Genomic DNA, 61,263 nt, shown 5'->3' with positions numbered 1-61,263 from the left:
GATAAGTGTAGGCTTTTTGCATTTTCATCTCATGGTGAGCAATACTTATTGAAAAAGCCGAAGTTGATATTTATCTCACATTGATTGGTATACAATGGCCAAGGGGTATCACAGTGATATTGGTAACTATTGTAGCATTGTGGTTATAAGACTGGGGAGGTGGTTAGTTTATTTATACATTTAGGTAAAATTTAGTTATTAATTTGGTTAACAATTACTCATTCCCACTGCATTGTGCATTTATAAGCATGCAAGCATGTTGAAAGTCTTTCAGAAATCCTGTTCATGATCTTCTCATTGGTCCACAGAATGGACAGTGATTCCTCAGAGCACAGTCTGCATCTCTTGGAAATGCTATTGTATGGTTGTGCATGTCTTATTATAGACCAAGTTACATTATCCTCCTTAAGTTGCCACACAAAATCAGCCAAAAATGTCAAATGCCTCTTGTTAATTTTCTTGAAGCTGGCAACATTTTTCAGTTATGGTTCTTGAATGAATCAGCTGTTTCCCCAATGTAAACATGCAGTCCTCCTTTTGTGTGTATGGTGCATTTATATACAAGATTAATACTCATACAGAGGTTCATCAATGGGCATTTTGTTTTTTCTCTGCATAAGCATTTATTTTATTTGATAGTATTTGTGGCTGTGCTGACTTCATTTTCTGAAGCCATTACCATGTTGGCTATATCACTATTATTGTTACTATCATGATGTGGACACAGCAGGTGTTTTTCATTCTAGTTGGTATTTCCTTTCTTGACATTTTGTTGAATATATTTGCTGTTTTTTTTATTTGCCAAGCCTGAAGTAGTTCACCCATTATAAGTTATAGTTCCAGCAGGTAGGTTATTCAACAGTTGGTTCATTTTCCTGTCATTAATGCAGTGCATATGCTGCTCTAAATTAACAGAGTTAGTGTATAATACCTTCACTATGTGTCAATTAAAAAAAGTATAATATCTATTTGATTTTGGGAAACATTTATCTAAAGCAGCAAAAAATTCCCTACCGATCTTCATTGAAACATTTGAACCATAGATTGGGTTGTACCAGAGGTGATCATGATTCTGATATTTGTTGTTTGGCTTATTTGTTCTGGTGTGTTGTTCAGGGTTTGGACAGGTTATTGTGTTATGAGCAGTAGTACAATTGTGTTGTGTGTGTCTATGAGTTTTGGTTTGTAGTTTACTGCCTTGACTAATTCTTTTTGACCTATATTTTCAATCTGAATGTGTTTACTTACTGTAATATTGTGCTGGTATGAAATGTACATTATGTATGCATGCATGTGTGTGTGTGTGTGTGTGTGTGTGTGTGTGTGTGTGTGTGTGTGTGTGTGCATGCATATGTGTGTGTATATATATATATATATTATATATATATATATATATAAGTTCAGCAAAATTTAGATTCAAATGAATATGGTACTTAAGTTGGATGCACCAGAATTATGTATGGTGTTATCCATATAAATCCATGGGGTGATTGCTTATTTTGATTATATATGTATGTATGTATGTATGTATGTATGTATGTATGTATGTATGTATGTATGTATGTATTATGTATGTATGTGTGTGTATATATATATATATATATATATATATATATATATATATATATATATATATATATATATATATATATATATATACATACACACACATACTAATATATAATTATATTAAAGGGTGCAGATAAACCCCACCAACATGTGAGAAATAGGTGCCAAATGGCTGTAAAAACCACATCTACACTCCATTAGCACAGGTTGTAACCAAGCAGATGAATAAATGAATAAGATTTTTTAAAAAGGGTTTATTGTAGATCGATTTCTGGCTTAGGGATGTAAAACCCCTTGCTGTTATCAGTACAATACGCCCATAGTATATAAGCACAAATATTTATACATATCTGTACAAACAACATATATCTGCATGATATATACATACATTTACATGTATATACTAGTTAAATCTAATTTATTCATCTCAACCTCATGTTAAGCCAGAAATCGATCTACAATTAATGGCGTCTATTTCTAGTGCGTTGGTGAGGTTTATCTGCACTCTTTAATATAATTGTATTATATACTTATATATTAGTATAAACTATTACCTATATGGCTTTTTATATGCTGGCCACTTGATAAAATCATTAAAATGGTTTTATCCTTAATCTTGTATATACATATATATATATATATATACTAGCTGAGTGTCCCATTATTGTAGTGTCATTTTTACAATAGAATGCTTTGGCAGACTTTTGGAATAACACATTCACTTAAGTTGGGTATTCTCCATTTTGACAGGGATTTTTCAAACTTATTTTCTATTATACTCTCACAAATGATGATGGGGAAGCTTTTCCATTAAAAAGATTTTTGAAAACTTATGAATCTCCACTCCTCATTTCTGAACTGATTTTATCCAATTTTTATTTTTTGCACTTCATATTTTTAAACAATGAGAGGCACCTTTCCAGTAAAAAAAAACAAAACTTTTGGGAAAATTTATGAACTATTTCAAATCTCCCTCCCCAACTCAGTACCGATAATGGCCAATGTTTTTGCACTATGCACTTAAAAATGAGAGAGCCTTGAAAGTTTAAAAAGAAAATAAGTTTTGGAAACAGCAATCACCATCACGATACCCACTTCTTTTATTTTCAAACAGAAAATGAAACATAATTTAAAAACAATAGTGAAATCTTTTAATTTTCTTCATTAACCTCCACCCCTCTATAAATCGTAAATTTCAGCTTTTTACCAAATGTATTTTTTAATCATAGTTTTAAAATACAGACAGTCCAAATCTGCAATTATAAACAGAAATAAATCTGCAATCTGTTTCTGTTCATAATTTTAAAATAATTTCCAAGTGAAAAGGGGCATGATTTAAGGGAGATTTAGCCATTATTTTTAGCACATCCCACAACCACCTGCTACTCACTTCTTTGTCACTCTGAAATGTACTGATGATTTTCAATATTTTTCTCCTCATAAACACATTTTTTGGAATGATGATGTGGTGGTCCATTGATTACCATCAAGCAAAAAAAATTGTAACTTAAATTTTTAATCCTCCACCCAGCATCAAGTGAATGTTTTATTGCATATGAAAAGCTCAAAATGCTTAAATAAGTGATAATCAATAGGAAAGATATCAGGGAAATAGGGAGGATGTTGCAAGATCTCATAATTTAGGCTTTGCAACTTTTGGGCCGTAGCTTGAGAAGTATGAGGACATGCATTATCATGGAGCAAAATTGGACCATCCCTATCCACTAGTCTGGGTTGCTTCTTTTTCAAATTCTCATGCATACAATCAATTTCCTGGCAATACAATGTTGATGTTACTGTTTTTCCTTGTTGCAAAAATGAATAATGAATAACCTCCTTTACAGACCACCATACAGTGACCACTAACTTTTTAGAGTGCAATGGTGGTTTTGGGTAGTGTTTAGATGACTCTCCTACATCTAATCACTGTCCTATTCTCCTGCTGTTGTCAAAGAGTATCCATTTCTCATCACATGTAATGATTCAAAGCAAAATGTTTCTTTTCCCAGTCAAGAAAGCAACAAGGAACATACTTTGAGGCACCTGTTTTTTTTTTAATCTTATTCAGTTGATGTGGAACAAACCTATCCATTTTCTTGACTTTTCTAATTTTTTTCAGGTGTTGAGAAACAGTTGCGTGAGGTGTTTGGAGTTCTTATGAAAGTTTTGGATCATTGTTCTCGGATTTTGTTCAACCAAAGCATTTAACCCATCATGCTGAATAACTGATTTTGGCCTCCCTCTTGGTTCATTTTCAAGACTATCATCTCTAGAATGAGATCTTTGGAACCATCTCTGAAGAGTTCTGATGTCAACAAAACCATTATCAAAGGCCCCCTTGATATTCCATAGAGCTTCTGTGGCATAGTGACCCAGCTTGTACTCATACAAGAAAATCACTCAACATTGTTTGGTTGTTATCATTTTCATAAGGTTTGTGGGCAAGAATTTTGTAAACCAATATTGTCTGAAAAAAAAAAGAGTCAAGATTAAATGCAAGGGTATACATAATTGAGTTTTTAAATGACAGAAATAACAAGAAATTAAAAATACGACATTTCATGTGTAACAACCTAATATATTTAAGAAGGGTAAAAATATCACTTGTTAAAAATCAAAGCGACAGCTTCAAAAAACCACCAATCTTACGATTGGTTGGAAATAGTATTTAACATCTATTTCTAAAATATTCACTTCAAGCATAGGTAGAAGTTTTGCTAGCCACTTCATTATTACTGTTCATAGCAGTAATAATACTTCACATATTTGCATTTTTTATTGTTTACGATAGTTTCTTTTTAAAATGACTGGGATGTTTATAGTTAGAAATGCACATGAGTTGACATAGTGAATATTTTAGAAATAGATGTTAAATACTATTTCCAACTGATGATTGCAGAGCATGTTTTTTCATGAAGAGCATGAAATCAATTGATATTGGGACATGTAGTTTCTATTTTCGTATTCCATTCTGAAGGTAGGCCTATTTTTAAAATGTTCATTGCATTGCTCATATGTATATTTATCGTAAGATTGGTGGTTTTTTGAAGCTGTTGCTTTGATTTTTAGCAAGCAGTATTTTTACCCTTCTTTTCTTTAATTATTGCATATTATACCTGTATAGGTAGAAGTCTTGCTAGCCACCTCATTATTACTGTTCATAACAGTAATAATACTTCAAATATTTGCATTATATATACATATGTATGTATGTATGTATGTATGTATGTATGTGAGGGTGCATGGCCTAATGGTTAGGGTGTTGGACTCACTGTCGCAAGATAATGGTTTCAATTCCTAGACCAGGTGGTGCATTGTGTTCTTGAGTAAAACACCTCATCTCATGTTGCTTTGCAATCACTTCAACACCTTCGTTTTGATGGAGAGAGTGAGCTAATGTATGGTACAAACATTTGATCACTATAAACAACCCATTTGTACAAGTCGTTCAGCAAAAGTTGAATGCTCATGCATCATCATTGACAGGAGAGTCCATCATATATATGTGTGTGTGTGTGTGTGTGTAAATACACACATATATACATACATATGTATGTATGGGTATGTATATATGAATGTGTACATATGTATGTGTGTGTGTCAGTACAAACATGACCACCAACAGCAATACTAATATATAGTATGAAGACGATGAGAAAGTCCATTTCAAATAGAGACATATATTGTGGTATCCTAGTGTATTTTAAAAGTTGAATGAAACGTCTTTGATATCAGGTCTATGAAGATTGACTTCAAACTAAAACAGCCACATTAATACAGTGGGGCAACAATATGACCACTACAACACCAACAATACCCACCCTCTAATCAATAACATCTAAATCAAAGCAACCACACATTATCACCACTATCAACCAACTAACTTTTTGGTTCAATTGGCTACAATTGCATGGGTGTGTGTGCGCATGAGTGTGTGTGTGTATACATATGTGTGTGCATGTGTATGTGTGCGCATGCGTGTGTGTGTAATACAATTTTCTTCTCTCACAAAGCAACTCTTTCCTGGGCCAATTTTATTTACTACATATTTGTTGTGGATAATTAATTGTTGTTACTGTTGGATTTGCCTTCAATTTAAGATGTCTGGAAAGAAAACCTCAAGAAGACTTGAAGGCAGTAGTGTAAAAAGAAACCATAAAGGAGATTACAGTGGACATTAAACTTGATGTTTTGAAAAGACTTGAGGCAAAAATAAAATTAATGTGATCAATTACAGCTTTCTGGAGCCTAACCAGAGCATTACATCAGAAGTTTACTGTAAGCAACTAGAAAGAATGCATGTTCACTTGAGCAAAATGAGACCAGCCCTTGTTAATCAATGTGGTCCAATGACAACGCTTGACTGCACATTTATAGGATGACACTACAGAAGCTCACAGACTTGGGATATGAGACTTTACCATATATGTCCAGAATGAATTATGCAGATAACATATTTTTGACATTGAGTGTGTAACAAAGATTTATCTCACCCACACACACACACACATGCACACACGCACATACACACACACACACGCGCACACGCACATACACACACACACACACACACGCTCTGATTTCTGAACATGTTTCATCATGAATTCACCACCTAAATAAAACTGAACCAGCTGACAAAGATGGCTGTGCACCTGTTCTTCCCAACTAGAAATAATGACAATTTCATGTGAGTATATTTTGTGCCATCCTCCTCCTCCTCTTCCTCCCCTCCTCCTCCTCCTCCTCACCACCACCACCACCACCATCATCACCATCATCATCATCATCATTATCATCATCATCATCATCATTAATGTTTACCATCTGTTTTCCATACTAGTATAGGTGTGTTAGTAATCTATATTCATAATTTTATTTTACATATTTTATTCCCCAAGAAAGGGAAACCCTGGCATTTAATAATAATAATAATAATAATAATAATAATAATATTAATTGTGTACAGTGCTCAGGTGCACTACAACTCATCTAAAGTGTATATATAATCAGGTGTAGTTTCGGCGGATTTTGGAAAGCATGAGGGCCTTAAAGGATGCAGTGTCATGGCAGTCAACAACTGACGCAGGCAGTTTATTCCATGCTTCAGCAACTCTGAGCGTGAAAAAATGTTTCCGAAAGTCATGGGAGCTGTGTTGTTTTCTGACTTTGTAGGCATGTCCACGTGTGTTAGACACATGGAGATCAAAAAGGTGTTCAGTGTTGTTGTTGGTGAGGTGGTTGATAACTTTGTGGGTGTTTACAAAGTCCGTCGCCAGACGCCGGAGCTTCAGTGAATCCATGCCCAGGGAAACAAGGCACTCAGAATATGGTAGGTGTCTGATGGAGGGTATGCGTTTGGTTGCACATCTCTGGACAGATTCCAGGAGGTCAATGTTCTGAGCAAGATAGGGGTTCCAAACTGATGATGCGAATTCCAAGTGTGGTCGTACCATAGCTGCATACAGTTTTAAATAGATGGCTGGAGAGCGGCTAACAAAAGTGTTGCTGAGTGATGCCAAGACACCCTCGGCCTTCTTGACAATTTTAGAGATATGCTTTGTCCAACGCAAATCACTGCTGACAGTGATGCCTAGATCACGCTCGCAGGAGGATTTCTTGATATCAGTGTTGTGGAGGGAGTATGTGGACGCAGGGTTTTTTCTCCCAAAATGCATGGTGGTACACTTGTCCACAGCCAGTTTCAGTTGCCAGTCTGTGATCCATTGCTACATTGTGTCTAGGTCTGATTGCAGGAAAGAGCTGTAGACATCAGGATCTGTCCTCTTGATTTCAAGGTACAGCTTGATGTCGTCTACATATTTCAATACTGTGGCATTCTTTAAATTGGCATCTATGTCATTAATGTATGCCACAAACAAGAGGGGACCAAGGACAGATCCCTGTGGTACACCCGATGACATCTCATATGGTGTAGAATGCTGTCCTAGAACTGTGACTACCTCCTTTCGGCTGAGAATGAAGGATTTCAACCAGTTAAAAAGGTCATCCCTCACACCCATTGCAGAGAGTTTCACCATAAGCCTTTTGTGTAGCAAAGTCAAGGTAGACAACATCCACCCATGAGCCACTGTCAGTGATCTGAGTAATGTCCTCAAGGAACTCGACAAGCTGATCACTGCAGCTGGAGTTAGGGACAAATCCATATTGTGAGCGTCGGATGAGACTGTGAGAGCTCCAGAAGTTCCAGAGTGTTTCTCTGACACACGATTCCATCAGTTTTGCAATACAGCTAGTGAGACTGACTGGGCGATAGTTGACAGGTGATGTGCGGTCGCCCTTTTTGAACAGAGGAATGACACTGGCAGTTTTCCACTGCTCCGGAGTAGCACCATTGTTGAGACAGTACTGGAATAAAATAGAAAGCTGGTGTAAAAGGAAGTACCAACCACGTTTGAGAAGCAGGTATGTAACTCCATCGAGACCAGGGGAGGCATAGTTGCGCTTATTTTGAAGGTGACGTCGCAGCATTGCAGGTGTAAATTCCATAGTTGTTATGGAATTTGCTGTTAGTGATGGTGAAGATGGTACATTTTGACTTTCAACAGTGAATATGTTTGCATGGCACTCGGCAGTGAGTTCTGCGCATTCCTTGGGGTCGTCAGTGATCTGGTTTGTGTGAGGGTTGCGAAGAGGGCCCACTGGAGAGTGAGGTCTCTGCTTTGAATGCACATATTTCCAGAAAACCTTGCTGTCAGGATTGGCTGCTATGCACTGTTCAAATTCAAGCACTGCTTTTTTTGTCACTTGCTTGAGATGGTTGGAAGATTTATTCCGCTTCTTCCTGTTGGTGTCTGATTTATGCAACTTGTATTCCCATTCAGCAGTCCGACGTTCCTTCCTGGCAAGTCGGACCGCTGAAGTTTCCCAAATTGCCCTTTTGGGGTAGTTCTTCTTTTTCTGTTTACGTGGCACTGATGCTGCACATGCTGCCCATATTGAGTCCAGGATACTCTGGAGTATAGTATTCACATCCCCAGAGTTGTAGACAGTAAGGAGCCTCTATAGAGAAAAATAACTTCTTAATGGAGAATTGAAGGGAAATCTGTTCTAAATAAGATGTTGGTTAAAATGAAATTTCTTCAACCTTCTTCATGACTCAGATTAAGTATTCAAAAACTGTTAATAAAGAGATTTATAAATATCTATAATAGCTATTGTTTCTTGGGTTAAGTATTTCAAGGGTGCCCCAAGAGTAAGAAACTTTTGGAAAATTCTATTGCCTGATTAGCAAGAAATAGCAGCCAAACACCCATCAAAATCATACCATAACATTAGGGGACATTAGCTAATGTAGTCCTACATATCCTTGCAAAGATGGGGTGCTCTTGGTTGGAATACCTTAGATCATATATCTGCTCAATTAGGATTGGTCTGGAGCTAAACAACACCACAGAAGAGAAAAGTAGAAAAGAGAGGGCGAGGGAGGATACAAAAAAAGACAGAGACAGAGACAGAGAGAAAAGAGAGATTGGAAAAAACAGAAAGGGAGAGATACTGAGAAAGAGAAAGAGAGAGATTATTCTCTGGAAAAGTAGCTGGAGCTTAACAGGGTAAGGTGAATAAACTTTTCAACAATGTCAATCTCTCTCTCTCTCTCTCTCTCTCTCACTCTTTCTCTTTCCTTGCCCCACCTGACAGTTGACATAACTATATTGATTATCCATTTGTTTCCTATAGAAAACTATTTCTGGGAGTAACAGGCTGTTACACTGGAACAAAGACAGACAGACTCACACACATACTAACACAAACACACACTGAAATGCTCATGCATTCACATATATACATTCACTTACATACATTCACATACACTGACACACTCACAAAGAAATATACTTGCATATGCATATACATACGAGGGGAAGTCAAAAATTATCCGCACTTTCGCCATAATATATCTTCATTATTGTCACAGTGCCTTCTGCGCATGCTTGCTTATAGTTGGTACTATTGTGGTCACGTGATCAAAGTTTGAGCCTGATCATGCCCGTTTTCTTTCTGGATTTACAGTGTAAGCATGGCCACTCCACTAGCAATGTGCAGCAAAAAAGAACATGAAATTCATCGGGGGGGGGGGGGGTCAGTACAATTTTTTTTCTGTCTAACCTCTTACTTTCTCTCTCTCTCTCTCTCTTTCTGTTGATTGTTTTCAACCATCACTATCACCAGTACAACCAACATTACCACCACAACTGCCATACATACACCATTCAGACTTTTGATGCCAACCACCATCAACACCTTTGACTTCGCTGCCTTCCTCTCCACCACCATCACTATTGCCTTTCACATCCCTTACTATCACTGTCATGCTTGACTGCCTCAGCTACCACCACCACCATCACCATCACCATCACCTCCACCTTTATCACAACTACAGCTCATACTATTTACTATCACCCCAGAAAGAAGAGTAGAAGAAGCGTCATTGAATAGTGAGAGACTGGGTCAAAGTGTGACACACTGACACACAGAAATTTGTTTTGGCATTTATTATTATATAATAATATATATATATCGTTCTTTAGAAAAACGTGTGTGTGTAAGTGCGTGTGTGTGTGTGTGTGTAGGTATGTATATATGAATGTACGTATTTATGTATGTATGTAAGTATGTAGATTGATAGATGTAGATATAGATATATGTATGTATGTATATATGTATGGGTGTATGTACATATATATATATATGTATATATATATATATATATATGTATATATATATATATATAGGGATGTAGGTCATTATATAGGACTCTATAAAGGTCTTTATATATGTTTGTCTCTAACAGCTAATCAATGCCCCCATATCAATCAATGCCAATTCTCTACTGTCCAGTAATAATGACCTTTGTTTCACACCCCACTTAGATATTTCTTATCAGTATGAAGGAGGTCACACTTTTTGAAACTCTATATGAGATTACTGTTCACTATGTTGCTCTCGTTTCTCCTTTTCTGTCTTTTCTTTCATGTTTTGTGAGTAAACATACATGCATGCACACGCACACGCACACACATATCATGTACATATATTGTTATCATTATCATTGTTGTTATCATCAGTGTCATATTGTTACTTTTCATGCTGACATGGTTGGACAGGTTGCTACAGTCAGAATCAGCATACATTCTGGAATGCTACACAAATTATGCTTGCATGTTTCATTTTTATCTTGGTTGTTACAGCTGGATGTCCTTCCTAGTACCAACCGCTTTACAGAATGTACTTGGTACTTATTTCCTAGCAGCAACACTTGAGATGTGTCATGTCCTCAACATAATTAAAGAGACCTCACAGCCTTTGCAGACTGTATAGTGGGCATTTTTATGACACCAACACTAAAGAAGCAGCCATATAATGCAGGACAGCCATGTATCTCCTCAACAGCAAAACACCTGTTCCACTCCTTGAATCATATTTAACTTCTCAACATCTACCCCCCCTCTCCACTACATCTCTACTCAGTTGAGGAGGTCTTTTTCTTTGACTTGTGAGTTACTTGGCAACCTCACTAGTTCTAGTGTCACAAGAAACACCCAACACACTCTGTAAAGTGGTTGATGTAAGGAAGGACATCCAGCTATGGAGACTATGCAAAAGCTGCTGAACACATTTCTCCAACTCATCAAATCTTATCAAATCACCTAATACACGCCAGTATAGACAATGAACATTAAAATGTTGTAATGATGATCGTAAACACACACACACATCATTTAATGTCTGTTTTCCATGCTGGCATGGGATTCATGGTTTGACAAGGGGTTGACCAGTCGGAGAGCTGTTCAGGCTCCATTTGTCTATTTTGGTATGGCTGGATACCCCCCCCCCCCAATGCTAATCACTTTACAGAGTGTACTGGGTGCTTTTTATGTCGATCTGACACAAGTACTTGTATGTGGCACTGGCATGAGTGCTTTTAACATGGTGCTGGCATGAGTGCTCTTTTATGTGGTGTCAGCTTGGAGGTTTCTCATGTGGTATTGGCATGAGTACCTTTACATGGTGCTGGCATCAGTGCTTTTTACTAGGTGTAGGTACGAGTGCATTTTATGTGGGGCTGGTATGAGTGCACAGTATGTGACAGTGGTATGAGTGCTTTTTATGTGGTGACTGCATCTTATGTGGTGCCGGCACAAGTGCTTTTTACATAGTGCAGGCTATACAGAACTAGCCAGCATGCATGGATGGCCACAATTTTACTTAACTTGATGTGTGTTTTCAAGCACAGTAAATCACCAGAAGTGTCAATCACTTGTCATCTCCTCAGTGAGGCCCAACGTCTGCAGATCCTTTCTCACCACAGTCACTGATCTTCAATAACAGTAGCATTCATCCCATCCTAGGACTGCCACATTATGTTGGCAAAAAGTCATTACTTTATGGTGCTGTTACTGTATATCTCTCTTGTAGAGAGATTTAAAAATAATAATATTTCTATTATGCAGATCAGTGACTGTGTGTCACTTTGAAATCTATATATTTTCAGCAGCAGTTCAGTAGCAACATCTAGCCAACCAAGTTACTCCATGCTGATAAGGAGCAATAACCCAGAAACCAGTCCATGGATGCGAAGTTGTGCTGGGTGGAAGTACTGAGCTTCCCTGTTAGAAAATATAAGGATACAGAATTTTTTGTGTCGTATAGCCAGTTGGAAACGATGTTTTCTGGGGCTAAATAACAGTGGCATTCGTCCCATCCTGGGACTGCCACATTATGTTGGAAAAAGGTCATTCCTTTATGGTGATGCTACTGTATATCTCTCTTTGAGAGATTTAGAAATAATATTTCTATTATGTGTGTGTGTGTGTATTTATTTTCAATGTGTACAAATAACATGGGAAAAAAATAGTTACCAGGGTAGCAAAAATTCACATAAGTGCCAAAAATATTACAGCCTACTTATAAAGGTAGAAATTCCAGGGTTAAATGAAATATTTTTGTATAACACTGATAAATTAAAAAATGGAGTCAAATGCAGGTGTTATTCAAATCTTTATACATCCATTTTGAAGAAAACATATTATTTTTGAAGTCCGACATACGTTTTTGAAGAAAACATTTATATTATTCCGGAGGGAATGAAATGATGTAAAACAATGCAATCATCTCGTCAGGGAAAAAAAGAGAAACAAAACACATCAATAAGCCATTTTAACCAAATGTGATTTCCGTGTATATGAAGAAGGAGAATGCTGACAAGTTATTTTTTAAACAACTGTTAATAGAGATGTGTGTGTGCAGGCGAGAGATGGAGAAAGAGAATGGGAGAGAGAACATTGCAAACAATGAATGAAATAAATATGAAATGAAAAAAATCATACAAATAAAAGCTTGTTAAAATCTATCAGCATTCTTTTGGTTGAACCCTCAGAAGTGCTAAAATGAACAGCTGGTTTTGTTCATTAATTTCCATAAAAATGTTTTACTTTTGTTTTAAAGTGAAAGAGAGAAGTGAAAGATGCATGTAGTGTATATGAAATGGACGTGTGTGTTTGAGAGAGAGAGTACCACTTCGACATCACTCTCTCTGTCTCACACACACACATGCACAGATACATACATAAAAGATGTATGCATATGTATTAATGTATGTACGTATACATGACAACACCCTTTCAATCACTCTCTCTTTCTCTCTCTCACACACACACACATACATAAATATATACAAACGTACATACAAAAACATACGTGTGTGTGTGTGTGTGTGTGTGCGTACGTGCGTGCATGCGTGTGTGTGTGACTGACTACAATTTCATAGAGCTGAACACTGCAAAAATAGTAAATAAATAAAAAATTTTTAGGAAAATTAATGACGTGTACGGGTTCAAGCGCAATAATGCCAAACTATCTAGTACCGAATATTTAAATTTGTAAATGTGGTGTTATGACCCAGGCTGTGTTTAGAGAGAAGGACTGGAAGTGAGGGAGTATGCATGTCCTATCGGAAGTGGGGCCTGCAGGTCCCACCAATACGGTTTGCAGGGTCGGCAAAGCGTGAGCAGTCAGTTGGCAGCAGACAGCATATGAGAGTAGACCTGTCAGACAGTACAGTGGCAGACAGAGCACGTGGATGCTGTGAGTGACCCCTTCCACATTGACAGTACGGTGGCAGACAGAGCACATAGACATTGTGAGTGACCCCTTCTTGATAGACAGGTAAGACCACCGTAATTCTCCCTCTGCTTCTGTCTTTTCCTCCTTCACATCACAAGTTATTTAGGCTCAAAAAAAAAAAAAATTCCGAACAAGATAGTTAGGCCATCTTGTAGTGAGGGAAATGTTACCACTTGGTTGAAAACAAATTAAGTTGGTGGCTAAACTCCATGGCATAGATAACCTAGTGAGTTTCATACCATTGTGCCTTGATGGATTGGCATTGGCACTACATCTGGAAATGGAGGAGAAGGACCAGTTAAGCACAGAAAAAATAGGAATCTGGCTGATGGAGGCGGTCAACTGGGGAAAGCAAAGTGGATGGGTGAACAGGTCGATGTGTTTGCAAACGAAATCAGGAGATTGCCCAAACTTGCAGGATACAAGGACGAGGCACTGGAACAAACATTCAAATTAGCATTTGTGACTGGATTTCCTGACCACATGTCAGTCAAACTGCAAAAGCTGCTGAATATTCACTCCATGGTGATGGGAGAGGTAATATCATAAGCCACAGTCATTGCCTTGTGTTGCAGGATGACACAGCTAGCAGAGACTGCAACAACGAGAAGGGATCTGTGGTGTTTGTGGTGTTATGGGCTGTGATGAGCTATGTGGTGTTGGAGGAGAGGATTGCAGATGAGGTAAATGGAAGTGAAGACTGCAGGGGCCGGTGGAAGAGCTACGGGGGCCAGTGGAAGAGCTACGGGGGCATGCGTGGGCAAAAAACACATAGGGCAGTTTGATGAGAGACGGCTGCGTGCAAGGACGTGTTTTTTCTTGACAGTGATCGCTCATCCTGCCTAGGTCAACAGGTAAGGTCTCTGTATTTCTTTCTCCCTTTTGCTTCTTTTTCTGTTGTCTTTTTCCACCATCACACTACAAGCTTTTTGGCCAATTAAAAAAAACAACAAAAAAAAAAACGATGATGAGTGTAGTCCGTATTTCAAACAATATGGTCAAACCGTTTTCCGGTGATACGGATGTAGTCACTTGGATGAAGAAGATGAAGTTGGTTGCGAAACTCCACGGTATAAATGACTTAGTGAGTTTTATACCACTGTACCTAGATGGTTCAGTGTTGGCGCTATACCTAGAAATGGAAGAAAGGGACCAACTTAGCGTGGAAAAAATAGAAATCCGTTTGAGGGAGGCCTTTGCAGAAGAAATGTTCGAAGTGTACGCTCGCCTGGGGAAAGCAAAGTGGACCGGCGAACAAGTCGACGTATTTGCGAACTAACTCAGAAGATTGGCTAAACTGGCGGGATATGAAGGCGAATTACTGAACTGAACGGTTAAGTTAGCGTTTGTGACTGGTTTTCCTGACCACATGTCGGTCAGGCTCGCGTGCTAGTTTCGTGTTGCAGGATGACGCCGGTAGCAGTGACTGCAAAAACAAAAATTGATCAAGCAAGGAGTAGCAGAGAGGGGTCAAACAAGGAACGTGTGCGACCATTCAAAGGACAGTGTTTCCGGTGTCAGGTCCCGCACATGGTACGAGACTGCAAGTCACCCAAGCTTGAGGTCATTTACTGACCAGTGTCGAGAAACAGGACATATAACCAGCGAATGTCTACAGGGAAACGGTCTAAGGGACACTACTACACAGTAGTTATCCCTTCATATCAATATGAAGGCATGTTTATCGTTACCTGCGAGCCCTTATTGACACGGGCTGTACGACGACCCTGATAATTCCAGAAATAGTAGAGACGTGAAGTGGAGAAAGCAATGTAAGGGCAGTCGACGGAAGAGAGGAACACTGTGAAGGCATTACAGATGCGCAGATTGTGGTGCAGGGAACAAAGCTGACGCTGCGAGCAATTGCAGTTGGCCACTTGGTGGACGAGATTGATGTGGTGATAGGGATGGATGCAATCACCCGTTTAGGAGGTGTCACTGTCACCAAGGCCGGTGCAATGTTCGGGTTTGCGGGCAAACCGTGTTTGGCAAGACTGTGCATTGGTGAGAACCACGAAGAAAAGTATGCTGCACACACCATTGAAGACCAGGACTTTCGTACTGTCTTCGATAGCCAGAGGTGGACAGTGGAGTGGCACTGGAAGGGAGAGCCCCCAATATTAAAAAATAAAGTGGGCTGCTATCAGCATACTTTGAAAGGAGATGCCAGAAGTGAGTTCGAGGGGAGGGGGAGCAGTGGATTAAGGAGGGCATATTGATCCCTTCGGAAGAAGAAGTAGACAGCAGGGTCCTGCCGCTGATGGCGGTGGTACAGCTCACAAAGCATAAGGTCAGGCCAATGCTTGACTTCTGAGAGCTGAATGACCATGTATCATGTCATACAGGTGGTGAGGCCACAGATGTCTGCAGGGACACCTAGCGAGAGTGGAGGCAGATAACAGGGGCCTCCACGATCATCGATTTGAAGTCAGTGCATGTGGCTGAGAGACTCTGGAAGCATGAGCTTGTCAGGTATAAGGGCCGGACATACTGTCTGACCAGGCTGGGGTTCCAGCTAAATTCAGCGCCAAAGATTATGGCAACAATTCTCAAGGCCATCCTGGGAAAGGTGGACTGAGTAAAAAGAGCCACCAATTCGTACATTGATGTCATTCTGGTGGATGAAACCGTAATGCCAGCAACTGAGGTCATAGGCCACCTGAAGAGTTTTGGACTGATCGCCAAGCCACCAAAGGCGATGGAGGGAGGCGCTGCACTAGGCCTCAAGCTATGGAGAGACAAAGCCAGCACGTTGGTGTTCTGGCGAGGGAATGAGATCCCCAAACTGGGCATCAGCTGTTCTCAGTGTGTGGAAAGCTGATGGGACACTACCCTATTGCAGGATGGCTCCGGACAGCATGTAGCTTCATCAAGAGATGAGCCGAATGAGCAAAGTGGAACGATAGAGTGGGGGAGAAGACAATCAACATGATACAGGAAGTCTTGGTCAGAGTGAGAGCAGAGGATCCAGTGAGGGGCAGTTGGTATGTTCCCAAATCAAAGAGCGGGATTGTATGGCGTGATGCCAGTAGCATCGCAATAGAGGTTGTCTTGGAAGTGGGAGGCGTCATGGTAACAGATGCAGCCTGGCTCAGGAAGACAGATGACTGCAACCATTTCAAAGTGGCGGAATTGGATGCTATGTTGAAGTGAGTGAACCTAGCCTTGAAGTGGGGGCTGCACACCATAGAAATTAGGACTGATTCGGCCACTGTACTTGGTTGGGTGACAATAATCATCACCAATGAGCGGAGGGTGCAAACCAAAGGGGCTGCAGAGATGTTGATAAAGCGTTGATTCGGGATACTGTATGAACTAACCACTGAGTTCGATCTGAAGCTGAGTGGGATCTTTGTGCCTTCTAAGAAGAACAGGGCAGACGTCCTGACCAGAAGCCAGGTTGCAGGTGCCAGAGAATGCGAAGCAGGCTGTGGCAGCAGTATGCCATCTGAGTGACTCAGATTGATGCTGATTTGGCTCAGCATGTCACTATGTTGATCTCTGGCATGCTGATAGAGTATAGACAACTGTTACCTGTCATCATACTCCCACCAATGTACATTTAATCTCTCTGCTAAACTCCTAGAAGTCTTCCCAATGTACGTTGTATTCTGGTTCTTACAGTCCCCCTTCATGCACTTTATGTTGCAGACCACATATAGGAGAATTCTTCTATATAATTGAATGTTAAATCTGAATGAGCCACTGATCCAACTGATACTGAATTTGTTCAGGTTCATGTAAGAAATCTCACCTGTTTAAAATTTTACCTGATGATGATGGATTACATATCATGGATTATATGTTATATCTATTTATCTATACACACACACACACACTATCTTTTTGTATAATGGGATCATTGTTGAAATACCTTTCTTTATTCTTTTCCCTGTCGTCATCAGTTTACAACAAGTTACACATTAACAGACCCAATTTCACTTGTTTAAGTAAGCCCTGCAAATGACATGAGCACCGCTCTTTCTGTTACTCTTAACCAAGAATGAAATATTTAAGATGGTAATATGTGGTTTGAGGGAGGTTTTACTATCTCCAATAGGTAATTAACTATATAGAGAAACAGGGGATGTAGTTATGAAACTACTTTATTCCTGGAGTGAAGAAACAGAATTAAGTTGAGACTAGAATCACCAAGTAGAGACGTTGATTCTGAAATCAAATAGGGTTTGTATGTATTCTGTGGTGTTGGCGGTCGGAGTTATGGGACGTGATGAGCTATGTGGTGTTGGTGGAGAGGATGACAGATGAGGTGGGCGGAAGTAGGGCTGGCAGGGGCTGGCGGAAGACTGAGGGGCGCATGCGTGGCAGGAAGCGGATGTGGTTAAGGACGAAGCACATATGGTCAGCGAGGAAGCGTGGCAGTTCCAGCATATACGGCAAAGCGACAGGACGTGTCGAATTCGTGAGAGACCGCTGATTTCGCCGAGGTAAGGCCTTTTGTATTTCTTTCTCCCATTGCTTCTTTTTCTGTTGTCCTCTTCATCCATCACACTACAAGCTATTTCGGCTCATAAAAAAAAAAAAAAGAACGATGAGTGCCTGTATTTCGAATGAGATGATCAAACCATTTTGCGGTGACACAGATGTAGTCGCTTAGTTGAAGAAGGTGAAGTTGGTGGCAAAGCTCCATGATATAAGCGACCTAGCAAGTTTTATACCACTGTACTTGGATGGCTCCGGACAACATGTAGCTTCATCAAGAGACGAGCTGAAGGAGTGAAGTGGAACGATAGAGTGGGGGAGAAGACGACCGACATGATACAGGAAGTCTTGGTCAGAGTAAGAGCAGAGGACCCAGTGAGGGGCAGTTGGTATGTTTCCAAATCAAAGAGCGAGGTTGTATGGTGTGACGCCAGTAGCATCGCAATAGAGGTTGTCTTAGAAGTGGGAGGTATCATGGTGAAAGATGCAGCCTGGCTCAGGAAGATGGATGACTGCAATCATATCAATGTGGCGGAATTGGATGCCGTATTGAAGGGAGTGAACCTAGCCTTGAAGTGGGGGCTGCGCACCATAGAAATCAGGACTGATTCAGCCACTATACTTGATTGGGTGACAGCAGTCATCACCAATGAGTGGAGGGTGCGGACCAAAGGGGCTGCAGAGATGCTGGTAAAGCATCAATTGGGGATACTGTGTGAACTAACCACTGAGTTCAATCTGAAGCTGAGTGGGATCTTTGTGCCTTCCGAGAAGGACAGGGTGGACGTCCTGACCAGGGTAAAGCGAGCCTGGTTGCAGGTGCCAGAGGATGCGAAGCAGGCTATAGGTGCAGTATGCCATCTGAGTGACTCAGAGTTGCGGAGATTGCATACCATGCATCACATGGGGGTGGACGGGACATTGTTCCTAGCCAGAAAAGTTGACTCTGATGTAACAAGATGGAGCGTGCAGAGAGTGGTTAGCAGCTGTGACAGGTGCCAGTCCATCGACCCTGCTCCAGGCGTACATGAGGTGGGAAGTATTCCAGTGGACCACGACTGGAAACGACTGGCGGTGGACATAACACACTACCGGCAGGGGACATACCTCTCAATGGTTGACTGCGGACGGGGCCGGTTGGCCATATGGAGGGAGATGAAGTCGGGGTCCGCAGAGGAAATTGTGAAAGTATTGAATGAGATATTCCTGGAACGAGGCCCATGGATGAACTGCTTCTGGATAATGTCACTGCATTTCGCTCGGAGGTGCTGAAAGAAATGCTTGATGGGTGGAAGGTCAACCGCTTCTTCAGGGCGGCATACCGGCCAATGGAAATGGGGTGGTGGAAAGGCATCATTGTACCATCAAGACCATGGCAGAGAGGGGCCACATTTGACCAATCCAGGCCATATTTTGGTACAATATGTTGCCCAGATCAGGACAGGCTGAGGAGTCAGTGCCACACAGGTACGAGTCGAGGCATCCGTGTACTGCATCAATGTGACCCGGGGCAGAGGAAGAGCACACCATGCAGGTGAGAGAAGAAGTTTGCGTAAAACCCCAAAACGCACGGTGTACATCACGATGGGTAAGGGGAACAATAACCTCTATAAATTCGAAGAATAACATCTCTGTCTATGGTATGCCACGCCACATTTTGGATATACGGAAGATTGTCCATGCCTCAGAGGATGGAACCAGCAGCATTGGGCAAGAAGATGAAGACAACAACAGTAGGCAAGAAGATGAAGACAACATCAGTAGACAAGATGATGAAGCCAGCAGCAACATGCCAGGAACCAAGGCCAGTCTTAGGGTTACACTGTGACCACAGAGGGAATGTCATCCTCCTCCCTAGTTGGCTGATTATGAAACCAGTTAAGGTGTGAGTTCGGGAGCAAGGAGTGAGTGGGAAAGCCGGTTGAGTGATCTGTAGATCAGGGGAGGCATGTGGTGTTTGTGGTCGGTGTTATGGGACGTGATGAGCCATGTGGTGTTGGTGGAGAAGATGACAGATGAGGTGGGCGGAAGTAGGGCTGGCAGGGGCCCGCAGAAGACTGAGGGGCGCATGCATGGCAGGAAGCAGATGTGGTTAAGGACGAAGCACATGTGGTCAGCGAGGAAGCATGGCAGTTCCAGCATAGACGGCAAAGCGACAGGACGTGTCGAATTCGTGAGAGACCGCTGATTTCGCCGAGGTAAGGCCTTTTGTATTTCTTGCTCCCGTTGCTTCTTTATCTGTTGTCCTCTTCATCCATCACACTACATATTCAATAAAAATATTTGGGGAAAATTTCTGAAAAGACCAATGTAGTTATCAATGTACCAGAGTGTTTATCAAGGTACTAGTTTGGTCACCTAGATACAGTGCAATCTCTGGGGTACCAATATGTTCACCAATGTACCAGTGTGGTGATCAAGGTACCAGGATGATCACCTCAATACAAGTGTGATCACCACAGTGCCAGTGTGAACATCTAGGTGCTAGTGTGGCCACCAAGATACCAGCATGGTTACCTAGGTCATAGTGCAGTTACTTACGTACCTGTATGGTCACTAAGGTCTCATTGTCATCAATGAGATATCAGTGCTCTCACCAATGTACTAGTTTGGTTACCTAAGTACCAGTATGGTCACCAAGGTAACTTTGTGATCACCAGTGTAGTAGTATGGTCGCCTAGGTATCAGTATGATCACCTGGGTACCAAAGGTGTAGCAGTGTGCTCACTTATCTATCAGTTTGGTGCAGCCATTATGAATAAAACAGTAGTGAAAGGTGTTCAAATCTTGACTATCCCATCTGACATAGTATCTATGACATTATCCAGTATCTGTTAAGACAGTTGGATATGATTTAAGGAATATTTGGCAGCTATTTCTAGCAGAACGACTGACCATATAAAGTAGTTCATGGGTTACAACTGTTGTTGTTTCAGCCAAGGTTGAAAAGAATTATCTTAAGAAGCATCCCAGCCGTTACCATCACACCACTATATTAAGAACAACATTATCCGCAAAAGTTATAGCGTGTTATTAGGAAGATTGAGTTGCTGTTTTAAGGAAGTCGAACAAAAATGCTCTGTCATTTGTAATATATCTCAGTCATTTAGTTGTCACAGTCAGAGAACTGTTGCAAATGTGAAGAAAAGAACAAGAAACGTTTTTTCAGAACAGAAAATTACATTCTTTCGAGATCTAAATGATTTTGCAATGTCACTTAAAATCATATACCATTTATACATGAGGAATTAAAATGGTCAATATTTAATGGATATTCAATATTTAATGCCATTATGTGAAAGAAAATAACAAGATCTGCAAGGTCTAGATCCATTGGAGTTGATAAAATATGTGTAGTGAACTCTAGTGAACTTCCTCTCTCTATTATATATATATATATATATATATATATACATATGAATATATATACATACATATGAATGTAACAGGTAACAGCTAACCTTTGGACGCTATTTTGGACCCCGTTGTGTCTATCACTCTGATTGTTTGGTATTGGCGCAATTTGTCTCTTACTCCAATATGCAAACAAACCAATCGCAGCCTCCAAATAAATCATGTGAGACAGTCTGTTCTAAACTCCATTTGAGCCTACTGTTACCTATAAAAACGCACCCCCTCCTAGTCTTGGGGGTCTGTTGGTTTCAGACCTTCTAAGGTCTAACCACTGACCACATTACAGCGACCTCCATCTTCGTCGCCACCATCATGTCTCTCACCAACGTCGTCAACAACATCTTTACACAGCACCGACAACACTGCACAGGTTCTAACATATCGCTGTTCGTGAGCTTCCTCACCAGAGTTAACAGCAAACATACAACCCACACAGATGCATGTAGATATATGAATAAATGTCCATCAACCATTTCCATTTATCATTCAGCTTATATATATATACGTGTGGCCGGCATTAATGACACTTAAAGTTACCACCTTGTTCCATGTATTTCTTTATACTGTGTTCTTGTCAAATGATATTACAGCCTTCTGAATAGTCACATTAGGTGGAATACAACCTATCCAACTATATATGTATAAGACATGTGCTTGAATAGATTTAATGGTCAATATAAAGATTCTCACCCCTTAATGAAAATATAAAAACCCAGCCCGCTAGGTGTTAACAACTGTGTAGAAAACGAATATGAGAAAAAAAAGTTGCACAAATGAACCTAGAGACGGGGAGAGGACTTTTGGAAAATTCACGAGATTCAATCTTTCCCTCAGAACCTTCAGGAAAATGATATACTGAAAACAAAACTCCAACACCCTCCCCTTCCAATTCTACGGTCTTGGCCTTCAAGTAGGCTATCCACATGCTAGAAATAACAGCCAAATCTCACAAAACTGTGATAACATGATGAAAGAAACATGTAATCAATCTACTCACCTTTCTGCAATGATTTCTTTTTCAGAGTAATTTCCCGCAATAATATGACAGTGTTCTTTTCTTTTTTTTTTTTTTGAAAGTTACAAAAAATATGAGCGCAAATATAACAGCAAGCTCTTTTGAAATTTTGAATTTGCGATTTTTGAAAATATCCATTTTCCTGAAAGTTATGAGGGAAAAATCTGATCTTGTGAATTTTCCGAAAGTCCTCTCCCCACCCCCAATCCAGGTTCGTTTGCACAAATTTTTATTTTCGTATTCGTTTACTACACAGTTGTTAATATCCAGCAGGATTTTTTGTTTTGTTTTCGTTAACGGGTGAGGATCTTTATATTTACCGATTTAATTACATTAACATCAACAAAAGTTCGAGGCTTTGTTGTGCAAGAGAATGAAATTTATAATTTATATGGTTAATATAGGGCGTTACGATTATCAGAAAATCAAAAAAAAATGTGTGTAATAGGTGTAAAACAACTTCCTATGAACGAATATGAAAAAAAAATTTCGCGCACGCGAAAGGGGGGTGGGGGAGAGGCCTCGGAAATTTCACATCTTCAGTCCACGGCCTTTAAACTAAGAAAAAATAGTGTAATTGGTGTAAAACTATTTGTTCTAAACGAGGATCAAGAACACACACTCACACATGAATCATAAACTCCGTATTTTTGTACATATTTCGCAAAAAAAAAAATAATAAAGAGAAGAAATTCTGGAAAAAGTGAAGAAATGTTGGATCTCCGCCATGTGAATCAAAATACGTGTTAGAAACATCTTGAAATACTACAGAAATTATGTTACGAAAATGATGATGTATACATACCTCTTTGAGTGGTCCATCGACAATGATGATAAAGAAATGAGTTGGATTTGAACTCAGAATATTGACTAACACAACTACATACTACAAGACTCAAAATATTCAGCCAAGTCACCACCCTTTAACTAGCAATAATAATAACATCAATAACATAACAGCCAAAAGATTTATTTGTTCTGAAAATAACAATCATAGTAAATAAATATGTTCTTTAATATTCACATTCATGTGCACAGTTAAACACACTTACATACAGTCACGCATACATAATACAGAACGGAACACATAAATGAAGGATGCATTACTTAGTATAATAATAATATAATAATAATAATTGTGTACAGTGCTCAGGTGCACTACAACTCATCTAAAGTGTATATATAATCAGGTGTAGTTTCGGCGGATTTCGTAAAGCATGAGGGCCTTAAAGGATGCAGTGTCATGGCAGTCAACAACTGACGCAGGCAGTTTATTCCACGCTTCAGCAACCCTGAGCGTGAAAAAATGTTTCCGAAAGTCATGGGAGCTGTGCTGTTTTCTGACTTTGTAGGCATGTCCACGTGTGTTAGACACATGGAGATCAAAAAGGTGTTCAGTGTTGTTGTTGGTGAGGTGGTTGATAACCTTGTGGGTGTTTACCAAGTCCGTCGCCAGACGCCGGAGCTTCAGTGAATCCATGCCCAGGGAAACAAGGCGCTCAGAATATGGTAGGTGTCTGATGGAGGGTATGCGTTTGGTTGCACGTCTCTGGACAGATTCCAGGAGGTCAATGTTCTGAGCAAGATAGGGATTCCAAACTGATGATGCGAATTCCAATTGTGGTCGTACCATAGCTGTATACAGTTTTAAATAGATGGCTGGAGAGCGGCTAACAAAAGTGTTGCTGAGTGATGCCAAGACACCCTCGGCCTTCTTGACAATTTTAGAGATATGCTTTGTCCAACGCAAATCACTGCTGACAGTGATGCCTAGGTCACGCTCGCAAGAGGATTTCTTGATATCAGTGTTGTGGAGGGAGTATGTGGACGCAGGGTTTTTTCTCCCAAAATGCATGGTGGTACACTTGTCCACAGCCAGTTTCAGTTGCCAGTCTGTGATCCATTGCTGCATTGTGTCTAGGTCTGATTGCAGGAAAGAGCTGTAGACATCAGGATCAGTCCTCTTGATTTCAAGGTACAGCTTGATGTCGTCTGCATATTTATCTAGAGAATTTTGATTAATAAGTCAAATATGCAAAGTATAAAGATAATTAATTGCTTTACTAAACAGTGTTGTAAGGTGAAAAAATGAATTTGGGAAAAAAATACACGCCAAAACTAATTAATAAAGGATAATTAGGGAAGGATTGACACAAAATAATTATTTTTTCTGTCTCTTTAAATGCATCTTAATAAGTGAGAAGAATTGCATATATCTGAACTATTTCAAAGAAAAGCATAAATTTAATGTTTAAAATAGCTTTAACCAAGGAATGAGATCCAACATTTCTTCACTTTTTCCAGAATTTCTTCTCTTTATTTTTTTTTTTTTGCGAAATATGTACAAAAATACGGAGTTTATGATTCATGTGTGAGTGTGTGTTCTTGATACTCGTTTAGAACAAGTAGTTTTACACCAATTACACTATTTTTTCTTAGTTTAAAGGCCGTGGACTGAAGATGTGAAATTTCCGAGGCCTCTCCCCCACCCCCCTTTCGCGAGCGCGCATTTTTTTCATGATAGTCGTTTAGAGCAAGTTGTTTTACACATATTACGCTGTTTTTGTTTTTGTTTTTGTGCCCGGTTCAGACGCTTTCGGAAATTCCCGATATAAATTTTCCGAGGCCTCTCCCCCACCCCTTTTTCGCGAGAGCGTTTTTTTTTGTCATATTCGTTTAGAGCAAGTTGTTTTACACATATTACACTATTTTTTTTTTTGTTTTGGTGCCCGGGTCAGCCCCTCAGACGCTTTCGGAACTTCCCGATGTGAAATTTCCGAGGCCTCTCCCCCACCCCCCTTTCGCGTGCGCGAATTTTTTTTTTCATATTCGTTCATAGGAAGTTGTTTTACACCTATTACACACATTTTTTTTTTTTGATTTTCTGATAATCGTAACGCCCTATATTAACCATTTATATCAGATATCATTAACATTTTAACAAAAGTTCGAGGATTTTCTGTGCACCTGAATGAAATTTATAATTTGTTTTAGTTATCATTAAACTAGACTACAGATATTATCGAACAAGAAATTACACCATGATTCAAGGGAGATAAGCAAGAACAACATTAAAGAAGGGAAATAACTCTTTGATCTCCGCTGTAATTTTCAAATCCTGTTTTGGTTGATGTTCCTTCTAAAACATCATTTATACAGTCAAAATACTATGATACTTATTTTATAGAGCTCGGAAAATGAAATGCAAAGTTGACTTAGATGGGATTTGAACTTCGAGAGTTGAATACCATGTTGTGCAAAATATTGTCTAACGTTCTAACTATTTTTGTTGATGTCACTGGCCGGATCTTTTCCTTTTGAACGGCACTTTGTAACATAATTTCTAGGTAACTAAAAAGTTTTAAACTTTGTATACTTGTAGAATGTGTTTATAAAACATCATTTTCTCTTGGCTTTATTGAGAAAATTCTACAGGTTGTAAGATATTTCGTCTGAAATTTCTTGCATTAAGGTAAATAACATTCTGTGCTTAATGAATATGTCCCTCCTTTAAGAAACAGATTGGGTTTATTTACATTTGTGAAGAAAAAAGATACCCTTCCTCAACCCCTAACCCTAAATCTAAAATAGATTGAAATGCAACAGATCGAGACTAGAGCCATAATTATGGGTGACATTTTCATTTGACACCGCTAGAAAAAATCCCATTTTCCGTAGCGGTGTCGTATGAAATTGTCACCCGTAATTATAACCCTAGTATCGATCTATTGCATTTCAATCTATTTTAGATTTAGGGTTAGGGTTAGGGGTGGGGTAAGGGTATCTTTTTTCCTCACAAATGTAAATAAACCCAATCTGTTTCTTAAAGGAGGGACATATTCATTATTCACAGAATGCTATTTATGTCAATGGACGCTAGTGTTTGGTTAAAATTGCCAAAATGCAAGAAATTTCAGACGAAATATCTTACAACCTATAGAATTTTCTCAATAAAGCCAAGAGAAAATGGTGTTTTATAAACACATTCTACCAGTATACGAATTTTTAAACTTTTTAGTTACCTAGAAATTATGTTACAAAGTGCCGTTCAAAAGGAAAAGATCCCACTGGCCTATTTTTTTTAAAGGTTTCGTCATAGCACAATTCCTTAAAATTTGAAGAAAGGAATAGTTGACTCTGGAAATCACTCCCACAACATGAATGATGCTTATTCTATAAGTTCCAGAGAAATGAAAAACAAAAAAGGACTCCCGCAAATGTGGTCTGGCCGCTGGGGTCATGTATGCCCTATGAAAGCCTCTTTGGCGCCACTGCTCTATCTCCCGCAAGATGAAACACCGCATCTACAACACATTAGTCCCCTCCATTCTCCTTTATGGAGCAGAAACATGACCCCTCTCGAAGTCTCAGGCAAAGCGGATCGACAGCTTCAATAGCAGAGCCCTGAGAACCATTGTAAACATCAAATGATACCATCTCATTTCCAGCAAAGAACTGCGTGCGCACACACATCACCTGCAGCCTCCCAACTCGTAGCTATTCCTTGCATATCATTTATTTAATTTGTACATTAAACATGAAACTAGTCCTGTATTAACCACGCTAACTTTAAAACAGACTTAATTCATTTCGCCTGCCTTACATCATTTCGTATCAAAGAGAACTGTCGATGTTTTATTTAAACATTGATCATTCAACACACATGGAGATAAAGTTTTTTAACTGCTCTTCTCCTCTTTCTGTGTCTCTCTTTCTTTCTCTCTTTCTCTCTCTCTCTCTCTCTCTCTCTCTCTCTGCGTGTGTGTATATATGTATATATATATATATATATATATATATATATATATATGTATGTATATATATATGTATGTATATATATGTATGTATATATAATATAATATATATATATATATATATATATATATATATATATATATATATATATATACTAGCAGTATCGCCCGGCATTGCTCGGGTTTGTAAGAGAAATAACTATATAAGCATTTTTAGAGAGTTACTTCCTTTATAGATGCCAATTCGGGCTTTCTTAGCCATTTCTGTTTTGGTGTCTTCAAGCCATGAAGTCATTGTTCTAAAAGAACGCTGGTCTCCTTGACAACGCATTACGACGTTGATTTCCTTAAACTCCCTTCCCCACAGCTTCACGAAGGAGGGAAGAAGGGGGAGAAGCAAACACAGGTGCAGGTGTTTGAGCGTGGACGCCAACTCCGCCGCCATCGACACACGAAAAATTATGCATTAAAATGGAATAAAAAATGATGTTAAATTATTTTTTAAATCGTAGACTCATCGTAGACGCGCGCTAATAGCCAGACGGACTCGATATTAATCACGACTATAAGATACCCGAATTTGGTTAAACTGCACCGCAAAATGTGGGAGGAGTTAGGAATCTAAATCGTAGGAGACAGACACTCACACAACTACAGTTTTATATATATAGATATACATATATATATATATATATATATATATATATATATAAATAAATGAAAAGAATGGAGTCGAACGAAGATTTTAACAAAATTACTTTACTTTCGACATATGTTTCGAAGACTGCATACTCTTAATTCCGAAGGAATGAAGGTTGCATTATGCCGTCTTCTCATCAGGAAATACAAGGAACCTCTATCAGCCTCAAGATGAACAAAAGCTTCCACTGTGGAAACCATGTAGGCAGTCATTAAGAAGCTTTTGTTCGTCTTGAGGCTGATAGAGGTTCCTTGTATTTCCTGATGAGAAGACGGCATAATGCAACCTTCATTCCTTCGGAATTAAGAGTATGCAGTCTTCGAAACATATAAGTAAAGGAATTTTGTTAAAATCTTCGTTCGACTCCATTCTTTTCATTTATTCATATAAAAAAACACACAAATTTCCACACGAACACGGGGTTCTGCCCTTGGCATGTAACTTCAACCGTGTTTTACTGACGTGAATTTGCTACCCAGGTATCGATTAACCGAATTATCCATACTAGGATAATTCATTCATCTACTTAAATATATATATATATATATATATTATATATATATATATATAATATATATATATATACAAAAAGCAATAAAGATTCAAGTTAATTTAAATGAATTTACTTGAATATGGTACCTAACTTAGATGCACCAAAAAAAAAACTATACTGTTTTAACAATACAGTAATGTGGGGTGATTATAAGCGAGAAAGAAGCAACAAGAATGGAAGGCTGGATACAACCAAAAGATTACATTCGTTGATAAGGGGAACTCACGTATTCCTAATAATGAAGTTATCAGTAATCACGTAAGCAGCAATACAGACCAAGCCCGAAATAAAAGTAGAATTAAATTAATGGTAAACGCTAATCTAGCGTACAGGCCCAACAATTCAAATAGAAGCATTGACCAGAACATAGGTAACTCGGATAATATTGAAGTAGATAAACCTAAGATGCACACAAATAAAAATAAAAATAATGGTAATAAATACAATAACTCCGGTGAGATGAATAGTAGTAATTCTACGAACCCTAAATTTAATAAAAAAGATATATTATGGCTGAATATCCCTTTCAACTGTGCGATACAATATCCCTTTCAACTGTGCGATACAATATCCCTTTCAACTGTGCGATACAATACAGAACAAATTCAAAGTAATTCTGGAAAAAAATTTCCCTATCTCTCATAGATATCATAGAATTATATCTAGGAAAACAGTTAGGATTTCTTATTCAACCCTCCCAAATATGTCCACTTAATAGCTAAGATTAATAATAAAAACATTAAACTAGCCAGGAAAGATAGAAATAAAAATAATAATATCAGCATGAATACCAATAGCAATTATAATAATACTACCAACAATAAAAACAACAATAGTAACTATCAAAACATAGGTGAAATTAGTAACCACAGAATGACTAATAACATTAACATTAATAGTAATAATAACAATGCCGATATTAATAGAAGTAATAATGTTAATAATAGAAATAATAGATATAAGGCTAATGGAGAAAATAAGGAGAATGAAAATATCAGTGATATTTATAACAGCAATATGCAGTCGGATAAAAAGACTAACAATAATAGTAACATTACCAATAATATAAGAAATCATGGTAGGACTTTAAACCTAAATGATGAAGCTGAAGGATCAATAAATAATAGCAATACTTTAGATATCAGCACCAACTATAGAAATGATAATCAAAATAATAGGAACCTAAGACATCTACCCAAGAATAATCCAAAGCCTGAAGTTGCTCCTCCTGTGTGTAAGTGTAGAATAAAATCAAAATGCCCGGCACCTGGTCTATGTGGGGAAAATAATGTAATCTATAAATGTACCATATCCACGGAGAATAACAAATATCTTTACGTTGGATGTACAATTAATTTTCTAGCCAGAGTTAGAAATCACATCTCGTCTTTTAAATTACGTCATAAAGCTGGTACCACCACACTTTCAAACAAAATCTGGGAACTCAAAAATAATAATAAAAATTATAACCTTAATTGGGAAATAGTTAGGAGAGCAATTCCGTATAAAAATAGTAGGGTTGGTTGCCAACTATGCTCCATGGAGACGTATGAAATTCTAAAGCATAGAAAACATAGAAACTTATTGAATAATCATATCGAACTAGGTCAAGTTTGTGTCCACGCTAAATTGAAGACTTTAAAATATTTTAAATGATTAGAATATCCGTAACTAGATAGATAGATATAACTTGATTTCTACTAGTATAGCACTGCTTTAAGTAGATAACTAAGAGTTCTCACACTACAGTTATCTTTTTCCTTATATCTGCATCAGTTTTTTGAGAACAGGGAAATGAATAGTACTTATATGCTGCTTAATTGAGGCTTTATTTAATTTCAAACTCATAATTTTTAAATTCTTAATTTTAAATCTTAATTGTAATTTTTAATTTTAATTCCTAACTTAATCTAATTTAAGTAGCATAACTCTAATAAAATAAAATGAGATACTATAGCCCCATAATTCTATTTCAAAATTAAATAAATAAGGCTACCCCCTCGGTGATAATATGATTATCTTCATTATGATAGACAATCCCCTAACACCTTGTAAATGATCTTCTAAGATTTGACCTGTAGTCCGTCAATGTATGAATAATAACGGCAACTCCTTAAGACAATAAAATGAATAAATTAAATAAGTAAGTTTTATTGACTTTTTGATAAGATTATACTTAGATTTTCCTAATGTATTTTCTTTTGATTTTAGCATCTGACCCCTAAACCCCTGACTGTGTTATCTCTTTAGATTCTCTTTAAATTCATTGCTGATTTCAACAGCAATAAATTAGCTGTTTTACTGGCCATAGAATAATATTCTCCTCTAGTTCCTAGATGCCTGTAAATTAAAACCAGACTTGCCGTCTACTAATTCTTCTGTATAACTAGAACCCTCTTTTTTATTTTTATTTTTTCCCTTCTTTCCCTATTTCTTTCTCTTTTCTCTTTTTTCTGTTTCTTCTTTTTATTCTCTTTTTCCTTTTCTCTTCTCTTTTAGTCCCCTTCCCCCCCCTTTTTTTGCTCCCTCTTCCTTTATTTTCTCTCTTTTCTTCTATTCCCTTCCCTTTCTATTCTTGGCCTCTCTAGAAAGCCCTTCAGCCTTTAAAAGTTAAATAGCTACAGCCTCTTGTAAATAGCAGTAATGTGATTAATGTGGCAAATACCTAATCATATAACAAGAATTGATACCTACCTCATTGTGTTCAACCATTGATAAATTTATCGCCTGTGAATATGAAATTCCTCTTCATTTCTCTGGAAACTTACATCTACACCATTGGAAATTGTGCATCTATACAAAGGATTAATTCACCCTCTCTGTAATGCTAATAAGCAGGAATTGAGACCCACCTCGTTGTGATTAACAATGGATAAATTTGTCTTCTGTGAGTATGTAATCCCTCATCATATCTCTGGAAATTCATATGTGCTCTATGGATTAGGTCACCTTCTCTGTGATGCTATTAGAACTTTTTTAAAATTCTGTGATAAGACTGTACATCATCTTTAAAGAACTTTAATGAACTTTGGAAATCTGTTTATGTTACTTAATTATCTACATTACTTCATGAGTATAGCCTCAACCACTAGGATGTCTAGAGAACTCACATGTATTTTAGCTGATGAGTACGGGACACGTTTATATGCTGTAATTTTTACAACTTTTAATAAAGCCTGTCCTTGTATGAAACGATTGTACTAAAAACCTATCCATTCTTGTTGCTTCTTTCTCGCGTATATATATTATATATATATATATATATATATATATATATATATTATATATATATATATTATATATATATATATATATATATATATATATATATATATACATATATATATATACATATATATATATACATATATATGTATATAAATACTTTATACGGAATGTATATCACTTAATTACTTATCTTCATATAGAGAGAATGTTTTTTAAACATTTTTCACTTATATTTCCAAATATCTGTTAACCGCATCAGTTATAGTTCATACACAAATAGACTCAACACTACCTAAGCATGCTTTTATCTTTCATCTTTCATAATCATATTATGAATATCCGAATATGTTATGTGACACTCACTCCATCTAGTCTTCTGTAACACTATAATATTCTTCTGATATATTCTTTTTGATGAATTCTTCTTTTGTACTGAGGAGAACTGCAATATGTAATTAATTTAATTATAACTATAATTAAATTAATTTTTCCATCTTTCTTACACATTAATATTACCGTTCGAAACAATCATATGCATGGATTAAAATTTTATAAAACTTCTAACACATTCTCTTCTCCATCTTTAATTGTTTGTTGAGTTTCTATAGGGTACATGTTCTATAAATGCTCATCACACACCTTATTCTTATATATATCTACTGCATATGTGGAAAATTGGTGTGTGTTTGTTTGTGGCGTTGTTAGCTAACTCCTCTACATCGTTTTATTGATTTTGATGAAACTTGACACGTGAGTAGAACTCATATCTGGAAACCTCATGACATACATTGTTGAAAAATCGATAATACGGCCCCTGGAAGGGACCTATATATCTACTGCATATAATAATTTTTTAAACACCCAAGGGAAATAACCTATAGCACCTGTACAATACTTTTTAAACACTCTAGGGAAATAACTCATTTCATTATTTATGTTCAACTACTTTGAATATTGATTTTTTGTGTGTCCTATTTCTAATGTTTGCAGTATCACTTTTATACTTTATTTGACATGTGAGTAGAACTCATGTCTGGAAACCTCATGGCATACTTAGATTGTTGAAAAAAATCGATAATAGGGCCCTTCCAATGGATCCTTCTATCTACTACATATTAATAATATTTTATTTAAACAACCCAAGGGAAATAACCCATACCTCCTGCAGATTTTAGTGAAGCGAACAATATTTGATTCTCACAATCAGCCAACCAAATTCTGCATTTCACTACTCACAGGTTTGAACTGCTAAACATTATTATTGCACTTCCTTAATTTGAATCTTAAACATTAAAGGCTTCATTCATACATTTCTATACATACATACTTTTTGAATGCCTATTACTCCAAAATTTTTACAGTTACACTTTTTCCATGACAGTAGATAAATTTTTTATTCCACAATGTATTTGTAGTGGCTTCATGCAAGCATAGCGTGGATTCGATTCTTGATTGACAAATTTCACTTAACACTTCAACAGTGCTTTTCTCACAGTAAACAATAGTTTTTCTGTGAATGACAGCAGATATATATTTCCCAGATGCCTTCACTAAGCAGAATAATGTCTTTGCCTCTTGCCAACCTCTGACCTCTCTCACCAACCTCCAACAATCTTTCTTGCCAACCTCCAATAATCTCTCCCTCCTCCAGCTGACAGTTTTTTGTACATTTTTGTGATGGAAAATACACCTTTTGTGGCAGTTGTAACGAAATTGTTTTCTTATATCAGAATAATAAGGCGTTTCAATAGAACATCTTTACCTCCAGGAATTACCGGGTACACCAGCTAGTATATAGATAGATAAATAGATAGATAGATAGATAGATAAATAGATAGACTGATTGATAGAGACATAGATAGACTGATTGATAGATAGATAGACTGATTGATAGATAGATAGATAGATAGATAGATAGATAGATAGATAGATAGATAGATAGATAGATAGATAGACAGACTGACTGACTGACTGACTGACTGACTGACTGACTGACAGACAGACAGACAGACAGACAGATAGATAGATAGATAATTATATAGATACAATTATAATTAAGGGTACTGAGAAACAATACCAACATGCTGGAAATAAACGTCAAATGACTCTAAAACCACATCAGTACTCCATTTAGCACTTGGTAGAAAGTGAGGGAATGAATGAAAGAGATTTAGCAAAATTTTTTTAGAGGTTAATCCTAGATTAAACAATTTCTGGCTTAGCAATAAAAATAACTCTTCCTTTATCAGTAGAATTAACCAAAATAGTACATAAATGTAAGTATGTATACATGAAGGCAGAGTAATTTATAATTGCTAAGCCAGAAATCATTCAATCTATGATTAGCCTCTACAAAATTTTTTGCTAAATCTCTTTTATTCATTCTCTCACTTTCTACCAAGTGCTAAATGGAGTGCTAATGTGGTTTTGGAGTCATTTAATGTCTATATCTAGTATGTTCATACAGTTTCTGAGTACACTTAATTATAATTATATCTATACAATTATATATCTATATTGATTCTTACCTATATGGTTTCCAGTACATGCTGGCCAACGACAAGACTGTTATTTTTATAATGATTTTTTTCCTTAAAGTTCTATATTTAAGAGATGAGGAAGTATGTACATTATTTACATTATTTATATTTGATGGGTATTTGTCCTCATCTTGTTTGTTGTTAACAGAAAATTTTGGCTGATATACCCTCCAGCCTTCATCAGGTGTCTTGGGGAAATTTTGAACCTGGGTTCTCATTCCTAAGGTATTTTTTTGATGTTGTTATAATTATTAAGGTCACTGTCTGCAATCAAACTTGGAATCTTGGTGTTAGTAGCCCATGCTCTTAACCATTGCCATATACCCACGGGCATGTGGTGTAGTGGTTAAGAGCATGGGCTACTACCTCGTTGACGAATGACAGGGACCTTCTCTTTGTGGTTGGTGACTTCAATGAACATGTTGGACAACATGCAGGGGCCTTCCATGGCGTACATGAAGGCTATGGTTTTGGTTCCTGCAATGAGGAGGGGACCAGGCTGCTGGAGTTCTGTGATGCAAATGATCTTATGGTTTGTAATACTAACTTCAGGAAACCTGCCAGTCACCTAGTTACCTACCGTTCTGGCAGACACGCTAACCAAATTGACTACATCCTCGCCAGAAAAAGGGAAATAAATGCCAAAACTTTTCCAGGTGAAGAATTACTGCACAACATAGACTAGTAGTTAGCAACTTTAGAATCAGGGCTAAATGGATGCCCAGAAGATGACCAGCATGGAGGAAAATAGTCTGGACGCTTAAAGATCCTGCAAATGGACGGAGATTTAAAGCTATAACATCACATGATGTGGTAGACAAGTGGAGGTTTCTACGGGACAACCTGCTGAGGGCCATTAACCAGATCTGTGGATGGTGCAAAGTCCCCTCTCGACCCAAGGTAACGTGATGGTGGAACAATGTTTATTACAGGGCTATTAGAGAAAAGAAACAGGCTTGGAAGGACTGGAAGAATGGTGGTAGCAGGGAATTGTATCAGACTGCCAGAAGGGAAGTTATGAGATAGGTTTATTTAGCCAGAGGGGAAGCAGATAAGAAAAAATTTGCCAATGTTCTGCACCATGAGGACCAAAGACTTGAGGTATTTTGTGTTGTAAGACAGTGTGTGAGAGAGAATCGTGATTTCGTAGGAGAGAAATGTGTCCGCATGGAGAAGGTTCACTTGCATTAAACAAGGTTGCAAAGCGAGAGGTTTGGAGACGCCACTATGAAAGGTTGCTCAATAAAGAAAATGAATGGGAGAAAGAGTCCTAACAGGGGGACCAGCTATCCAAGTTGACAGTACCTTGGTAGATAAAGCAATTAAGAGTATGAAGACATGGAAAGTCCCCGGCCCATCAGGAAGCACTGCAGAGATGCTCAAAATATCTAGCAGTGTCGGCTATAGTCTAGTCACCCATATAGTTAACCAGGTGATACATGAAGGAGTCATACCCAATTACTGGTGTAGCAGCACCATAGTCAACTGCTACAAAGGTAAAGGTGATGCTTTAGATACAATTCATATGAAATTTTAAAATAATGTTTAGGAGTGGCTGTGTGGTAAGTAGCTTGCTTATGAACCACATGGTTCTGGGTTCAGTCCCACTGTAAGGCACCTTGGGCAAACGTCTTCTACTATAGCCTTGGGCCGACCAAAGCCTTGTGAGTGGATTTGGTAGACAGAAACTGAAAGAAGCCCATCGTATATATGTATATGTATGTGTGTGTATATGTTTATGTGTCTGTGTTTGTCCCCCCCCCCCAACATTGCTTGACAACCGATGCTGATGTATTTACATCCCCACAACTTAGTGGTTCGGCAAAAGTGACTGATAGAATAAGTACTAGGCTTACAAAAGAATAAGTCATGGGGCTGATGTGCTCGACTAAAAGGTGGTGCTCCCGCATGGCCGCAGAAACAAGAAAAAAGAGTAAAAGAGTTACAAGGAATCTTCTGAAGATTTCTCATAAATTAGAAAAGAAATCAAAATATCTAAATAACAACTTAGTTTTTATTTAGGTTTCTTAAAATCCTGAAAATTCATTAAAATTTCTGAGAATTTTGGAATGTAATTTTAGGTAAAATTCCAAATACTTCAATAAAATGTGAAAAGCAGAGACTCATCATTTGAACAGTTTACTTCACTTTCTAAACCAAATCTCACTCTGTTGCATGTATAACAAGCTGAAAAATAGCTTGAAATTTAAAATACAGAATTTCCTTGCAGACTGAAGCAATTTTTATTTGAAAGTTTCAATGAATATTAAAAATCTATAGCTGAATTTTCAAAAACAGGATATCATTGAGACGAAAACATGGATTTGATTAGTTTAAATTGTAATAAAGTTTCAATAACATCCTAAAACTTTCATTCAAATTTTCTATAATCACAACCTATCATCACAAGAATATTGCATTTAGACATTTATTGGCACAAAATTCATTTTCACTGAATGCTCAAAATATTTGGAGAGAGAGTAATGTTGTTTGAGATATGTGTTTATATGTGTAGCTTAATGTTTACGTGTATATACATATAGTATATACATATAGTTTAATGTCTATGTATGTAACATTTTGTGCATTTGGACTTTTGAGTAATTTTATGTTTATATGTGTATAAGAGAGTATGTACACAGTTCTGTATGTATACATATTTAAGAATGTTTGCATGTATGCATGTGCATGCATGTGTGGTGGTATGTGCATGCACGCACACACACATGCACGCGCACACACACACACACACACACACACATTGGCAATAGGATTCTATTTATATGTTTGTGTTAATGCTAGTGTCTGTTTGTTTATGTATGTTTTATCTCTTTCTTTATCTCTGGAAAGATGTAGAAATTTTATACAAATTTGTTTATAAATCTGTGTTCTTAGAATGGTGAGCTACAGATGGTTAATTTAATAGAACTGGGATATCCGCCAAAGGTTTGGTGCTTCATATCTTGTCTTTGGCATTGCATTATATGTATAGCCAAACTAATTCATTTTGAAACAGTCTAGTCCATTCAACTGTTTGTAGGCACCAGATTACAATTATAAATACCAGCATCACAGAAAAATTGCTGACCAAAATTACACCATACATATTAGGATTCCTGTTAAGAAGCCTTGCTTGTTTTCTTCAAAGACCAAAAAAAAAATCATATGGACGTAACACTCAGATGTGAAGGTGGTGCTGCTGTTTCTGCTACTACACCCACAAAACTACATCGAAAACAAAGTGATTTGAACTAATTGTTAAAATCTCACTCAGTCACACTTGACACACCTGCTTCATCACCTGCAGTGAGTCATACCTCCCAGCTATCACACACTCAACTTTTCAGCCAGTCTTTCCTTACAAGAATTGTAATTCTCTGGAATTCCATTATCACTTGCTTTTTTCTCTGCAGATAGATTTTCAAGCTGAATATGAATCAGATTCTGTGTCAGTCAAGGAAGCGCCTCGAAAGAAGCTTAACTACATCAATACCACACCTTGGCTATGTGTGCATTCTTACATACACATTGTCCCACACATGGTTTGCATGCCTTGAGCATATAAGCCGTGGACTGGCAAAACAATCCTCCATCTCCAATCCTGTTTGGTTATGTGATGTTCACAAGTCACACAAATGTGAAACATTGATGTCCACCACTCCTAGATTGGATTGACGGTGTGTTATCTCCCCTATCCACAACTCGAAGGTGTTTTAACACCTGGTGATTTGAGGCTTTTACACCATTCCAATAGCAGCCTACTAGCAAATGCCCAAAGCTTAGGCATTAGTATACATGGTTGATAATACACACACATACATAAACACATACACATGCATGCATGCATGCGCACACATGCACACATATCTACCATAGATACACAACCCACTCAGGCCTTTTCTACTGGCCAAGGGACATAATTCTTGATTAATCTCCCACTTAATTGCTTCTCACAACTTCATTTTGTATTTTTCACAGCACCCACAAACCAGAAGTAACACTTCCTCACCTTCAGTAACCAATGACTGAAAGCAGTCATCATATTTCTTTTTCATACCTGCCATCTCTGAGGAGTACAAGCATTAGCTAACCATCCAGTTATATAATATATGATGCAAAACTAATTGGTAAGATCATCCAAAATGGATCTATAATGCTGTATACTTTTTGATTACTATATTGATAACTATATGAGTGCTTTTTTTTGTGTGTGTGTGTGGCTTACAGATTCCTAGATGACTATATATTTCTGTCTTGTTGCTGAATCTACTGATGCTGGTGCTGGTGCCAGTGATAGTGTTGGTATTGACGTGAGGTGTAATAAGTAAAAATGGATAATTAAGTTAAGGATTGATGTACAGAATACTGTACAAAAACAATTGTTTAATTAATCAAAATTTGCCTCTTAGTTGGAGAAAGAAAATCCCTAGTAACAATCATTATGGAAACAATTTCTAACAATTAAGAATTAATTTCTCAAACTTAATTCAATAAACATTGCCCATTATCCAGATTAATGCTATGGATTAATTTGAGCCATTTCTTTTGCTCATTTTTGGTTTCAATGATAGAAACAAAATTGGCTGAAAATTTTGAGGGAGGAAGAGAAGTTATAACCAATAAAAATCACGCTCCACATTTTACTGGTACTTCAACCAAGGCTAGTTTTGAATATATGAGGTGCATCACAAAGTTCTCAGACTAGTTCTCTAGTGTGCCAATAGATGGCAGCACAGTGACCTTCATGAGGCAGTGTGCCAAGTGTCATTGCTGTGTTTACTTCGCAAGTATATACAGCAATGGCATATCAGAGGAGGTTTCAAAGAGTGAAAGTGTAGCAAAGCTAATGGTAGTACCCCAGCATAGCCACAGCTCTTGAGATGAAGCTAATGAAGAAAAAATATCTGTACAGGCATAGCTGTGTGGTAAGAAGCTTGCTTCCCAACTACATGGTTTCAGGTTCAGTTCTGTTGCATGGCACTTTGGGCAAGTGTCTTCTACTATAGCCTTGGGCCGACCAATAATCATCATCATCATTTAACGTCCGTTCTCCATGCTAGCATGGGTTAGACGGTTCGACCGGGGATCTGGGAAGCCAGAAGGCTGCACCAATTTAATAATATTGTGTATCATATTGGCATGTGTAAGGATGTGTAGAATGTGTTTGTTTTTGTATATACATGGCAATGATAGTTTCTATGGAATGCTTGCATTAAGAAAAAACAAAAACACTTCTAAGTTTGTTGTAGGTCAGCATACATGTTGTTAAATTTCCTTTAGAAATTCTGCCTGAAGATATACACAATTCACTGGTTTCGTATATGGTATATATACACAACAAAAACATACACAACAAAAACACACACACAGGTAATCGTTCCGTAAGTCAGGGATGACATTGAAATAAACATGCGAGAAGCCTTTGAAGACAGAAGATATGGATAAGGACGAATAACACGGCAGGATTGAATTGAGGTCAAAACAGAGAATACGATTGGTTAAAATTCAAAGAGTTAAACTACGTAAAAGTTACAAAATACATTTTTCTCAAAAAAACTAATTGAAATTAATGTTTTCTTTTGACACATTCTACCAGTATACGAAGTTTCAAATTATTTAGTTAAGTAGAAAATTCTGTCCATCTTTTAGAAAAGATCCTGAGTTAGTATTTAAGTATACAATATGTATAAATATTAAACTATTTCTGGATAATTTCTTTTCCTCTCTCTATTGTGGTATATGCTCCAAAGTATTCATAAATTTCTATCCTTTTGTTATAATATTCTTCTTAATAATCCTTTGAATAACCCTAAACTTAAACTGTATACATAGCAACAATTTAACCACAGTACCACGTGATAAGACTTCCCCTGTTTCATTATCAATAGTCTACTAGTGAGCGACCCCCCCCACCCGTAATTATCAGCTAACATCTTGTTTTAAATTTTCCCTTACTAAACCTCATGATATTGCTTATAATAAATCTTGACTTTTTATGACTATACCAACTAGAATGTCTGTCAACTCCCTCACCCCTACCCCTAACAGACACTGCCCTCTGTTCTCTCAGCCTTAGATATACAAGGGATTTGATAAACTAGTCTATAAATTAAAACTGACCCCATAAAGACAAAAAATCAGTGCCAGGCAGAGTCTTCTTGATAATTTTAGTAACTTCTATGCTGAAGTAGAGACATGTTCTTTGTCTATCTCATTAACTTCTTGGAGATTTCAGGTATAATTATACTAGCATTATGACCCGTCGTTGCCGGGTCTTAGTGCTAGTGCATGTATATATGTGTATATATAGGTGTACATATTACATGTACATCTATATATATATACATCTACACATAAAATACAAAATACAAAGTTATATCTTGATATCGCTAGTGATAACAATACTCAAAATATATAACAGACTGGAATTGTTAGCCCATCTCTTGCAATTTCAATCAATTGTATCTTGTCCTCCCTCTTGTATAGAAGTGTGGCTACAATCCAGCCTACCTCTACTTCTGGGGGGACATTTTTAATTTTTATCCAGGACGTCCTACGTCCCAGATATAAAGGTAAAAGTAAAATATTTCCACTTTGCAAGTTTCGAGTCGAGTACTCCCTTGCATGCTCCGTTGACTCGAACCTTGCTTCTATTGTGGCGAATTTACCGCCTCTGGTTAGATATCTTTCATAGTGGCACCAAGATACTTTTCGATGGTGCTTTCCTCCAGGTGTTCAAATCTTGTTTTTTCTCTACATTGTATACTTTATAGACAATAGTGTTTACTTTAATTTAATTTTTTATTTCGTTTGGTGGTGTTATCCTAGATTCACCGTCTTTGTCGGTGATCAATCCGAAATAGGTTTGTATTTCTTCCATTTTAAGTTTAATGAGTTCACACCCGCCAATGGCTGCAGTGAAATTCATTTTTAGACTTTCTTCTATCGAAGGGATTCTAACAAAAATGCTTCCATATAAACGGTGAAAATATTGTCAATTTCCCCAAACAGGGACACAATTCAATTTTTAAACAATAACCAAAGCTCCTTCTCCCAAAGGGGGAGGGTTACAGTGTACAATTATTTAACAAATGCAACGCAACAACGTTTCCCTTACGGGGAAACAAAGCACGTGATAACAATAGTTAAACAGTAATAATAATAACAACAAACCTTACGGTGAATTAAAAAGCAGTACGCAGTTGATTTAATTTAATTTATTCCCATTCATGTGAAACCACTTATTCATTTTCTAGTCATTAATGTAATTTTATACCTATTACTATTTTTACTTTTGTTATGTTACGATTATATTATACTTTAGTTTGATTTTAATTATTACTTACTACAATAATTCAATTATTATTATCTCTAATTTTTATTGTTACAGTGAAAGTATTTGACATAAAATAGAGAAATGTTTTTGTTTCACTTTTAACACGTAATACTGAAATAGTGGAGAAGATATGATATTGCTATGGGCTCGCCCTAGGAGGGAAGTTGAACATTTTTTTTGCCCATGAAACTACATGGACCCTAAGTAAGACATGTGTAAAATTTGAATGAAATTGGGTGTGTAGTTCTCAAGTTTTAGGGAATCGTAGTGGAGAAGATATGATATTGCTGTGGGCTCGCCCGAGGCAAAAAGTTAAAACATTTTTATGCCGATGACACTCCCCAGACCCTAAGTAAAGCATGTGTAAAATTTGAATGAAATTGGTTGAGTAGTTCTCAAGTTTTAGGGAAACACACAGACAGACAGACACACATTCTCAGTTTTATATATAGAGAGATTAATGTGTCCATCTATTCTAATTTAATTAAATTCTATGTCTTTGTGCAGCTGAAGATTGTTCTACATTTTAAATTGATGTAATGATTGCATTGTTCAATTAAATGGAGTTGCATGAAACGATCATACTGCATTACCTCTGGATATCCTTGTTGCTTATTTTGATATATATATATGAGCAAAATGCGCCCCATTCAATGGACAGTGCTGAATCATATCTGCTGAATAAAAAGCAATCAGTATTTTCTTTTCATTAAAAAATAATTAATCATGCTTTTATTTCAATAAAATTTTTGGTTTTGATAAATGAAGGCAAAAAAATCTTCTTGAGAAACCAAATAGTCTTTCCTTCCTTCATGCCAAGTTTGAAGAAAATATATCTTTTGCATCTTACTTTTTTGGTCTCTTAAATATACTGCATTTTGTAGCATTATTTCGAGCCAGCCGGCTTTTTTTGCGCAAACTGCACGTGCATTTTTCTTGCATATGCATAGTATCGATCGCAACAGCTGATGTACTTGCACGTACAAATGCACGTTCCCATGGCTTTATCGATTGCATTCTCATCTGGAATCAATTTTTGTAATTTTTTCAAGACTTATACACGCCCTGATACCGTTGGTATCTACATATCAAATTTGAGTGCAATCGGACGGAGGATGCCCGAGATCCTAGAAGACACACAGACAGACAGAACAGATTTTATATAATATATATATATATATATATATATATATATATTATATATATATATATATATATATGTGAAATTTAAGGAAAAGAAAAATTATATATGTATTTATATATGTATATATATATACATACTAGCATTAAAAACCCGTCGTTGCCGGGTCATAGTGCTAGTGCATGTATATATGTGTACATATTACATGTACATCTATATATATATATACATCTACACATAGAATACAAAATACAAAGTTATATCTTGATATCGCTAGTGATAACAATACTCAAAATATATAACAGACTGGAATTGTTAGCCCGTCTCTTGTAATTTCGATCAATTGTATCTTGTCCTCCCTCTTGTATAGAAGTGTGGCTACAATCCAGCCTACCTCTACTTCTGGGGGGAAGGGGCATTTAAAATATTTTTCCGGAACGTCCTACGTCCCAGATATAAAGATAAAAATAAAATATTTCCACTTTGCAAGTTCGAGTCGAGTACTCCCTTGCACGCTCCATTGACTCGAACCTTGCTTCTATTGTGGCGAATTTACCGCCTCTGATTAGATATCTTTCATACTGGCACCAAGACTCTTTTCGAAGGTGTTTTCCTCAATGTGTTCAAATCTTGTTTTTTCTCTACATTGTATACTTTATAGACAATAGTCTTTTCTTTAATTTAATTTTTTATTATCCATCTGGACTATTCCATTTCTGCACGCTAATTTTATTTTTAATTTATTCCCATTCATGTGAAACCACTTATTCAAGTTCAAGTCATTGATGCGATTTTATACCAATTGCTATTTTTACTTTTGTTATGTTACGATTATATTACTTTAGTTTGATTTTAATTATTACTTACTACATATATTAGAAATATTAAATTTCTAAATATCTCATAGAGATATGTACGGTGGTGGGGCGATAGAATGGTTGTATACTATCAATTTAATGTGACAGTAGGGGATTATACCGCCGCTGTTTAGCCCTAGGAAGCATCGACGCCTCCTGATGGCTTCGACACATTTTGTTTTCCTGTGTCCTTATATATTTATGAAGAGGAGACACGCATGTTTCAGGATCTTTGTCCATCATTGGTCTAGAGTAGCAGAAGCCCGCCAACTGCAGATGAATCTTTATTATAGGCACAATGGCCCGAATGGAGAGGGGACATTACAATACAGGACATGGGGTACATATAACAAAAATACAAAAAGGATGGTATGACAATGAAATATTTACAATTACAATTGTGCTATCCGGGGCGTTCATCCGTAATATAATCGAGTAACTCCTCCTGTTCTATAACACCTGGCAAACTGTCATATCGAATGTATTGCATTACGCCTACAGCTATATTTGAATACACATTTATTAATTTCATTACTGTCTCTCTTTCTACAATTGCCGCCTTTATTTGGTCATCGAATTTCTTCGGGTTCAGTTTTACTCTAGTTAGATTTTTCATATTCGCTAATTTCTTCTCAATTTCTTTGTCCTTTTTGTACAACATTATAGCTTTGAGATTTCTTCCTTTTGGCCTTCGTCCTTCCTTACATATTTTCAGTTGTTCTTCCATTTTTCTTTCCCATTCTTTCTCTTCCTCCCACATTGAAACTTCACTCACTTTCGTTTCTGTATCTCTCTCATCGTGCGTTTGATCCTCTATCTCGTCGGTAGACTTCTTTTTAGCTTTTTTCTTTTTTGTGCTTGCGTTCTCTTTCTATCCTCTTTTACTTCTGTTTTTTCCTTTTCTTTCTCCTTCACCAACTCGTCACCACTTTCTACATTATCTGTAGTTACAATTTCCTCTTCCACTTGCAATTCCACATTCGCCTTTTGTAACTCCTCTGTCAAAGCCTCCAGTGTTATCGTCTTCTCTTGTACTTCTCTTAGCGGACACATATCCTTCATGTGGCCTCTAATTTTACATTTGTAAGACACTGGGGGTCTCCCTTCCACCACGACTCTGAGACGTGTCTCGTCGGGGAACACCAACTCCTCAGGGATGTTATACAGGTCTGGCATGGTTATGTGAAGCAAAGCCTGCACCGCATAACCCCACCACTTTATTTCTTTCAACTTTTCTACCTTCAGTATGTCGACGCTCTCTTTGCAGTTGAATATTATTGCCGCTACAATTCTTTCCGTGTCTAGTTCCGGTGAAATTTTACTAATCCGTATTCTCACTGCTCTTTTTCCACAATGGCTAGGTAGTAACACCCATTTTTCGGATTTCAATATTGTTGTGGCGTTTCTCTTCGCTTCGTCTTCGTTTTCAAAACGAGCGTCTACTGTCGCGTATTTTCTACCTCTATTGTAGAAGGTAGTTTTTCCTTTAATTTCCTGTAGACACTTCTCGATTTCTTCCACCTCTGCTATTTCTATTCTCTTCGAAACCACACTCCACGTTCTGTACGTTATAATTCTCTTCTCAGCTTCTTTCACTTCGTCTTCAGGCGGTGTGTCCCTCAGACAATCACCTTCCTTCTTGAAGCTGTCGTAGTACTTCCTCAAACTCTACTTCTCGATAACTATTTCTTCCAACTGTAGTTCGCTCGCAGCCAGGCCTTTGCCTGCTGCTCCCGCATAAGTTTGGGCTTGTATACCCAACAAAAACTTCAACAATTCACCACGCCGTAACACCTTCCAACAACAAAATCCAACTCACAACCGCAATACACAATAACCGTAATACAAAATAACCGACACAAACACTGCCCGCCAGCTGCAGATATCTGTCCTGACTTCGTAAATATATATATCTAATTTTTGGTGAAGTTTATTCACTGATTACCAAAATCAGAAATATTAAGTTTCTAAATATCTCATAGAGTTATGTACGGTGGTGGGGTGATAGAATGGTTGTATACTGTCAATTTAACGTGACAGTAGGGGATTACACCGCCGCTGTTTAACCCTAGGAAGCATCGATGCCTCCTATGCTTCCTAGGGCTAAACAGCAGCGGTGTAATCCCCTACTGTCATGTTAAATTGACAGTATACAACCATTCTATCGCCCCACCACCATACATAACTCTATGAGATATTTAGAAACTTAATATTTCTGATTTTGGTAATCAGTGAATAAACTTCACCGAAAATTAGATATATATATTTACGAAGTCGGGACAGATATCTGCAGCTGCCAGGCTTCTGCTACTCTAGACCGATGATGGACAAAGATCCTGAAACATGCGTGTCTCTAGATGCAGGCCTGGCTGCTGGGGGTATTTGTCACCCCTTCGTAAATATATAAGGACACAGGAAAAAAATGTGTCGAAGCCATCAGGAGGCATCGATGCTTCCTAAACAGGGGCAGTGTAATCCCCTACTGTCATGTTAAATTGACAGTATACAACCATTCTTTTACTACATTTAATTCAATTGTTATTATTTTATTGTTAAGGTGAAAGTATCTGACATAAAATAGAGAAATATTTTTGTTTCACTTTTAACACGTGGAGAATAGTGGAGAAGATATGATATTGCTAGGGAAACACACAGACAGACACACATTCTCAGTTTTATATATATATAAAGATTACTAATAATAATAATATTGGTGATGATTGAAAGCATGAACTGTGCAGGCAAGTTTATGAGAGGAAAGTTTATGAAGGGAAGCTAGGAGACAGGTATATATAGCCAAGACAAGTATATATAACCAAGACAGGTATAGACTGATAGTCAAGGGACAGGTATATATAGCCAAGGGAGAAGCAGAAAAGAAGTTTGCCAATGTTCAGTGATGTGAGGACCAAAGAACTGAAGTATTTCAGATTTAAAGACAGTGTGTGAGAGAAAATTGTGTCCGCATGGATAATGGTGCAATTGCGTTTAATGATTCTGCAAAGAAAGAGGCTTGGAGATGCCATTATGAAAGACTGCTGAACATGGAAAATGAATGGGAAGAAGAGAGCCTGCCAAATGTTGGCCAGCTACCCGAATTGACAGTACCCTGGTAGATAAAGCAATTAAGGATATGAAGGCAAGGAAAACCCCCAGCCCATCAGGAATCACCACTGAGATACTTAAAATATCTGATGGTGGAGGAGATGATCTAGTCAGTGGTATTGGAAATCAGATAGTTCACAAAAGAGTCATACCTATTTCTTTACTACCCACAAGGGGCTAAACACAGAGGGGATAAACAAGAACAGACAGACGGATTAAGTCAATTACATCGACCCCAGTGCGTAACTGGTATTTAATTTATCGACCCTGAAAGGATGAAAGGCAAAGTCGACCTCGGCGGAATTTGAACCCAGAACATAACGGCAGAAGAAATACGGCTACGCATTTCGGCCGGCGTGCTAACGTTTCTGCCAGTTTGCTGCCTTGACTGATGTAGCAGCACCATAGTCAACTGCTACAAAGGTAAAGGTGATGCTTTAGAGAGAAATAACTACAGGGGTATCAAATTTCTGGATCAGATGATGAAAGTCATGGAGAGCATCATAGCTCTACTAATTAGGGAGAGAGTTAGCCTAGATGAGATGCAGTTTGGTTTTGTGCCAAGTAGAAGCACCACTGATACTATATTTTTGGTAAGGCAACTGCAAGAGAAATACCTAGCCAAAGATAAATGTCTGTACCTGGCTTTTGTTGACTTGGAGAAAGCCTTTGACAGGATCTCCCAATACTTTATCTGGTGGTCAATGTGAAAACTAGGGATAGACAAATAGTTGGTGAGAGCTGTACAAGCCCTGTACAGGGATGGTGTCAGTAAGATGAGGGTTGGCAACAAGTATAGTGAAGAATTCCAGGTAAAAGTAGAGTTTCACCAAGGATCAGTCCTAAGCCCCCTCTTATTCATCATAGTCCTCCAGGCAATAACAGAGGAATTCAAGATAGGCTTGCCCCTGGGGTCTCTATGTTGATGACCTTGCTCTAAAAGCTGAGTCACTACCAGAACTAGAGATGAAGTTTTAGATGTAAAAGCAAGATCTAGAATCAAAGGGCCTTAGAGTCTATAATGAAGATGGCAATGAAGTTGGGTAAATAAAAAAATCGAAAATGTGAAAATGGATATACAACGTGAGATGAAACTGAAGTGTTCTCCATTATAAAATAAAATGATTGCCATACATGAAATAAATTAATATAACAGGTTACAACAAAGATGTATAAGAGACTTCGTGTTTAGGCTGGATTATTGATCTTGTAGACAAAGTTGATGTACTGATTGGTGCTGTGTAGAAGCAGCAGTTGGTCTGCTGGTTGTGTAGTGATCATATGGCAACGATGTAGGCAGGTGTCTGGTGAAGGTGAAAGCGGAGACTAGCTGGTGTCAGATATGAGTGGCATGACCTAGAGCAGTCACGAACTGCCATTCTTATAGTGATCAGTGGGCTCCTAGAGCTGGTGATTAATTTCCCCGTGTAAGGAAAAACAAACTATTACACCAACATGACTGGATGGCTGGAAACCAATCAATACAAACAACAAAATGCTTGTGGGGCCAACATCCAGGTATTTACGCCTAAACAACCACGATGAAAACATCTCACAGATAACGACAGCGTAAATTACTTTTGCTACAAGTCAATCTAGCAAAAACCAAAGTCCTAGTAAGAAGGAAGGTAGACAAATCACAAACCCCTTCAGGTAGATGGCCTGCTCAATTTGTAGAAAAGGTGTAGATAGAAATTCCATATGTACCCAGTGTAAGCTATGGCACATAAGAGGTGTAGCAATATTAAAATAAGGTTAATCGAGAAGATAGCTTTTGTGTGTGGCAGATGCACAGGGGCAACAAACACCGAAGATATACAGAAAACAGATTCCATTACATGCCAGGGGGAGAAGCTAGAAGTAATTGTTAGCTTCCACTACCTAGGTGATCAAGTCTATGGTGGGGGTGGATGCTCTGAGAGTGTAGCTGCTAGAATAAGAATAGCCTGGGTGAAGTTCAGAAAGCTCCTATCTCTGCTGGTAACAAAAGGCCTCTCACTCAGAGTAGAAGGTAGACTGTATGGTGCATGTGTGCGAACAGCCATGCTACACAGCAGTGAAACATGGACCATGACTGTTGAGAACATGCGTAGGCTTGAAAGAAATGAAGCTAGTATGGTCTGCTGGATGTGTAATGTCACTGTGCGCCCATGACAGAGTGTAAGCGCCCTGAGAGAAAAGTTGGATGTAAGAAGCATCAAATGTGGTGTCCAAGAGAGATGACTGTGCTGGTATGGCCATGTGCTGTGTATGGAGGAAGACATCTGTGTAAAGAAGTGTCACACCCTAACAGTGGAAGGAACTTGTGGAAGAGGCAGACCCAAGATGATATAGGTGGTGAAGTATGACCTTCGAACGTTAGGTCTCACAGAAGCATTGACAAGAGACAGAGACCTTTGGAGATATGCTGTGATTGAGAAGACCTGGCAAGTAAAGTAAGATCACAGCCATGGCCAATGCCAGTGTCGCATAACCAACCCATTTAAAAGTACCCTTGAATCATCAGGTGATACACTGTGCTTGAGAAAACCTGTTGTGTCAAGTGAAATCATAGTCATGGCCAATGCCAGTTCCACCTGACTGGCTCCTGTGCCGGTGGCATGTAAAAGGCACCATCTGAACATGTTCAATGCTAGTGTCACCTGACTGGCTCCCGTATCGGTGACATGTAAAAAGCGCCCACTACACTCTTGGAGTGGTTGGCGTTAGGAAAGACATCCAGCTGTAGAAACCTTGCCAGATCAGATTGGAACCTGGTGCAGCCTACTGGCTTGACAAGCTTCATTCAAACCATCCAACCCATGCCAGCATGGAAAACAGACGTAAAATGATGAGGATGATAATGATTATGATAATGAAGATGATATAATTTAATTTTGGTACTGTAAATTTTGGTGTTTTGCTAAAAATGCATATGTACTATTTTCTCAAAGCTGAGAAAGTCTTCACAAATTGTTACTCAGAGTTTCCATCAGACAATTGTAATAATACTGAATAATAAATCATGTCGATATATATAATACTAGCTTAAAAGCTGCTTATCAGGTGACTTTTAAGCTAGCTCCTGTGGAGAGCTCTTCATTAGGCTTTGCGCCCAACAATGACACTTCATGCATTGGGTACATAATAAATTTTATTAAACTTGAACAATATTTTTCAAGCAATGAACAATTTTCATCAAAACAATTTGATATAACTTGTCCACTTGGAACTTATTGCAAAACTGTATGATAAACAACAGTACTACCACCATCGCCACTACATCTGCCATACACATATCATTCAGACTTCTGATGCCACCACCATCAATACCTTTGACTTCACCGCCTTCCCCCTCTACCACCATCACCACTGTCTTTCACATCACTTACTCTCACTGTCATCCCTGACTGTCTCAGCTATCACCACCACCACCACCACCATTATCACCGCCACCTCTGCCTCTATCATAACTACAGCTTATACTATTACTATCACCCCATTACCATCGTTCAGTATATTAGTTCAGTATGTTGGTTCAGTGTTCGGTCTCTCTTTCTGTCACTCTTATTATTACTCCTACTGCTACTATCAACACTACTACTTTTAATAAAAACATCATCAACTCTCTTAAATTGATGCTGAATTTTGGGGAAACTGTATTCAATTAAAGTGTATTTTATGTGTGTGTGTGTGTGTGTGTATATGTATATATGTACACACAAACACACACACACACACACATACACATGCTGTATTAAAGAAAGCAAATAATAAAGCAAAAATGATAGTGTTCAGTAGTTGGTTCAGTAAGCTGGGCACAGGAATTTCTGTCCAGGAAAGTTGTACATCATCACTTTCTTTCTCTTATATATCCACACACACACACACTCTCTCTCTCTCTCTCTCTCTCTCTCTCTCTTATTACTCCCATTTCCACCATCAACACTAATACTTTTAATAAAATGTCATCAATTCTTCCTAAATTTCTTTGTCTCTCTCTCCCTCTATTTTTCTTTCTCTCTCTCTCTCTCTCTCTTCTCTCTCTCTCTCTCTCTCTCTCTCTCCCTCTGTCTTCACCACCGTCCTAACTTTCTTTATGCCTCCTATAACTCTCATCCCAACATGAGGAAGTGTTATTGAATAGCGAGAGAGGTGGGGAGGGTAAAGTGTGACACACTGACAACAGAAATTTTGTTGCTGATGTTATTTATTCAAGTCAATGCCTGGAATTGAACTTGGAATCTTGGGGTTAGTAGCCTGTAGGCAATTATAGTGTGTATTTTAGGGCTTATAAACCTAATATTTTTGTATCCTTCCTTAAAAAAAAAACACCCTAGAAATGAGAACCCAGGGTTGGGTTCAAAATTCCAGAAGGTCACCTGATGAAAGCTGGAGAGTAAATCAGCGGAAACGTTGTGGTAACAACAAACAAAATGAGGACACATATCCATCCAATGTAAATAATGTAAATATATATAAGCAATAATAAATCTCTGAACAAGGTATAGACAGTAACTGCATGACAATGTGAGGTATATTTGCCATCTCAATATGGCTAACCACTAAGGGTGGATGTTACTGTAGCTTGTAGCCCCAGGAGAACATCTCCAGCTGGCTATAGGCACACTTTCTGTGCCCTATCGGTATTTGCAAAGGGAGGTCATCCTTCCCTCATCAGCCTAAGTGATACACATGGACTGCAGTTTCTGGGTATTGACCCATCATCAGCGCACGACAATCACCGGTTTTTGTATTTCTTTATTTGGCACTAAGGCCACAACACAGAGGGGACACTACAAGGACAGACACAACACTACAGTGGGGACAATAAATATAAAACAGATGAAAATGAATATTATATAATAATGGAAAATGAAATGGCTGCATGGGCCCCACTCCACATGCAGTACCATTGGAGTGTTTTTACACTCTGTTATTACAGTCTTATTTTATCTGATTTTTCCTCTTTTTTTCCGTTCATTAAATGTCATTTTTTCTTCAAAAATACTCTTCCTTTCTCTTTTTTTTTAAAACTTTTTTTTTTTCCTTTTAACGCTTCATATACTGCTCCAGCTCTCTCAGTTCGATTACTGGTGGCAGCTCATTGAACTCCACTATCGTTCCGCCAGGGTCGATTCCATCACCGCATCTGTCTCTAAGTCTTTCATAAACCACCTTATCGGCGACCAAACCTTTCACTCTCTCAGAGTACATGTCTCTGGGCATTTTCACCCTTACGATGTTTTTAAACTTCACAATTTCCTTTTCCACTTCCTTGTTTTTTGAATAGGTAAAAAAACTCCATTGTTTCTTCCATCCTCTAGGCTTTCTCCTTTCTTCCTCTCCCAATATATGCTCCTCTGTACTCTTCCTGAGGCTGGAACAATCTTCTTCTCTATCTCCACTATTAACAGTTTCTCCATCTTACCCTCTTGTAGCTGAGTCTCTGAAACTTCTGCCAAATCACATGTCATCCTCAACCTTGTTTCCTCCTTCTCTGGCTCATTGTCACACAACTTCTTAATTATTTTTTCACTTCCCTTCTTCGCCTTACTTTTGTTATCTTTCTTTCTCGTTACGTCTTCCTTTTCCACCTCTTCTTTCTTCTTTTTCTGGTCAGTCGGTGGCGGGCTTGCCCTAACGCTCCTCCTTCTTTTTCTTTCCACTGTTGTGAAACCCTCTTCCGCTGCTTTTTCACTACTCTTGACCGTCTCTGCCTGTTCGATATTTTCTTGATTTTCTCTCTGTTTCTGTGGGCATCTCGCCTTCATGTGTCCCTTTTCGCCACATTCAAAACACACCGGCAGACTGCCCTCCACCTTCATTCTCAGTGAGAAACCGCCAGGCAACACTATCTCCTCAGTTATTCTATTGAGGTCTTCTACTGTTGCCTGGATTGTTAATTCCAATCCATAGCCCCAGTAGTCCTGCATATATGTTCTGGTGGCCTTTAGTATTCTGGCCCCGTCTTTCATGTTATACATAATGGCTGTCATTAGCCATTCCTCCTCCAGCTCGGGGGGCACTTGGCCGACCTGAACTTTCACCACAAGTTTTCCGCAATATGATGGCAAAAGAATCCATTCTTCCGAACGAATTGCCTCGCATATTTTAATGCTTCCTCCTCCGATCTGAATCGCACATCCACAGTGGCATACCTTCTGCTTCTCGTTCTGAAGGTTATAAACTTTTTAATGCCTTCCAACACTTTTTCAATTTCTTGTACTGCTGCTATTTCTATTTTCTTTGTGGCGACCTTCATGGTCTTGTAGGTCACCGTTTTCTTTAGTATGCTGTTCGTCAGCTCTTCGGTTGGCATTAATTTTATCGTTTCACCCTCCTTCTTTATCAGCTTCTCGCAATCTTTTATTTTCTTGTCGTCGACTAATATTCCATAAGTTCTTTCCTCTGCTCCTCTCCCAGTTGCGGCTGCATTGCTGTGGCCGCCTGCTGGTGACTTCTCCATTTTCCTCGATGGGAAAATATAACAACACAAAAATTAAACAATATTAACACCGATAACGACGACCAGCAAAAATCAACAATTAATTACTCACATTAATGCTCCGACTTCAACAACTCGAAAAAAATCACTGGTTTTCGATGAAAGGAGTCCCAATGCAAATATTTATATCCTTTTTCCAGTAACTTTATGTCACTGATCTTGAAAAAATGTATACAAGCAATAATAAATCTCTGAACGAGGTATAGGCAGTAACTGCACAACAATGTGAGGTATATTTGCCATCTATCTATCTATCTATCTATATATATATATATAAAAGGCAGAGCTCCAGCATGGCCATAGTCAATTGATTGAAACAAGTAAAAGAATAAAAGAATATTTATATATATATTCAGGGTGTGATGGGTATATTGTCGACATTTTATATTTTTAATTTCGTGCATGTGCATTGTTCATTTTTGATTTTGTTGACTACACAGTATAGTAGGGTTAGTTGGGTTCTGTCTGTGAGAAAAAACAGCACCATGACACAATTGACTCTGCCAGAAATTTGGAAATGACATGCTGTACTGCTTGGCATTTGTGCTAGAAGCTTCAATAAGAAGATTTCAGAGTGTTTGGGTGTCAATCTGAGGCATGTACCGAGAGTGATAAAAATCAAACATCCAGTCAACATCATGGTGTTTAGAGTGATCACTAGTGATGTCGACGTTATGCCTCCATTCATCTTCCCACACAACCTCAGACTCAACACGGAGGCCTACATTAAGTGGAGGAGGTAGTGCTGTCCTATGTCAAGATAATGGCTGCTGGAAGACTCTATGTCTGGCAACAAGTCTCTGCACCATGCCACACAAGCAGGACAATTCTGCGACCACATCACCCCTAATATCTGGCCACCAGATACAACCCCCTTGATTATTATGTGTGGGGCGTAGTTGAGCAAGAGACTAACAAAACTCTTTGTAACACCAAAGATGGACTGAAGACAAGTATTATAGCAGCCTTCACCAACTTAAACAAGGAGACCACCCAGAAGAGTTGCAGGAGATTCTGAAGTTGTTTGGAGGCCATGGTTGAAGCCAATGGTGATTTCATTGAATAAATTTACTCTTTAGTATTTCAAGATATTTTAATGAAATTTTGGTAAATATATCTGTTAAAATGAGATGTCAGTGTTATTTTCATTTTTGCGTAATTTAGAGGACAATGTATTCATCGCACCCTGTATATATATATATATATATATATATATAAATGAAACAGGACTAGTTCCATGAACCTCTTTGGTAGGCTTTTCTAATTCTTACTTTTATATATTGATACATACATTAGACTCTAGACCTAGTGGTTAGGCTGTTGCACTCATGATCGCTAGATCGTGGGTTTGATTCCCAGACTGGGCAGTGCATTGTGAGCAAAACACTCCAGTTCATAATGTTCCAGTCCCCCTTTCAATCAGGAGAGAATGTTGGCCTGCATACCTAGCCAGCAGGGTGTTATCATTTGATGATTAAAATGATGCAAAGCACATTTTGATCAGTGATGTGTAACAACATCTGACAGTCTGGACAGTCACGTGATCACATGATATATATATATATATATATATATATATATATATATATATGTATATATGTGACGGTGGCCATCCATTCGTGATTGAGGAAGACCATTGTTGACCTTCAGGAATATTGTGCACTCTAGGAATAACTTATATTTTGCATTTGTGACTCTGTAGGTGGCTACTGAGGCCTGCTCTTGACAAGCATACATGACAGCAAACATTGCAAACCAATTTGGGATTTTTTGCGGAGGGTGAAAGTGGTAACAAGAACAGGACAGTGAGAACAAAACAGTAATTTATTTGCTTTATTTGTCAAGTTACAACAAAAGCAGCATGGTGTTCAAAGTAGAGGCCATTGTGTTGCACCTTCTGAAGTCACCTTTCTACCATTTCTTTTGTCCTACTTTGATATCAGTTCTTGTCCTTTGAGGCAAGCAACTCCTTCACTGAGGCTTCCACCTCCTCTTAGTTAATGAAGCATCACAAACACAGGAAGCAAACCATGGATCGAAACAAGTAATAATCCAAGGTAGCTAGGTCTAGACTATATACTGGGTATGGCACCAGTTTGATTCCCCCAAGTTCCAGGAGTTTATTCCGGATCATTCAAGCTGTATGAGGTCTTGTGTTGTCTTGATGCAGAAGAGCTTGCTTTCTGCTAACCAATGCTGGGTATTTTTGCCATGCAATGGCATATATCCACTCCAGGTGTTCAGAGTTCAGGTTAGTGTCGATGGTTTGACTGCCCAGAACAAATTTGTAATGAATTATCCCCTCATAATTCCACCAGATGCAGAACATCACCTTGTGGTCAAAAGACCCATGTTTGGCGACAAGTTCTGAAAGTTGTTGGCCCTTGGTTAACCACTGATTATGCTCTAAACTGGTCAGTAAAAGCCATTACAATAAATTTACTTTCTGCTGCTGGTCTAATTTGTAAATTTGAAGTTCAATCACCATTTATCCAAAAATGCTAGTTTATCCCAAATATGTGTAAGCTTATTAAAGAATGTATACTTCTCTATTTTGTGGTTATATATATAATATATAAATCAAAATAAGCAACACGGATATCCATAGGTAATGCAGTACGATCGTTTCATGCGACTCCATTTAACTGAACAATGCAATCATTACATCAATTTAAAATGTAGAGCAATCTTCAGCTGCAGAAAGACATAGAATTTAATCAAATTAGAACAGATGTTTGGAGTAGAGTTGAGGGAGTAGACAGACATTCTAGATGGTATAGTCATAAAAATCAAGATTTATTAGAAGCAATGTAATGAGGTTTAGTAAGGGAAAACTTAAAACAAGATGTTAGCTGATAATTAAGGGGTTGCCCATTAGCAGACTATTGAAAATGAAACAGGGTAAGTATTATCATGTAGTATTATAGTTAAATACTTTGAAACAATGTTGCTATATTGTATACAGTTGAAGTTTAGGGTTATTCAAGAGATTATTAAGAAGAATATTGTAACAAAAGAATAGAAATTTATGAATACTTATGAGTATATATCAAACTTTTAACACAATAGAGGGAGGAAAAGAAATTATATAGAAATAGTTTAATATTTATACATATTGTATACTTAAATACTAACTCATCAGATGGTGTCTGGGAATATTGATTAAATGATATTTACTGGTAATAAAGGAGTATTGAGGTAAAAGAACATGCTAATTATATATTATTAAATTTTAATCTAAGCAGTTTTTTTTATAAGTAGTGAATATATCGGTATAGTTTAATATAAGCTAAGTATGAATTTATAGAGATACAAAAACTTGGAATAATTTTATAAATAAATAAAGGCTAATTATAAAATAAAATAAAATAATCAAGGGTAAAACATCATAGAAAGGAATAAAATGGCTTAATTACTAATACTATGGTAAAGTATATGTAGCTTGTTCACCAATAGAGAAGATTTTTTAGAAAAATATAATAATTCAAAATATATTAGACTAAAAACTATATTTACTTATTTAGCTAATATCTATAAAAGACTGATATTTGGTATCGGCTAAAGGAATATTTAGGTTATGGAACAATTCTATTTTACACTAATCTTTTTTTTTTTAAATTAAGGGTTATATTATTGGTTTCAGAAGTTATTATTGTTACTCCCTACATGATATTTATAGTTTCCTAGTGGTACTTGTTTAGAAAGGTTATTTATATAAAGGTCCTTATAAATACTAAGATCAGGAGGGTAGAGCCATTTAAGAAAGAAAAAAAATCAAGTAATTTCTTAAGATCATTTCAAACAATATTGTCATAAGGTTAAAATTTTAGGGTAATCAAGAAGATTATTAAGAATGAAAATCTTAACAAAAGGATACCACTTCTTTGAATATTTTGAGTATATACCAAATTTTTACCACAATAGAGGGAGGAAAAAGAAATTGCAAAGAACTAGATTACTATTTATATACTTATTACTTATCTAAAATATTAACTTATTATATGGTTTCTATGGAGATTGATCAAATAGATTTAATTGGTATTTAATAAGGGAGGGGGGCAACTGAGGTTAAAGACCATGTCAACTATATACTGATTTAATTAAAAATTGAACCAATTTTAAGTTGTGGAGATACCAGTATTACCTTATATAAGCTGAGTATGAATTAATAGGGGTACAAGGATTAGATTTATTTAAGGCTGCTATATATAATATATATATATATATGTAAACTCACATATTCATCTCTATGTGAATAAATGTGAGTGTGTGTGTAGTCAACATAGCTGAGTTGATAAGATATTGGATTACAAATCCTATAACCTTCAGTTTGTCTTCTTCAGATATTTTGCTAGGCACAGCTCCACTTTTGTCTTGATGCTCAGTTTGCTGTCAGAAAATAAGTTAAGTAGATCTAAGGGAATGTTACTTATGATAAAATGCCATCCTTTTCAGAGAAATATTTGTGTCTCAAAGAGGGGCTATATGATTTACGAAGTTATGAAATATTCTTCTTATAAACTTACAGCCACACCCAAACATTCACATATTAATTGTGTAGGACTGAAGTTATAATTATATTTATCATCAAAAAATGTTTAACTCTTGTCTGGCCATATTTTTTTTATATGAATATCACTACCAATCTCTGACAGGTAAATGAAGAATTTAGGATGATTTGGAAAAAAACATTTTTACCTCTGCCTTAGCGAAGGCAGAGGTATTGTTTTCAGTCATGTTTGTTTGTTTGTTTGTCTATGGACAAGATATCCCAATAACTACAGGATGGATTTGGATGAAACTTTCAGGGATGTTTGGCCTCATAACTGGTATGAACTGATGAGATTTGGGGATTGATTTGGTTCCAGACAAGGATTCTGGATTATTTGTTATATCTACTTTACTTTATATGAAGTATTGCAATCTTACATTCACTTTCAAGTCTTTCTCTGATTTTCTCCCTTGAAAGCATGCTCATAGTTTCCATGTAAGTTACGGCAGCATTGCTGTTTCCAAAGTTTTATTTTCGTTTCTCTATTATTAATTTTACTCGCATCTCTATCTTAGTAGAAATTGATAGATAAAGAAATCAAACAACATAAACAAATGGCAGCAAAGCTGTTCAGAAATTGAATAACACTAATAAATTTAATTTGTCCATGACAATTTTTAGTTTTACTAATTTTGAATATATTGCTCCTGTTTAAAACCTTTTACCTACTTGACAATTGCATTTCTAGCTCTGCCTTGAAGGAAGTTTTACTTCTTGGACTCACATTTTTGTGTGCAATGATGTTGCTAAACCTTTGTTAACAGCACCGTATGCTGGTCCTTTCCATTTTCTTTCAGACACGGATACATTTTTCACTATAGATCTTAATGGTCGTAAAGACACTATATCAGTGGACAGACTAAAAAAGGCCATCATAGAGAAAACTGCCCCTGTTCCCACTGCAGATGACACACACACAGCATTACAAACATGGCCTGCATACCCACCTTCACATCCATGATTGCCATTGGGATTGATCAGATAGTGGATAAGGATTCTGGATTATTTTTCTGGAGAGTGGTCAGGTTCATTTTTAGTAATCTCGTTTGTCAGAGCAGTCGAGTTTATTTCAAATATTTGCATTTTAAAAATCATCTCCAGCTAATCGTTGAGAGGACATTGGTGTTGCCTTGGTGGAGGTTTGCACTCTCAGAGTGTTCTTGTTATTATCAATTTAATTTTTGGAGTATAAAATATTCTTTCCTAAATTTGCAAAAGAAAGTTTTAATCTAGTTGGCTTAAAATTATATTTTCCTTCATACTAGGTATTAGATAAAAATGTAAATAGTGTCACAATATTCAATATCTGAGGATCTCTCCTGGTACCCAAAAATATGTAACATTGTGAAAACTATAGCTCAATGATGAAATTTCCTCTTCATAAAATTATTTCACTTCCAGACAATGCTGACCCATAAGATAATTCAAGATCCACATCTGGGATGTTGTTGCTGTTGCACTTGTAACTCCAACATGTAAACCTTTTGGATGTTGCTGCTGTTGCTTTTGCTGTATTTAAACATCTGCAATGCTACTGCTGTTGCTACTTATAAACATCTGGTGTGGTTGCTGTTGCTGCCACACATAAGCATCTAGGATGGTGGTGGTGGTGCTGCTGCTGTTACTGCTATACATAAAAATCTTAGGCTACATCCAAAAGAAAGCCACCCAATTGATTGTCAAAGATACACTGATGAACATATTACAATATCTGGTCCAGACATAATGTGCCCTCTTTCTATCTATTCTACCACTACTACAATGGTTTCAGATTTTCTGCTGCACGCCACATCCATCAAAACTCACCTCATACATCCTTTCACTACACTGAAGATGTCTTTCTCCAGAACACCTAATCCTTTTGCCCTTAACATCAGTTCTCTGGAATACCCTTTCCACCCACATTTTCCTGCCAAACATTCAAATAGAAACCACATCAACCAATCTTGGAGGGGCTGCAAAGATCACCATGACAGTCTATCCTTCAAAGTAATCCATAAAACATGTTATATCTAACAATTCACATTTCTTACACTTTTAATGACTGAAGGTTGAGATGGATAAATAATGTTGGTTTGAGTAAGGCTATGTGTACAGATAAAGGAAGAATGAGGAAACCAGAATTAAGTGCAACAATTTATTCAACCCAATAAAAAGTGTTAAAATTGCAAAGCTGTAGAGATACATCTTGAAGAAATGGTCAGAATATATACACAATGGTTTAACAAGTAGATGATAGATAATGATGATGTAGGCTGGATAGAACAGGAAAAACACATATGAGACATACATTCTGTTGGAGGACAGGAACAAACGTATGCATGAAAGGTTAACTGAGGCTGCCTGTAGAATAACTGCTTTCTGCTGAAGATCTGAACTCTGCTATGTCAACCCACCTCACTGAAGAAAATAACAGGAAGACTCCCCTTATATAGCTGAGAGCAGTGTGCTTGGCTGGGCTGTCATGGGATGGGGCAGACAGCCTGCATAAAGTTAGATGGACATGGCCATCACATGATGAGCAAAATGTGGGTACTTAAAGGTAAAGAGCCAAACTATGAACATGCTTGCTACAACTACCCCCTGAAAAGAAGAATGACCATGAGGAAAAGATATGAAAAAGAAAAAAAAAACTGTAGCATGAAGGAAAAATGTACAACAAATCATAAGAACAAAAATGTACAAAAGGGAAATACAATAAAAAAAGGAGAAAAAAGCATGAGCAAAACAGTGTAAATAAGCATGTACAATACATCAATTGTTATGAAAAAATAGCCAGAAGTTTGTAAAAACAGATGCAAACCATTGCAAAAAATGTTCTGACAGTTTAAGGTGCAAGTCTTTAGAAGGGTCTGAAGAAGCGAGTCCAGTGATGTGAAAATGAGAAAAGTTTATGATCTGTAGATAGTCCATGAAATGCTGTAAGTAATGAGCTGGTACAAAGGAATGATTATGAGTAAGCTGGACTTGCAGTGGTGGAAATGGTGGTAAACAATAAACTCTGATAAAGAAGGATATTGAAATCCGTTGATTGCCGTAGCTGCTGTGAAAAAGGATGTTGAATGGCAACACAAATGTAACGTGAAGCTCCCATGGGTTAATTAGTTGAAATAAAAAGCATTGTAAGCAGAAGAAAAAAAATCTGATGAAATCGATGGTGAAGAGAATGCTGAGATCCAAGATGACCATGGATAAGCATTTGTCAAGTTTGAAATGGCGTGAATGGATGCAGTGCTGGGTGAAGATGACAAACGAAGACCCCCAAAAGTGGCAGTAGTGATAGCTGTCATGACAAGGTGTCAGATTAAACATGGATGCAAAGTTTAAGTGCCATAGAGAAAACATTGCCTCAAGAAAAATGTTATGGTGAGAGAAAACAGCGCAAACTCATTGGGTCAAATCCAATGCCAAGAATTGGTTATTAT

General features: G+C 37.5%; 2 long non-coding RNA genes across 2 annotated transcripts; one reads left to right on the top strand and one right to left on the bottom strand.

The window, feature by feature from the left end:
* Positions 1-3,104: 3,104 nt before the first annotated feature.
* Positions 3,105-4,770, bottom strand: LOC118765422. The gene is made up of 2 exons (XR_005001285.1): positions 4,686-4,770; positions 3,105-4,036 (listed from the first exon to the last, which is right to left on the bottom strand). It is a non-coding gene; the product is annotated as an uncharacterized LOC118765422 (long non-coding RNA).
* A 9,911-nt stretch (positions 4,771-14,681) lies between these two features.
* LOC118765423 lies at positions 14,682-32,251 on the top strand. Its single transcript, XR_005001286.1, has 3 exons — positions 14,682-14,693; positions 17,979-17,983; positions 32,086-32,251. It is a non-coding gene; the product is annotated as an uncharacterized LOC118765423 (long non-coding RNA).
* The last annotated feature ends 29,012 nt before the right edge of the window (positions 32,252-61,263 follow it).

The sequence above is a fragment of the Octopus sinensis genome, linkage group LG11 (genome assembly GCF_006345805.1).
Source record: "Octopus sinensis linkage group LG11, ASM634580v1, whole genome shotgun sequence".
NCBI classification, from domain to species: domain Eukaryota; kingdom Metazoa; phylum Mollusca; class Cephalopoda; order Octopoda; family Octopodidae; genus Octopus; species Octopus sinensis.
The sequence above is the reverse complement of the archived record's forward strand: the minus strand, read 5'-3'. Positions and strand labels throughout refer to the sequence as shown.